The following is a 69,813-nucleotide window of genomic DNA, read 5'->3' as shown; positions in this document are numbered from 1 at the left end:
CCCTTAACTTTGCATCAGGTCATGAGGTGCCTCGGACCCGATGGAAATAAGGTGATAGACATTTGTGGGGATCAGGTTGCAGCCAAAGAGTGTTATTCCGTCACACTAAAGTATGCTGGGAAAGGGAAGGCGCCCGTCCGACCGGCAAGCCCCAGATAGCAATTACAGGAACCTCCGCCCAAGCAGAACAGGGTGGAGGAGTCAGTTGACTTGACCGAAGAGCCCCTTCTGGATGTGCAGATCGATCAGTCCAGGCCAGAACGAACTACCAGAATAGGAATAAGACTAACCAGCGAAGAGCGGCAAGAGCTAGCTAACTTCTTGTCTCACAATGCCGATGTATTTGCATAGAGTCACCTAGACATGCCTGGAATTAATCCCTCCGTATCCTGTCATTCTTTGAATGTCAATCCCAATTTCAAACCAGTAAAACAAAAGCAACGAAGATTTGCTCCAGAACGCAACCAAATCATAGCCGAGGAAGTTGATAGGCTGCTTGATGCGGGATTTATCAGAGAAGTGCACTACCCTAATTGGTTGTCCAACGTCGTTGTCGTGCAGAAGAAGAATGGGAAATGGCGAGTATGCATTGATTTCACTAATTTGAACAAAGCCTGTCCGAAGGATAGCTTCCCGCTGCCAAAGATTGATCAAATGGTGGATGCTACCACCGGGTATGAACGCTTAACCTTTTTGGACGCTTATTCAGGTTATAATCAGATCCCTATGGACCCGGCAGATGAAGAAAAAACTTCTTTTGTAACCGAGCGAGGGACATACTGCTACAAAGTTATGCCTTTCGGACTAAAGAACGCGGGAGCAACTTATCAAAGACTTGTTAGCAAAATTTTCAAGGATCAAATAGGAAAGATTGTGGAAGCCTATATTGATGATATGGTGGTAAAGAGTAGGAAGAAGAATGATCATCTAAAACATCTGCAAGATATATTTGATGTGCTGAGGCGATATGGGATGAGGCTCAATCCAACCAAGTGTTCGTTTGGTGTGAGTTCCGGTCAGTTCTTGGGACACGTGGTTAACCGCAGAGGCATCGAAGTTAGCCCCGCTCAAGCAGAGGCTTTGATTAAGAATGCCGAGCCAAAGACGATCAGAGAGGTGCAAGCCCTCACAGGACGAATAGCTGCATTAAGTCGATTCATTTCAAAATTGTCAGACCGCTGCAAGCCGTTCTTTGACACGATTCGGAGTCATGGAAGACAGGTCTGGGGAGATGAGCAACGACAAGCATTGACCCATTTGAAGGAATATTTGCAGAATCCACTAGTCCTGTCAGCCCCGGATCCAGAAGAAAAGTTATTTTTGTATCTTGGAGTATCTAGTGTTGCGACAAGTGCTGTTCTAATTCGTTGCAAGGAAGGCGTGCAACACCCAGTATTTTATGTCAATAAAACAATGACCGAGGCAGAACGAAAATACTCGAAGGCTGAACGGGTGATACTTGCACTTGTAAACGCAAAAAGAAAGTTGAGGCATTATTTCGAATCCCACTCTATAGCTGTTCTAACAACTTTTCCAATCAGAGTGCTTATGCACAGGCCAGAACTATCGGGCAGAATGACAAAGTGGGCCATAGAGTTAAGTTCATTTGACATAACATATGAGCCGAGAACAGCTGTCAAAGGATAAGCGGTAGCCGATTTCCTGCTAGAATGTGACTCTGAAGATACGGAAGAAGACCTTAGGTGCGGCTCTTGGAAACTTTATGTGGATGGCTCCTCTAACCAGATGGGGGCCGGAATTGGGGTTAAACTGCAAACCCCAGAGGGTACTTCTTTGAGTCAAGCACTCAGACTGGAGTTCCGAGCCACCAATAACGAAGCGGAATACGAGGAGTTGCTGAATGGGTTAAAGTTGGCCAAAGAGCTACAGGTCAGAAGTTTGACTGTTTATAGTGACTCACAGTTGATTGTTCGGCAGGTAAATGGTGAGTACGCGACCAAGGATGACACGATGGGGGCATATCGTTCTGCCGTTCTGCATAAAGCCAAGGACTTTGCAAAGATTGAATTCATATAGTTACCGAGGGAACAGAACGCAGATGCGGACCGGTTAGCATATAGTGCTTAAAGTTCTGGTGAAACATTGGCGAGGGTGATTCCAATAGGAATATTGACCCAGCCATCTATTTTCGAAGAACCTTTGGACTCTGACCCTTGGCAAGTCAATGTCATACCGTATGAACCGAGTTGGATTGACCCCATCATTACTTATATTCGAGATGGCGTTTTGCCTATGCAAAGGGATGAAGCTAGGAAACTCAAAAAGAATGCTGCAAAATGCGCCATCGTGCATAACCAGCTGTACAGAAGATCCTACTCTGGCCCATACTTGAAGTGTGTCACCCCCGCAAAGTCACAGCAGGTATTGCGAGCTATTCATGAAGGTGTGTGTGGCAATCATTATGGGGGAAGGTCGTTAGCGTATAAAGCAATGACACAAGGGTATTTCTGGCCGAACATGTCAAGAGATGCGGAGGAGTTCTCTCGAAGGTGCGATAAATGCCAACGATATGGACCATTGATCCACCAACCACCTGAGGAATTGCACGTAATGGCCTCGCCGTAGCCTTTCGCGCAATGGGGGATGGATGTGGTCGGTCCTCTGCCAACGGCAAGAGCTCAGAACAAGTATGTGTTACTGGCCACGGATTACTTCACTAAGTGGGTGGAAGCAGAACCATATCCTAGCGTGACTCAGACTCATGTGAGACGATTTATTTGGAACAATATTATCTGCCGTTTCGGCGTTCCAAGGTCAATAGTCATGGATAATGACACGAACCTCGACAGCAAGCAAGTAAGAGAGCTGCTGGAGGAGTATGGAATTAATCAGAAGTTGGCTGCAGTAAGTCATCATCAGGCCAATGGACAAGCAGAAATTACAAACAGAACAATTTTCGCCTGCATTAAGAAGAAGCTGGAGGACCATAAAGGGAAGTGGTTGGATGAGCTCCCGAACGTCCTATGGGCTTACAGAACCACCCCAAGGCGGCCGACTGGGGAGAGCCCGTTTGCAATGGCATATGGTACCGAGGCGGTTATACCGGTTGAGCACTTGGTCCTAACTATCAGAAGCTTAGCATGGAATCGAGATCAGAACGACAAGCTGTTAAGATTGAACCTCGATATGATAGACGAAAGGAAGGACGCTGTAGCAATAAGGTTAGCATCATACCAGCAAGTATTGGCGAATAGTCACAACAAAAGAGTAAAACACAGAGATTTTGCCCCTGGTGATCTGGTTTTGAAAAGAAAGGTGGGGATAGTCAAAAAAATGATGCCACCCTGGGAAGGCCCATACAGAATTGCGGAAGTCATAGGCAAGGGAGCATATACGTTAGAAACCATGGCGGGAAGGTTGGTCAGCAAGCCCTGGAATGCCACGTCTCTGAAGAGGTACTACCAATAAAAGCTAAGTTTCGGCTTTATTGAGTGTTGTTTGTTGTCAATCAAGTACGTATGAATGTGCAAATTCCTGAAATTTATAAAAATAACTTTCCTCTTCAGTGGGTTGCTAAAAATAAAAATAAAAAATGAAAAGCCAAGTGGCAAGTGGCATTCTAGCCGAGCGCCAGGCACTTAAGCAAGATAAGTGGCAGCTGGGACCATAAGCCGAACGCCAGACACTTGCTAAAAAACTGAAAAGCCAAGTGGCAAGTGGCATTCTAGCCGAGCGCCAGACACTTAAGCAAGATAAGTGGCAGCTGGCACCATAAGCCGAACGCCAAACCCTTGCTAAAAAATGAAAAGCCAAGTGGCAAGTGGCATTCTAGCCGAGCGCCAGGCACTTGAGCAAGATAAGTGGCAGCTGGCACCATAAGCCGAACGCCAGACACTTGCTAAAAAATGAAAAGCCAAGTGGCAAGTGGCATTCTAGCCGAGCGCCAGACACTTAAGCAAGATAAGTGGCAGCTGGCACCATAAGCCGAACGCCAGACACTTGCTAAAAAATGAAAAGCCAAGTGGCAAGTGGCATTCTAGCCGAGCGCCAGGCACTTAAGCAAGATAAGTGGCAGCTGGCACCATAAGCCGAACGCCAGACACTTGTTAAAAAATGAAAAGCCAAGTGGCAAGTGGCATTCTAGCCGAGCGCCAGGCACTTAAGCAAGATAAGTGGCAGCTGGCACCATAAGCCGAACGCCAGACACTTGCTAAAAATTTAAAGCCAAGTGGCAAGTGGCATTCTAGCCGAGCGCCAGGCACTTAAGCAAGATAAGTGGCAGTTGGCACCATAAGCCGAACGCCAGACACTTGCGAAAAATTTAAAGCCAAGTGGCAAGTGGCATTCTAGCCGAGCGTCAGACACTTAAGCAAGATAAGTGGCAGCTGGCACCATAAGCCGAACGCCAGACACTTGCTAAAAAATGAAAAGCCAAGTGGCAAGTTAAAAAATGAAAAGCCAAGTGGCAAGTGGCATTCTAGCCGAGCGCCAGGCACTTAAGCAAGATAAGTGGCAGCTGGCACCATAAGCCGAACGCTAGACACTTGCTAAAAAATGAAAAGCCAAGTGGCAAGTGGCATTCTAGCCGAGCGCCAGGCACTTGAGCACGATAAGTGGCAGCTGGCACCGCAAGCCGAACGCCAAGCACTTGCCATAAACAAGCACACGACAAAGTTAATATAAAAAAAAGAGAGAAAAGGTATATATATATTGAAAATGGGTTTGAACAGAGCGCAACACAAAGGAAAAAGAGAAAAAGAGTTCTGTCATCTCATTCATAATAAGCATTGGGTTTACAAAAAATGAAATATTCAAGTCACATTGTTACAAAAAAGTATGGAATCGAAGAGTCCGGAGGAGTTCTAGCTAGCTGCCTCAGTACCGACAGCCTCCTGGTTGTGCCGACCCGCCTCCTCGGTCCCATCAGCCATCTCACCCTCACGAGGTGGGGAATCAAGATGAATAACAGAGTCATTCTGCTGGGGGCCAACGTCAGCAGTGGCTATGGGAGGTACCACAGTTGACGATTGAGGAACGGTTAGAGGCAGAGCGGTAGGAGGAGCTGTAGTGATCCTAGAGGAAGCAATGTCCTGGCACTCATCAAATATGTGCTCCGCTTCGGTGGGTTCTGGGTCAACATAGACCCCCAGAGGGTCAATCCCTAAATCCTTATCGACCTCATCTGGAGTTGAGCTGGTCTGCCCCTCATCCGGAACTCAGTCGGAGAAACCTTCTCGGAATCCTTGAGTATATCTAAGAGCGTCGACCCTTGAGAACCGAGCATGAAGAGCCAGCATCCCACCGTTCACTCTGCTGATGGTATCAATCAGAGCAGTACGCTCATCCAGAGCTCTCTTCTCAAAAGCCATCCGAGCAGACTGTTCATCAGCCAGAAGGCGCTGGAGCTCTGCCTTTTCGTCTCTGATTGAATCACGCTCAGTCTGCCAGACACTCTTTTCAAGCTGGAGGGCATCCTTCTCATCCTGAAGAGAGTCGTTTTCTTTCTTCAAGACATCTCTTTCTTGTTCGGTTTTTTCAAGCCGAGCCAATACCTCGGTATTCTTGCTGGCGAGAAGGTCGTTTTCCTTATTGGCCACCTCCAGGCTATCAGAAAACTTACGAGCCCTGGCGTTCCCCATTTCAACCTGCTTCTGCATAGCCATCATTCCGAACAAAGTCTGCATAGATATACATTAATAATGGTTAAACCGATAGTCTGGTCGGACGAAGGCAAGACCAAATAATATGAGAGGATTAATGAGTTGGAAAATAAAAGTCACCTCCATGGCAGATTGGGGAAAGCGGCTGAACACATCCTTCTGGGATAGACCTTTCGCCGCCTCAAGGTCTTTCGGAGTCCACATGTTCCTATAGTACGCTATGGCGGTCTGGCCATCCTTTAGCATGGTCTCGTTCGGCTTCACGAACGTCCCATCCGTTCGGGTGTACCGAGGAGCCCATGGTGGTAAAGTGGGAAGAGAAGGGGAGGCTGAAGCAGAAGCAGATGCACCAGCTGCAACAGGCCCGGAGGGGGCAGGAGCTCTGACTGGGCGGTGCAAGAGAGCACCCGGCCCAGAGACCCGGGTTCTTCTTATAAGAGGTTCCTCCTCAGGGTCGACTCCACTGTCAGGATGAGGTCTTTTGCCTCGTTCTTTGTCCCGAGTGCCCCCAGCGGCAGCAGGTGCTGTAGTGATTTGTGGAGATGCGCTCGGGTTGGTAGCAGGGGTGCTGACAATAGAATCGATAGCCACCGTGCTCGGGATGGTGTCAGAGATGGTGGTTGAGGAAGAGGCTGATGCAGGAGAGGAGGTTGCCCCAGCAGCAGAAGTGGCTGGGGGAGTATTTTTCTTCCTGCCAAAGGATGGAATCTGAAGCCTGCTCATGGTATAGTCGAGGGATGAGAGCACTAGAAGGTTGTCTGAAGTGAGGAGGTCTGAGCAGGAAGGAATATCGTTCAAAACGTATTTCTTCAAGTAATTACTCCTATCCCTGCAAACACTATAGCTCAAGTCATCACAAGGTATTCCTAAGGAGCGGCATAAGAAAGTACAAAAGCGAGGAACACATGTTTCGCAGGGACAATCGTTTTTGTGAGATTTGAATTTCTTATATGAGGAAACAGAACAGACGCCAAAGGCGCTCGGGATTGGGTAATCCTCTGCAGCAGGCGAAGACCAAGCCCCACTAATGCCCATGATGTTATCCCTCCAACCCTTTTCAGATTTGATTGTGTCCGTACATATGGACATCTTGTCGATCGGGTAGAGGTGGTAGAAGGGCTCGTTAGTTCGGATCTTACTGACCTTATAACACAGAAGAAGATCTATGAGGTCAAGGTCCAGGCTTCTGTCACGAATCAACAGTAGCATAACAGATATGATTCTAAAGAAATTGGGGTTTACCTGCAGGGGGGATATCCCCAGTCTATTGAAGACATAATTAAAGAAGGGATGCAGAGGGAACCTAACGACATTCAGTTGAAGGTTTGAAAATAAAACTTCGCCGGGAAGGAGGCCGGCACCTGTCATAATATTAACATCCTTAGGGCAAACCCTAACTTGGATGTTGTCAGGAAGTCTAAGTCTCATACGAAGAACATCTAGATCTACAACCATGGTGGAAGTGATTGAAGGATCTAAAAGGGTAAAAAAAAGCCTGCCGAAAGTAAAAAGGAACAAAACTAACCTCTGAGGTAGAAAGCAACAAAGAGCACTGCAAGACCGCTGGAAGAATGACTCTTGAAGGATTTCACCGGAAAAAGCTTAGCACTGTTCTAAAAAGAGAGAGATTTGACTGATGATGAAGACGGTAAAAAGGCATGAAGTGGTATTGTAGAGCCTTATAAAGGCGAGGGGGACCCGAGGGCCGAAGCGTCAGGAAGGCGAGAAATTCATCGAGCCCCGGAACATTGATTCTGGATCTGACCGTCCGTTCCCCCATGTGGGTTTCTCGAGCCGTCAACGTCATGATGAGACGCCTTCAATAATTACCCCCTTATTAAACAAGGGGTAATTATGGGGGCAGTTGAGGAGGCCCGAGATGACATGGGCCGGATATGACTTGCAAACGCGACATCCGGTCCGTACAGATGGGTCAGGCCCATAGAAAGACACTGCCATATGGGCCGAACGCGAGTAAGCCCATCAAAAATGACCAGGACTTATGGAGGAACGGGCCTAGATCCAGCAGTCCATCAACATTTGTAAATATCTATAAATAGGAGAAGTAATGGAAAGAAGAGGGGATAGATATTTTTGGTTTGAAATACAAGAATTCTAAAGAGAGAAAGAGGGAAGGAATTTTCTTGTATCTTTAGCACCAAAGCACATTCTATGCGTCTTTTCAAAATGAATTACTTCCTCTATCTCGAATTAAATATCGCATTTGGTTACAATTTCCAAACTACTTGTCCCTATAATGAAAACAAAACAGAATAAAATCTATTTCCTATTATGGGTTTTAGTTGGCCAAGAAACATGAATTAGAATGAACATGGTGCTGATTTGTTTAGATTCAGATTGGATCAAAATAAAGTCGAGCTTTCAGATAAAAAATTAAAGAAAGACAAAATACAAAAATGGGTATGACAACAGTTAGCCGAATGGCCCACGCAAAAGTACAAACCAATTATTAAGGGGTCAACCAAAAATTAATTTGCAACCCATTCGTGTTCCTTTCAAATATCCCAAAAAAAATCTAGTTAATTTGGTGATAAGTAATTAAAAAAAAAAAAAAAAATTTGCTACTATAAATCATCAGTTCAGTTTAGGGTTCATCGACAGTCAAATCAGGTCTACCAATAACCAACCTTGAGTAGCTTGATTTTTTATGGTTTTAGATGATCATCATCTTATGGAGCAGAGCTTGAGTTGAGAACCGAACTTCAATGGATGATCAAGCTTGCCTCATTTATGTCATGAGTCGACTCAAGTCACTCAGTCTATCATAAAGCCCAACACCAACCTCCACAAGACCAAGTATCACACCGCACTTTGAACTAAACCTGGGCCCAGCAGAAACATTCAGGCAGATGTCACACCTTGTTTTTCTACCTTGAGCAGTGAAACCAACACCTCAAGCAAACATTCTATGGAGTATGGTGGATTACAAAATAGCACCACAAAAGAATATAGGCCCACATTACCTTAGCATACAGTTCGACACAACAATGGAACTCAGGATCATCCAAAAAAGCCTCGTCTGTTCGAAGCTTCATAAGAATCATAAGCTCCTCTGATTTCAAATTTTATTGCTTTGCTTGCAAGAGCTGAAAAAGTGCTGTGAGTTTGCTCACAAAAACAAGATAAGTACTTGTTTTTCCTAGTTTATTTAATTTTGGGTTAATTACGCTCAGCTATTTTCTAACATTAACACCCTTGTCAGCTTTTATCTTTAAAAGTAGTATGAAATGTCTAGATTGCCCCCTTGTTATTTAATTAATTTTTAATATATAATATCTAACAAACTAAATTACTTAAATACCCATTATCATTATAAAAATTTCTCAAAAAGCTTTCCAAACAGAGGCTCTTTTCTCTCTACTCAGTTACAAACCCATCAAAAAAAAATGGCAGTGCATCCACCAGTCACCACTCAGTAACCAGCAGGTCCAAACCCCACCTATCTCAAGTCCAAATTCCAAATCAAAACCCACATTCACCACCCAGCCACCCCCACCTATCTCAAGTCCAAATTAACCCCTATATATATATATATATATATTTTTTTTTTTTGAAAAGGCAAATCAAATCTATATTGCTTTCTACTATGTATTTGGTATATATAACTGTATATATAACTGTAAATATGTTTCTTTCTCTATAGAGAGAGAGAAACCAAAACCCATTTTGCAATTTTTTTTAAAAGGAAAATCAAACTCATTTTTGCTTTCTATTTATATATATAACTATATATATACCGACACCGAAACCCATTTGTAGTTTTTTTTTCCTTCTCCTGAAAAAAAGGCAAATCAAATCCATTTTGGTATATATAACCACTATATATATAAACCCAAAAGCATTTTGCAGCAGCGATGGTGGCGGTGATGCAATTCCGACGTTGACGAAGGTCCTGTTCGGCGACTAGCAACGGCAATGGCACGACGGTGACAAGATTCCGACATCAACGAGGGACAATAATATGCATTTGACATGACCCATCGACTCTGATTGATTGAGCAACGACCAATTGTTTTTTGGTTGATTTCGAACCATAGGGTTCGTGGAATTTGGAATGGTTTGTGGCTATGTGGAAGAAGGGGGGTGGGTAGAGGTTTTCGGTGGTTTTATTTGTGAAATATATATGTGTGTGTGTGTGGTATATATATTTTGTGGCAATGGACTGATGGTGGTGGCGGCGACGGCGGCGGCTGATGCAGTGGAGATAGAGAAGAAGAGAATAAGGGTGGCTGTGGGTAGAGAGAGGGGAATGATGTGAGGGCTAATTTAGTCCAATAAAATAACTTGTAAAGGAAAAAGGGTAAAAAAGTCAATTCGTTATGTGTCAAATGTGTCGGTGTATTTGTCACCTTCATCTAACTTCAAAAATGTAAGTGTAATTAACCCTTTAATTTTTAACTCGCGGAGGCAAATAAAAGTCAAAATCAATTGTTGATTTTAGGATAACACCCCATTTTCTGATTAAAAAACAAGCACAATACTAATTCTCAGTACACCTTATATATTTCATTTTGTCCAATAATTAGTCAATTCGCAAATTAGCAATGCAATATATCACTCGAAATGGCACTTACTCCAGACCAAGCCCCTTGAATTCGACTAATAGATGCATACTCCAATAAAATATTTAATCCGAGGACCTACCTAGAGCAGATTGACACAACAAGTAGTCAAAAGAGCACATTGGATTGTTCCTCCCAAGTAGACATGGAAGTAAATTTGAAGTGGCTGAAAATCACTGTGTGAAGGAAACATGGTGCATTGTCGGCTGTAGAGCTGAATGTGGAAACTGCACACATACGAGTACCAGTTTAATAAATTTAGAACATGAAGCATTTATTTAGATTCAGATTGGATCGAAATAGAGTAGGCTAGAAAATGAAAGAAAGAAAAATAAAAAAGGGTGTAACAGTGGCCAGACCCAACAATAACCATACCAATTATTAAGGTGGTTAACCAAAATATTAATTTTGCATCACAATTGTTTTCATTTCATATATCCCAAAATATTGTATTTAATTGTATTAAGGTGGTCAACCAAAATTGTTTTGCATCACAATTGTTTTTATCGAGCAGAGCTTGAGCCAAGCAATGAGCTTCAATATAGTCCCTCTTACAGTCCAACACCAACTGCCACAGGGATAAGCATCACAGTGCACTTTGAACTAAACCTGGGCCCAGCAGAAACATTCAGGCAGATGTCACACCTTATTTTTCTGCCTTGAGCAGTGAAACCAACACGTCAAACAACATTCTATGAACTTCATAAATAATGTAATCATTACTGTCTTGAGCAGTGATATATAATGTCATCATTTTTGCTTTTGTGATGCTATTTTATAATCCACTTTACTTCATAATACCCAGATACATGAGAAAATGCTAGATTTAACTTCCATAAGGTGCGCCATGAAACCCTGTTAAATCGTACACAAAAATAATCATGTAGAAACACAATTCTTCCAAGCCTTCAGTATGCTTAAAAATGAAAGAATTTAGTAAAAAGAAGGTAGAATGGAAGATATTCAGTCATTCCATGAACTCACAGGGTGATTCAAGGAATAGGTCTCTCAGATTGCAGAGTTCTACTGACCAATTGTCTTCATGGACTGACATAGCATATTAATAATAACACATAAACAACAATGATGACGCTATTTCACCTGAAAATAAAAGAAAATAAAATAAAAAAGATGATGCTAACAATCATCAGATAATACTAATTACAATTATAACTAACTCATGCAGGCAAATAAAAGTCAAAATCAACTGTTGACTCTAGGATTTCAACCCATCTTCTGAGTAAAAACAAGCATTATACTATTTACATTTTACCCGGAACCATATATATATATATATATATATATTGATAAGTAGAACCATATATATTTCATTTTTTGTCCAATCCTTAGCCAATTACAAAATTAGCAATGCAATATCTCACTCAAAATAGCACTTAGAATTATCAACAAACGTCTATTGAAGAGATTTGATAGGTAGAACCATATATATTTCATTTTTCGATTCTTTGGACAGCAAACGTCTATTGAAGAGATTTGATTCATTTTCTAATGCCACCAATTATTGACATAACGACACGTGCTACTATAGACTCCATTAGATTGCCAACAAGACGAAAAAGAAACATTTGAAACAAACAACCATTAGCCCTTCTTTTATTTTTCTCGTTGGGGAGACGAGGGGGTCATTATCATCCTTGTCTTTATCCCATATGAATAGGATCAGCCACATGAATTCTCTTTTTCCATTAATTTCTATTATACACTCTTCTCTTAGATTTAATAAAATGTTAAAATATCAATACTGCAATCAAGAAATTAAATTCTCATCGGTCAAACTACAGAAATCCAATACTGCCATAATTCACAAATGTTCATGACAAACATAAGAACTCATGTCAAAGTAGAACTGGAAAACCTTCAGTAGCATCTGGAAGTCGTCCTTCACTCCTTCCATGGGCGAGATTTAAATCCTAAAAGAAAACAGAATTTAACAATGACCAATTATATCATGACAACCTATTTTTTCGATACAAAACACATTAGCACACCTTTCTACCAGGAACAAAGTCAATGATTTGGCTGTCAGTGACCTCAACTGCAACAACGTACAAGCTAAAGCAGATTTCGTTTTTTTGTTTTTGTTTTTATTTTATTTTATGAATAAAGTATGAGTAGTTTAATCCCAAATGGAAGCTGAATTCCAGTATACTTAGATGTAAACCCTTGCATGATGATATTAAGCTTCATGTCTGTTACAATAAACCTCCGAATGAAGATGTAGTTGGTACTCTTGCTGCACTCACTTCACGCACTCAGCATTTACCATGAAACTGATTTGAATTATCCATCGGAACTTCTTGGTTACAGAATCAGCCTCTACGCAGAGGCACTTTTGATAAGAAATTGTCAATTGGATGAGCACTTTTCAAACATCGAGAGGTTGTCAATGCCAATGTAATGTTGAAAACTAACAAAATAAAAGTAAAACATAAAAAGCATTAACCAAAAATGGGAGTTTAGAATGAAACGAAACATTTTCCATGCAACAGTGTGTGGTTGTGTGCCTAAAACAAAAGAACCATGTAAAGGTTTGAAGATTCGAAAACAGAGTTAAGGTTGAAAGTGGGAATGGACAAGGTTGTTATTTTGGCATCACATTTAAGAATTATGGAAAAATCATTATAGTGATATGAAAATAGGCATTCCAAGCTTCGTGCTTGCTTACAAGAACAAAAGCATTTTTTGAACGCCTCCAAATACTAGCAAATAAAAAATAAAAAATAAAAAACAACAGTTAACCCTTATATATATAAGCTAGTAATCTAAGCCACGTGCAGTGTGGTGCAATACAGTAAAAAAGTGCATTACCCTTTGAATGTCCAACCTAGGTTTGAAAAGATTAGACAAAACCATTTAAGATGAGTCTAAACATATTTTTACCCAAAAAAATATAATGATAAAAGACAGTAGACACTAATAAAGTCCCAACACATGACTCCCCTAATTCCATATATTATAATGATATTGTAGCTGGATGTAAATCTTCGAGATAATAAAATGAGAGTCGAGAAATGTATTACAGCCAGAAGGAAAGAAGAACCTTTACCAAAAAGATGAATTGCCATGTTTAAATCACATTCAAATAGATGATGAAAATCGCATCTTGCTTCTTTTTAAAGCTGGATGTATGGAATTGGAAAAAAAAGGGGTTGGATGGTGGTTGGCGAGAGCAGATTCTTGGATCCTGAGTTTATTAAGGATATTTATGAGAAGAATACTCTTATTAGGGATCGCATTCGCACTGCCCAAAGTCGACAGAAGAGTTATGCCAATCATCGTTGTTTGAGAGTTGATAAATGTGTCCTTTCCTTCCTTCCTGATCGAGGACCCATCCGGGCCACCGTCGTCGGATTGACGCCATTGCATAACTCAAAATTTAAGATTTTTGTTTCTTTTTTAATTTTCTTTTTAGTTTTTCAATTTTTTCTCGGGAACCAAACACGGTGGAAAATGATGGGGCCATAATAATTATCGCAGCAGCTAATTAACTGTACACAAACTATCAAGCAGCCAAAATTTTGTTCTGTGTTTAGTTTGGGCCAGTTGAATCCATTAGTTGGGCTTAAATGCTACCTCCACTCCATGAGTAATTGGGCTTCTGGCCCATGTCTTTTGTAGCTATATTAATTGGAAATTGCTTTACTTTAAATGGAATCCTCGGAACTCGTGCTATTTTTCTACTCACAGTTTGGTTTGGGCCAATTGGGCCCATTAGTTCCGCTTGACTGCTTTCTTCTCCCTCAAGGAGCTTAATTGGGCTTCTGACCCAGGTCTTTTCCACTGACTTATCCTCCTTTGAAAACTAATGTTAAAGATATTTATTTAAAACCACCACAATATAAAGATATTTATCTAAACCACCACAATACTGCTGCTATATTTGAAGCATGCATTGAATTTGGATTCTCATATGTCCTGTGTGCTTGACATTTAAGTAGGGCTGCAAGTTGGGCGGGTTAGCCCAGCCCAGCCCAACCCCAACCCAAAAATTTTAAAATTTGGATACGCAATTTACAAATCAGGTTCATGCTCGGGTTGGGTTTTGTCAAAACCCAAACAATTCGGGTTGGGCTCGGGCTCAACCCGAACCCAACCCAAAACCCAAAATTAAATTTTTTTTTTTTTTTCTCTTTTCTCTCTCCTCCCCCAAATTTTTTTTTCTCTCTCCTCTCTTTTCTTTCTCTTTCTTCTTTCTTCTTTCTGCCCGATTTTTTTTTTTTTTTTTTTTTCTCTCTCTCCTCTCTCTTCTTTCTTCTTTCTCTTTCTCTTTCTGCCCGAAATTTTTTTTTTTTCTCTTTTCTCTTTTCTTTTCTCTTCTTTCTCTTTCTCTCTCTCTCTGCCGCCGTCCTCAGCCGATCCACCGCCGCCGCCGTCACTTCCAAAAATAAAAACAAAACCCATACATACAAGTTAGCAGTTGCAGAGAGAGAGGGGGGCAAGCTTGAGACGGCTGAAGCTTGCGAACGGCAAGAACTGGAACAGCCGGCGATGGAAACTGAAACATATGGGTTTTGATTTTTTGAACAATCTGAAATGATCTGAAATATATGGATTTTGAACTTTTGATTCTTGCAGACAGATCTGAAATATATGGATTTTAAACTTCTGATTCTTATAGATTTTGTAGTTTGAAGTCGGAGAGAGAGAGAGAGAGAGAGTTGAGAATGAGACAGGGGAGGCTGAAATGATTTGCCCTAAATTTTTTTTGTTTTTTAATAATATATATATATATATATCTATATAATATATATATTTTCAAAAAAAAATATGTAAATAATTTTTAAAAAATCAACCCGTCAACCTGACCCGATCGGCCCAAAAATATTCGGGCTGGGTTTTTATTATAACCCATGTTAAGTATAATTCGGGTTGGCCCAACCCAACCCGATTCAGGTTGAGGTTGGGTTGGGACTAGACTGGGTTGAACCCGCCCAATTTGCAGCCCTACATTTAAGTGGGTGAAAATACTCTTGAGAACGATTCTATTGTTCGTGTTTTTTTTCAAAAATTGAACATGATTATAACTTTAGAAGTCGAATTTTAAATGTTAAAATTTTAAGTGATAATTATAAATTAAAAATCTGAAAATTAAAATGTAAACCCTTTTTATTTGAAGATACATGAAATTTTAGTAACTTATGATTTAAAATTGCACCAACAAACACAACATCTTCTAAGTCGTGATACCCATATATCAATTGAAATAAATATATTTAACCATATCAATTGAGATATTCAAACCAAATAAAAAATTTGATAAAAAAAGAAAAATCATTTAAAATTTTAGTTCATTAATACAAATATTTGTGCAATATTTTATTGTGTATTTTTACAAATGAAGCAACACATTTATTTACGAGAATGTAACAGTATTATATATTAATGTGCAAAAAAAATAAAAAAAATCCCTTACTATATATAATGTAATACACCTTACAATTTATATGTGCATATAAATCACTAATATTTAAATATATATATAATTATTCTTGACGATTAATTTTTATAAAAATTTCAAAATACTTCTAATAATGAATGTATATATTAAGGGTATTTTAAGAATTTTAATTTTTAAATTGACAAAATATCTCTATTTACTCAATTTAAATATATATATATATATATAATAATAAATATTTGCACAGTATACAACAATGCCTAAGGTCCAACCCAAACGCAACGCAAAAGCGTACAACCGGTCTACATAGCCGCCTCAGAATAGAGCAAAAGGAATATATATAGATAACAAGAATTGAACCAGAGAAGTATTCACCACACCCAAGCTTACAAGATAGTCGTATATTATATAGAGAGAAAAACAAGTACACCACCACCCATAGTCATCAGTCAATCGCAATAGTTTTCTGTTCTATTTAAAATTCAATTCGCATGATCAGATTTGCGATTGGGAGTTTTGTGAATCATCGACCTGATTTGCTAAATTTTCTATAACAATTTTTTAGAAAAGGATTGAATTTGAATTCTAGGGTTTGATACGATGACAATTTCTTGATCGCCGTTTATCGGCGAGCAGAATCGTAATTGAGGGATTAGGGTTTTGTATGGAAACTCGGCGCCGGAAGCGGGAGGAGGCCAATTCATCAGCCCCTTCATCTTCATCCTCTGGTCCCGCCACCCGTTCCAGGAAAAGAACTCGTCTCTCTGCAACTTCGTCTTCAGTCCCCGCCACCGCCACCGCCAACGCCAACGCCAACACAGTCGTTGTTTCGTCGACCACGACTCGTTCCAGAGCTTCTCGTACCAAAAATTCATTGCCTTCTCCGTCTTCTACACCGATGGAATCAACGAACGAGCCATCCGGGTCTGTCCCTCGTCGCGAGTCCGGTGGCCGACGTGGAAAGAATAACGGTTCGAATAAGGACAATTCAGATAAAGGGAAGGAAAAGGAGCATGAAGTTAGGGCTAGGGTTAGAGATAGGGATACGGAGAGGAGCTCAGGATTGAATATAGACGGTGGCGCAGACGATGATGATAATGACAGTGATGGTGATGAGGGGATTTTGCATCAGAATTTGACTTCTGCAAGTAGTGCACTCCAAGGGCTTCTTCGGAAATTGGGTGTAGGATTGGATGAATTGCTTCCATCGTCGGCAATGGGAAGAAAAGGCGGGCAGATGAAGATTCTATCGGGGTTACGGGCAGATGGGGAGGAAGGGCGGCAAGTTGAGGCATTGACGCAGCTTTGTGAGATGCTATGTATTGCGACAGAGGAGTCACTTAGCACATTTCCAGTGGAGTCCTTTGTACCGGTGCTCGTGGGGCTGCTTAACCACGAGAGCAATCCCGATATCATGCTTCTTGCAGCCAGGGCACTGACCCACCTCTGTGATGTGCTCCCTTCGTCGTGTGCTGCAGTTGTGCATTATGGTGCAGTGCAATGCTTCGTTGCTCGACTGCTTACAATTGAGTACATGGACTTGGCTGAACAGGTGAGCTCTGACCATACGTTTATAGAAGGAAATTCAAATGAATAATACTGAATTATTAGTAAATCTCTTTTACTAATTACTAATTTAATTTCTTCACTGAAATCTCATTTGACAATGTTGGACTTTGTAACAATTGGGAAATAGGCCTGCTCGGTCCAGTTTTCTGTTTCTTGAGAACAAAAAATCATAAAACTGTACAAATTCCTGTTTGGTTGACAGTTTCTGAAAACCAAGTTAAAAAATGTCCAAACTGACTTTTATAGGTGTCTAAAAATAGTTTTTTGGTTCTTGAGAACTTCTGTTTTTAGAAAACTGAACCAAACATTCTTGTTTTTAAGTTTTGTCTTCTTATATCCGTGCTTATTTTGATGGAAACAGTCATTGCAAGCTCTTAAGAAGATATCACACGAACACCCTACTGCTTGCTTGAGAGGTGGTGCACTTATGGCAGTACTTTCATATCTTGATTTCTTCTCCACAGGAGTCCAGGTAACTCATTTACTGAAAGTATCAACTTTCTCAGTTGATGTGTTTTAATAGAACAGAATCCTATTTTGCCAAAGCCTTTCTTAATGATGCTATTTTTTATTCTGAAACACTGTCTCAGAGAGTGGCATTGTCTACTGCCGCAAATATGTGCAAGAAACTCCCTTCAGATGCAGCTGACTTTGTGATGGAAGCTGTTCCCTTGCTGATAAACCTTCTTCAGTATCACGATGCAAAGGTGAGGTCATTATTTTGTGATTTTAGAATCTAAGGCAATTAATTCTGGTTAGGTATTCCCTTCCTTGACTTACTTTTTCCCTTCGTTTTGTGTATTCTCGTGTGTTCTCTGTTTTGATTTTAGGTGTTAGAGGAAGCTTCTGTTTGCTTGACACGAATTTCTGAAGCGTTTACATCATCTCCAGATAAGCTGGATGAACTTTGCCATCATGGGTTGGTTACACAAGCTGCTTCACTTATTTCTGCCGGTAACTCTGGAGGTGGTCAGGCATCCCTAAGCACATCCACATTCACGGTAGATTTAGTTCTTCTTTCCACTTTCCAAGTTGAATGATCTCGTATCTAGAAAGCTTCAGTTGTGACTTAAAAGACATGCAGGGTTTAATCCGACTGCTTTCAAGCTGTTCAAGTGGGTCTCCAATAGGAGCCAAAACTTTGCTAGTTCTTGGAATCAGTGGCATTCTTAAAGATATACTATCAGGTTCTGGCCTTGTTGCAAACATATCTGTTTCACCTGCCTTAAGTAGACCACCAGAGCAGGTATTTGTTGCATCTTTTTCTCTTTCGCATTCTCTCTGCAATTCTTTGGTGGTACTCAAACTCATTATTGTTCTGACCCCAACAAAAAAAAAAAAAAATTAGTGTTCTGTATTTTGGTATGTCTAAATTTTGAATGGTTGGTTGTTATGGTGCCATTGAGAATCCAAAAAGAATATTTGAGCTGGGCAAAGAAGCAGAGTTATTCACCACAATTAAGTCTATAATAGTAGGAAAAACAGAACTTATTCGTGCTTTTAACATTATCAGATCTGATTATCCATAATCAGTTATAAACTTCCCACGTTAGATTGCTTCATCTTAACTTGCTTACTAAATGATGGCTTGGGAAAGAAAAGAGATATAGTTATACATCAGTGATAATTAAAATTACATTTCTTCTTTTATGAAAATGTTTCTTGCTTCTCCAGGAGTTTTATTTTTGACACTCTAGCATTCTGCATCTTACTTTCATTATGATATTGACGAGTTATGAGTTTTGCCTGTTACTTGCATGGATATCTGAATGCTTTGTTTTTCATTCTACCGCTTAGATTTTTGAGATTGTGAACCTTGCAAATGAGCTTCTACCTCCACTGCCCCACGGAACCATATATCTTCCAGCCGGCAATAATTTATTTGTTAAAGGATCATTACCAAAGAAGTCTCCTGTCAGTAGTTCTGGCAAACAAGAAGATACAGATGGAAGTGTGCCTGAGGTTTCAGCTCGTGAAAAACTGTTAAATGATCAACCAAGACTTCTGCAGCAATTTGGAATGGACCTTCTTCCCGTTCTAATTCAGGTTGGTTAGTCTTTCATATAACTTGGTTTGCATCTAGTTATTACTCGCCATATAGAGTAGTGCTATTATTATTATTATTTCATCAAGCAGATATATGGATCCAGCGTGAATGGCCCTGTTCGCCACAAATGTCTCTCAGTTATTGGGAAATTGATGTACTTCAGCACAGCAGACATGATCCAGTCTTTAAATGGTGTGACAAACATATCTAGGTAGACAAATTTTATGAATTTTTATTCACACAATTTTTTACATGCTTAGTCTGTGTAAGTTCTTATTGGTAGTTCTTCATTTGGTTCCCAGTTTCTTAGCTGGAGTGTTAGCATGGAAAGATCCTCAAGTCTTGGTTCCGGCCCTTCAGATAGCAGAGATTCTAATGGAAAAGCTTCCTGGAACTTTCTCCAAGATGTTTGTGAGAGAAGGTGTGGTTCATGCTGTTGATGCACTTATATTAGCTGGGTCCCCTAGTAATGCTCTTTCCCGACCATCTTCCAGTGGGAAAGTGAATGATTCTATACCTGGAACATCGTCACGTTCTAGGCGTTATCGACGACGTGGTGGCAATTCAAGTCCAGATGTGAGGTCCACTGAAGAATCAAAAGATCCAGTTCCAAGCGTTGGTTCACCTCCAACTTCTGTACAAATTCCCACGGTCAATTCTAGCATTCGTATGGAAGTCACTGCGCGTGCTAAAGTTTTCAAAGATAAATACTTCCCTTCAGATCCTGGGGCCACTGAAGTTGGAGTTACAGATGATCTTCTACATTTAAAGAATCTCTGCATGAAGTTGAATGCTGGGGTTGATTATCAAAAGACAAAAACAAAGGGAAAGTCTAAAGTCTCTGGGCCTCGCCTTTCTGATATTTCTGCTAGCAAAGAGGAGAACTTGGTTGAGGTGATATTGGAGATGCTAGCAGAACTAACCAAAGGAGATGGTGTGTCCACTTTTGAGTTTATTGGGAGTGGAGTTATTGCTGCTTTGCTGAATTACTTTTCATGTGGATACTTCTCCAAGGAGAAAATTTCGGAAGCTAACCTGCCCAAGCTTCGACAACAAGCAATCAAAAGATACAAGTCGTTTGTTGCAGTCACCCTCCCTTCCAATCTTGATGGAGGAACTGTGGCTCCTATGAGTGGCTTAGTTCAGAAGCTCCAAAATGCTTTGTCCTCATTAGAACGTTTTCCGGTTGTGCTGAGCCATACCTCTAGTTCAACTAGTGGAAGCACCCGTCTCTCTTCTGGTCTTAGTGCTTTATCTCAGCCTTTTAAGTTGCGCCTCTGTAGAGCCCAAGGAGAAAAATCTCTCCGTGATTTTTCTTCGAATGTTATACTAATTGATCCATTAGCAAGTTTAGCTGCTGTTGAAGCATTTATATGGCCTCGAGTTCAGCGAAGTGAGTCTGGGCAGAAGCCCTCAGCATCTGTTGGTAACTCCGAGTCTGGGACCACACCTACTGGAGCCGCTGCTTTATCACCATCTACTTCAATCTCTCATCGTCATTCTACTAGATCCAGATCGTCTTTAAAAATAGGAGACATGGCCAAGAAGGATACAGCACGGGAGAGGACCACAAGCGTATCGAAGGGAAAAGGTAAAGTTGTTCTGAATCCGGCTCAGGAGGAGACAGGAGGACCTCAAACAAGAAATGCCACCCGTAAAAAAGCAGCTATGGATGAAGATGCACCAATGAAGCCGGTAAACACAGACTCTAGTTCGGAGGTATGCTGTATATGCTATTATGCTCTTGAATATCGAAATGCATTTGCAGTAGTTTCAGGGATGAACTAAACTGCAGATTTGACTCTGAATTTTTGGTTCACATTCATAGAATGGTATTTTATATATACCTTGTGAGTCATGGTATATGAACTATATTTTTGCTGCGTAGGATGAGGAGTTGGATATATCTCCCATGGAGATTGATGATGCGTTGGTGATTGAAGATGATGATATCTCAGATGATGATGATGATGATGATGACCATGACGATGTATGTTATTAAATTCTTCTGGTTCTCTTTTTGTGTTTTCCAAATCTTGTATTTTTTCTTATTTCAGTATGTGTTGAGTTCTGCAATCATATTGTTATCCATTACTTCTAGTGCTTTGTGGTTAGGAGCTTTTAAATTAATTAAGGTTCTGTTGGTCTGTTCTATTAGAATTCAAAGAGTAATTTCCTCATGTTTTAAGGGTAAGAAACTGAGATTTTGGCAGCAATATAATTGTCAAACTATTAATCAAACTATGCCTAAATGAAGTACTCAATCTGCCCTAAAGAAAGGAAAGGTAATCCGTGGTTCCTTTTTTGGATGCCTGCTCTGTTTCGCTAGATGTAAATGTGTTAACTAATGTTAAAGCAGAAATTTATTCTTTTCAAGTGTGAATGCATTAAATACTTGTCTCTTTATACAGTTGGGGTTTCTAAGTGGGAGTATGTTTCTAGGTTGGAGAGAGTACCACTATCTGCATCTGAAATGGATGAGATCTCTAAGACCAGGATATTAGAAAGAGTTTTTGTGAATGGGAGAAGAGAGAAAAAGGAAAAAAAGGAGGAGGAGGGGGTTTCCTTGTATTCATCCAACCCCACTATATATTTCACGAGAGGAGAGGAGAATTGTGGGAGGGAATTGGTCGAGTCATTTCGCAAGGCTGACCATCCCACTTGCAGAATAACTAATCCAACAATTTTGATCAAGCACATAAACGCTCTTGAAATTGAATGGTAAAACCTGCAAGGCACCCGCTAACAATTTCATTTGCACTTCACCTGATGGATTTTTGTTGTCATTTTTAGGTCCTAAGGGATGATACTCTTCCACTTTGTGTACCAGACAAAGTACACGATGTTAAACTGGGCGACCCAGCTGAGGATAGTCTTGTTGACACTGGAACAGGTGATAGCCAGGCCAATCCAGCTTCTGGCTTTAGTAGCAGAGCCGCTACAGCTAGGGCATCAGATTCTACCGAGTTTAGGAGTGGGAATTCTTTTGGTTCAAGGAGTGCAATGTCGTTTGCTGCTGCTGCCATGGCTGGTTCTAATGATCCTCCTAGACTAATATTTTCTGCAGGTGGAAAGCAACTTAATAGGCATTTGACTATCTATCAAGCTATCCAGCGTCAGCTTGCGTTGGATGAGGAAGATGCTGAGAGGTATACTGGCAATGATTCTGTGTCCAGTGATGGAGGCAGGCTGTGGAGTGATGTTTATACCGTCACATACCAAAGACCAGACAGCCAAACTGATAAGGGTTTGGTCAGGGTTTCAAATTCTAAAACCTCTTTTAAATCTACCAAAGCAGGGTCTACATCTAAATCCAACATTAAATCCTCACCGCATCGAATATCACTTCTTGATAGCATTTTGCAAGGGGAGCTTCCTTGTGATCTGGAGAAAAACAATCCTACTTATAATATATTGGCTCTGTTGCGTGTATTGGAGGGTTTGAATCAGCTTGCACCGCGTTTAAGAGTCCAGGCAGCGACTGACAGTTTCTCTGAAGGGAAGATCTTGAGTCTAGATGAGCTAAGTGCAACTGTTGTAAGGGTTTCTCCTGAGGAATTTATCAATAGTAAGCTCACTCCAAAATTGGCCCGACAAATCCAGGATGCGCTTGCACTTTGCAGTGGTAGTCTTCCTTCATGGTGTTACCAGTTGACAAAAGCATGCTCTTTCCTGTTTCCTTTTGAAACTCGTCGTCAGTACTTCTATTCTACTGCTTTTGGATTGTCCCGTGCTTTGTATCGGCTTCAGCAGCAGCAAGGTGCTGATGGTCATAGCTCAATCAATGAGAGAGAGGTGAGAGTTGGAAGGTTACAGCGCCAAAAAGTTCGTGTCTCTCGGAATCGCATACTGGATTCTGCTGCAAAAGTCATGGAAATGTACTCCAGCCAAAAGGCTGTCCTTGAAGTAGAATATTTTGGTGAAGTTGGAACTGGATTGGGTCCTACCTTGGAATTCTATACCCTTTTAAGTCATGATTTGCAGAAAGTTGGACTAGGAATGTGGAGAACAGGTTCTTCACCAGAGAAACCTTTAATGGAAGTCGATGGAGATGAACAGAAAAATAGGAAAACCGATAATACCACTGGACCAGGTGCAGCTGCCGGCGAGAGAGATCTTGTAAATGCTTGTCTTGGGTTATTCCCCCGTCCCTGGCCTCCACATGCTGATGTTTCTGATGGTAGTCAATTTTGTAAAGTCAATGCATATTTCCGGATGATTGGGCGTGTGATGGCCAAAGCTATTCAAGATGGGCGACTTTTAGACCTACCTTTGTCGACAGCATTTTATAAGCTTGTGCTTGCTCAAGTATGCTAATTGAATAGTTGTGTCAATTTAGTTCAAAAGTAGCATAGTCTTTTCTGATCACAACTTTCTTCCTTCCCTGATCACTGCAGGAGCTTGATTTGCATGACATTCTTTCTTTCGATGCCGAATTTGGGAAGACCTTGCAAGAATTGCAAGCCCTTGTTTGCCGGAAAGAATGCCTTGAATCAATGGGTGTTCATAATTGTGACGAAATTGCTGATTTACGTTTCCGTGGGGTTCCAATTGAGGATCTATGTTTGAATTTCACCCTTCCTGGTTATCCAGATTATACTTTAAAACCGGTTGATGAGAATGTAATCCACGTGCCTCCTTGAAAATTTCCTCTCTCTCTCTCTGCACAAGCTTTTCCATTAGTTTTTGTGTTTGTTACAGTAGTTTTAAAATAAATACTTGTTGAAATTTGCAAGGTGGATATCAATAACTTGGGGGAGTACATATCCCTGATCGTGGATGCCACTGTCAAAACAGGGATTTGGCGACAAATGGAAGCATTTAGAGCTGGGTTTAATGAGGTTAGCAACTTATTATGGTCTTCTATTGAATTCCATAAATTTTGAAAAAATGAGACGCTTTAATGTCGTGTGGGCCTTCTTTTTTTTTTTTTTGGTTGAAATTTTCTGTTTTGAAGTTGGCTAATGAGTCATTATTATGCATATGGAAAGGGTCATGCTGCCTTGATATTATATTTGGCAGGAACTGCTGAAGCTAATTTATTTCCCCATTTATTGTAATTGTGGTCACCTTTTGATATATCTGATTATCTGTCAATTTTTATGTTATCGAGGTTGTGATTTCATTTTATTTTTCCGCATTCTACTTTTTTAATTGAAGCACCATCTTCTCTTAGTATCTTTAGTTGCTTCTAGTAGTGCTTGTTTTTGTATTAGAGAATGTTAGGTTATTAACTTTTCTTTTTCCCTTTTTGTTCTGTGACTTTCAGGTCTTTGATATCTCAACTCTACAAATATTTTCTCCACATGAATTAGACTATTTGCTTTGTGGCCGTAGAGAGTTGTGGAAGGTAATCTTTATTTTTGCGTTCTGTGTGTGACAAGACACAATTGAAACCTGTATATTCCATGTATTTTTGCATGGCCTAGTATCGAATTTCTCTTTTATGCAGGCTGAGACACTAGTAGATCACATAAAATTTGATCATGGATATACTGCCAAGAGCCCTGCAATTTTGAATGTATGCTTTCTTTCCACACCAGTTCTCATCCTAGATTTAGGACTTGTCATTTGATTCTCATACTGTCATATGTTGGCTTGTTATGATGTTTTTAGTTACTTGAGATTATGGGAGAATTCACCCCAGAGCAGCAGCGGGCCTTCTGTCAGTTTGTTACTGGTGCACCTCGGCTTCCACCTGGTGGTCTGGCAGTGCTGAATCCAAAGTTGACTATTGTCAGAAAGGTGTACTACTAGATGCAAATGTCATCGAGAGCTTTCAATTGTTATCCAATTAGTTTTCATGTTGCTTGCAGATAACTCATACCATTTTTTTGCTTGCATATTTGGGTGCAGCATTCTTCAACCACTAGTAACATGACGTCCAATGGAATTGGGTCATCAGAATCTGCAGATGATGACTTACCTAGTGTGATGACATGTGCTAATTACCTGAAGCTTCCCCCTTACTCGACTAAGGTATTGTTGAATAAATTTGTTTTTGAGTTTCCTCATTATATCCCGCCATTTGACGAAATTCTTCCTCCCAAGGGAAAAAAGAGGATATACTTGCTTCAGACTGGAAAAATGTTTCTGCTATTTCATTTTACCTGATGCTTTCTTCATTTGAACAGGAAATTATGTACAAGAAACTGCTTTATGCGATCAGTGAAGGGCAAGGATCATTTGATTTGTCATGAATCTGCAAACTAACCAATGAAACGGTGTAATATTGGATTGAAATACTTTCGGGTCATTCATTAGCAGGGCTTATTTAGGGTTGCTAGTAACATCTGTTCTGCTCAACAGTGGCTTTTTTTTCCTGCCTTCCCTAAACTAGGGGCACTCTTGATGTTAGTCCCTCTACATTCATGTAGTTTGTCTGATTCAATTATGTAGCTGGGCTCTTTTCTTTTCCCTTTTTTTTTTGGTTTTCTAACAGTCATACTTTTCAATTCATTTTGCAGGCCATTAATTCAGTTGTTCTCCTAGTTTTTTTTTTTTTTTTTTTCTTGGCTATCAGATTGTCCCATCGTGTAAGTTCTCCATTCATTTTGCGGATACAGTCGTTAACCATTCCTTTCCTTATCCTTTTTCTTTGGTGAGATTTTTCATTAACCAATTTCAGAATATTATAATGTTTTTGTCTTTCAAATTTCAGTTGGATGCGAGTTTCGTTCAGGTTGATTGATCCTCACATGTTGAGAGAGCTTCCTTGCTGAGGGGTATCTTTGGTGCAATTTTTGGTTCTTCAAGTACTTGTAAATATAGGAATTTCTGATTTGTAATAGTTTAAGTTAATATAATGGCTGGTAGAGCATATACATGCATGGGCATTTCTTTTCCCTCATAAATTTGGTGCAGCATTTTTTGTCAGAACAATCTGGGAAATAATGTAGAAAGAAAAGAACTTACAGGTCAAACTTCATCCAATCTTGGTGATGGTGGGAATCATTCAAGATCTTGATTTGACATATTTATTTGTTTGTGAGGCTTTGTAAACTTGGATTTTTAACAAATGGATTCATGAAATCTTCATCTTTGTGAATCTTTTAACCTGGTTTGGAATCAAAGGTTAATGTTGTGCCAAATTAGAGTAATGGTATTTGTTTTGGAATAAATTTAGTCGATTTGTTTATTTAAACAGGTTATTTGTGCATTTGTGATTGTACCACTATCACGGTTGGTAGTTTGTAGGAATGAATTACTCGTTGGTGATTGTACCACCGGTAGGAATGACAATTTTTTTGAGAATAAATTTAGTCACTATTTTCTTATTTAGCACTTTTAATATTTTGAAATTATATATTTTGTTATGCAATTCTCAAGATACTGGAACCAAAAGTTGAATCCAATTTAAACAGGTAAAAGCTGGCTTCAATTAGTAAACGGTAGGTCTTCAGATTATTATTATTATTATTATTATTATTATTTTATTTTTATTTTTTTGTAATCAACCAGGAAAGAACTCCAAAATACAAATGATGGACCTCAAATAAACTAACAATAAAATAATAGAGAAGTATACACAAAAACCTTGGTGGAGTATAAAAATGTTGCCCATCACCTAACTTATTAAAATTTTATTATAAAAAATTTATGAAAATATGTGTCAACAGCAACTAAACGCAATGGCTCAGCACTAAACAGAGAAACCCCTAAGAAGACTATACATCAAGCAAAGTTAACTGCAAGACCTCCCACCAAACAAATCTTGCAATATCAGTGGATGATCTTCAAATATTTTGGTGCATCCTTGAATTCCTTTGACAACAAATTTGCCAAATAAATGTAGCAAATATCTTATTTTGAGTTGAGCTTGTGCTTCAAGTTTGTAGGAGTCCAGCAACTGGGATGAGGATTGACATTGTGATTGTGATATGTTCCATTCCAACAATTATGACACATTGAATGAAACTGCAAACCCCTTCTCAAAACAAAGCCAATCTATTGTGCAGACCAAGACAGCAAACCACTGAATCCCTGCACCCTCTCCAACAGAGTTTATACCTTCTCACTTTTGGAAGTTTGGATCTGCAATGCTCCCCGAGCAATATTGAAAGAGAAAACATCCGCATTTCCAAACATTTGACAATCAATGCAGAGATTGAAGCACTTCTGAGACAATGAAGCTTTCTGCGTGTCATTAGACCCCCAAAGGAATCCTTTTCTCAAATTGCTGATCCCAAATTCTTAGTAGTATCGCGTGATAACGGACATCTACTATTTATGGCTTAATTTTTTGAAAAAAAAAAAAACTCTTAAACCATAATAATAAATTACATACTGTATCTGTTAGGCTTATTTGCAAATATTTAATAGCTCAAGGGCCAAACAAGTGATAAGTGAAAATTATCTATAGTTTTAAGAGTGTTAGAGCAATTAACCTGGTAATTTATACAATTATGAAAGAAGAAACAAAAAAGAGAGAGAACAAAACTTGCATTACAGGGAAAATTGATCACTAAGTACAAATGAAATAAGGCCCAATTGGGGACTCCCTCACCCATACCAAAACTCTAGGGCTCTATTTGGAGACTCACTCACTCCAGGGTGGGGACTTTTCCACTAGAGGACCACTAAAAGTCTATAAGCATTCACATATATAGAGGGAGAGGGATTCTAAACTAGTCTTCAAAAACTACTACTAGCTGTTAAGAGAAACAGAGTGTGTGTCACATGGGTGATGAGCAATTCCATGCTTCTCTTTCCACAAGCAAAACTGCTGTGTCTAGTCTGTAGTGTCATGCCCACACCTAACTTGGACAGCCAGTGTCTTGGCAATATCCGGGCAAGGATCGTGGCTCTTGTCATGGAAAACTCCTCTGTCAAATGGAATTGAACATCTGTCTTTTCCCAAGCAATGCTGCTCAAATTAAACAGGAAGCAACATAAAACTACACTTCTCGGCTTAGGAAAATACTAGTAGGTCTAAATAGCATTTTTCTTATGTACTAGGAAGTAGAGTTTCACCTGTTCAACAACTTTCTGGCTATTTGGTGAATTGCATCTTCCCAGAGCAAAGGTTCCACAAATACCATAAGGATCACCAAAACTTGCGAACTCCACAGCCTTAATTACTTTGTCGTCAGGACAAGATAAGTGAGCTCCTGATTTAATTTCATCAACCACAGGGCGGAACTGATTTTCTGCCCTTTCCCACGAGTTTACATGGGCTGGATGATACTCGGTTATTAGGCTGCATATTGTATCTCTATTAACAAGCAGGACCTTGATTCCTCCTGGATTTCCTCCGGTTTCCTCAAAGACAACCAGGAGATTTTTTGTTGGCTTCAAGAAGGCTCTTGGAATGTGGTACCTGATACAAACACATGTACACTTGTTTATCTATCAAAATTCAATTTAATCCGTAGTTTGCTTTAAAATGAACATATTCTTATTATGTATAATTAACATGCACATTACTTACTCGGACTGAGAAGGCTGTCCAAGAGGTGAGTGGTAAGATACCCAGTAGCGACCAATGCTTTTACCATTGACCCAAGCCATCCCTTTAGCCATGGTGGTCATTTGGAGAGCAACGGGATTATTGCCTTCTGGAGCATCAAAGTATGTCTACAACAAGAAAATTCACTGGCTTTTGGAATTTTGGATAACTTTAAAGATGGAAATGTTTGTTTTTTAATTTGCAATCCACTTTTGCCATGCTTAATCAAATTTTCTTGAAATTATTGAAAATTTCGTTCTGATAATTGCTCTTTTCTTTTCCCTTTCCACCATAATACTATTCTCGAATTCCTGACCCCACAAAGTAGAAAAGGTTACTATGGCATTACCTTGTACCATGTAACAGGCTGCATTCCTCCCTTTGCCGGAGTCCATTGTACTTTACGTGATCCTTCCTCCGTGTATATCTGGAGATTCTCTCCTTCTACACCAACCTGCAGAATGGGCGTCGACTCTATTACATTACCAATTTGGCAAAAGATTAAAATCTAATCATATTTACTATATATACATATATATTGTGGGAAGAACTGAGTGCAGAGTCTGATATAGGAAGTTCATGCATACCTGGTGCCCCCAATTGTTGAATGTCAAATCAAGGTTTCCAGCATTCATACCTTTGATTTGCACATCTCTGACCCCAGCAAACCTATGTTCCATGTAGACTCCACTATCCTTCATTGATAGAGCATGTCATCAGTCTCTCTTCCTAATATAACAGAAATGTAACAACAAGTGTTTACTTGTTCTTTACCGGAAATCCCACTGTCATGCCCAACAATGATATGTGATTAACTCCTGCCTTCAAATTTATGGGTTTCCGAAAGACAAAGTTCTTCTCTATGTTGCTCCCGTGTCCAAATCCTGAAGATTGTAGCCACCATTTGGCATGTACAAATATCATTTTAGCATCAGGCATGTCTATATGTAGCTATGGAACAATTACGTGTCTGTATGTATGTACTATTACCTATATATTCGCCATTTACAAAAGCAGCCATTGCATGACCAAGATTTGCAATCTGTAGGACTGGGAGGATATCAGGACGCATTGGTAAGTCATGGATATCAAAATTTATGCTACAACCACAAATTCAAACAGGGAAAAAAAGAAGAAGTCAGTTTTAAATTACAAAAATTCTTAAAAGGGTCTGGAAACAAATCACATTTCTTCTAGAGGGGTTTAAATTTTAAAATATGGTTACCTGGTGCTGTACCATCCATAATCTGAGGTATCTTTGGCGAAGCTGTATAGCTCAAATGGCATCTTATTCCTAACTGGTAGTTCATTAATGGTTGGAATTTTTTCTTGGTACATTTCCCATTCAAGATGGCTTGCATTCTTAGATGGATAGAAATTTCTAGCATTGTGTTGTGCAACAACCTGTTCTCAGAATCAAACAAGGATGACTAAACATTCTTCCACTATCAGTGCAATCCAATTATTCAAGTTCTGTAATGCAGATTCTAGCCCTTTATTTTGTAGTTGGCATTTAAACTGCATTGGAAAATCAATATTTCTTTACAAGACATCAGAGGTTACCGTTTGAGTATTGAAAACAACAGTCTTGCAGTCAGGGAGGATGCTGATGGATTTGGCAGGAAGGTAATAATTTGTACCCCTGAAATTAATGGTAGCAGCTTCTTCGGAATGGTTGTTGTTCAGGAAAGCAGCACAAAGGTCTGTTCCAGGCTTCTCATATGTCCGAATCTACATAGCAGAACAGCTTAGCTTGTCAGTAGCCATCTCCTTCTCTAGAACCTTCATTCGATTGGAATGCTTACCTCTAGATCCTTGCTCACCCTTTGTGCTCCAGGAGTCCCCCATAGCAAAGCCTTCTTGGACAATCTTAAAGCCCTGTGCAAGTCCCTAAGGTGACCATATTTGGGTTCCCTCAGCAAACCTAGAAGGCAAGTGGAAGGAAGCCTATTTAAATGTTTGAATGATATTAATTAAATAGCTACAGATGAAATTTGACAAACCCAACCATATTCATCGAGAGGAGCTTCATCATAGTAGCGAGTTGTCGCAAAAGATGAAGTCGTTCTACCAAAATTTGTCCCACCGTAGTACTGCAATTTGATGTGATTTATACAGAAAAGTAACTAGCTTAGAAATTGATTGACAAATGTTTTGATGCAAAACTCTTGACACTATAGTCACATACCATATAATAATTGGTGAGAGTTCCATTCTTTGAGAAGAAGCGGGTAACTGAATATGCAATATCTTCTACTGCTCTTTGAGATGGTGGGTCTCCAAATACTCTATACCTGTAACCATATTGTTAATTTAAATGATGAGCAATTCATCAGCAAGAACCAGCCCAATTCATCAACAGTGTATGGCTAAAAGTAAAATCATATGTGCTTGATCTACTACTACAGTTTGTTCTGTCAATACTGATATTTATGTTGATTGTTATGCTTTGCATATACTAAATCTGATTAAGGGTTTAAGTATGCCATTAAGTAGTACACTCACTGAGCAGTCCAGTTCTCGGTCCATAGAGAAGGTTTACTAGGAGTATTTGGACCTACAAAAGTATCTCCACAGTGCCTCCCATTGCATGTATTAATCTGCACAAAATTGAGCATAATGCCGGAATGAAAACAGGACATAAATGGTTTAATCTTCCTCTAGTTTTATGTCTGATCATTATTGGTTATCTACTGTGTGAAGTTCTAGGAAGTCATACATGATGTCTCTTCAGATCACTAAAAGTTCGATGCACAAAGGTGATATGAACTTACCACCGGACCAGGAGCATCATTTTGCTTGCACATGATCCATGGGACTCCTGTTTGTTGACTAATGGCCATATTTGCTGCCCACTGAATGTATCGAGTACCCAACTCCTTGAATGCAATACGGATATTGTTGTACTCGTTTTCGATCTACACTATCAATCAGAGAAGTTAGATAAAAATGAAATCTTGAAAATATCTTCTACAATGGTCATTAAACTGGAGAAAACCTGTGTCATAATGATGGGACCTCCTTGAGGAGCAAATAACTTCTCTTTTTTCATCAAATCTATGATCATGGTGACATATCTTTTCATATGGTACTGAAATTATGGAAAATTTTAGTTACATTAGCTGTTTAATTGCATTTCACTCTAAATATCTACACACACAAATACATAATCTTGTTTGGACCTCCTTGAGGGATTGAAGATTTGCACCTTGAATGGTTCGTTATCGGAACGGAATGTGATGTTTGGGACCTCTCTTAGCCAATATGGAAATCCTCTGCTCAGATTAACATTCAAACATAATGTGCATGTAAAAATGGGAATCTAATAACCATGTTATGATACCAAAAAGACAAATAAAGCAGAGGAAGAAAACGATAAATCGATACGTACCCATGGTTCCATTCAGCCTCGATGAAGGGCCCAACCCTGAGTGTTACATACATATCATGCTCACCAATCAGTTTGACGAATTTTACCAAGTCACCATTCCCCTCAAAATTAAACTGCAATGTTGAACAAAATTCACATTGATCCTTTTACATACATACATATATATATATACAACATTTTGAATCAAACAAACAATACATTACCTGGCCTTGAACAGGCTCATGAAGATTCCAAAAAACATAAGTCGATATGACATTCAAACCTCCTCGTTTAGCCTTTTTAAGGATGTCTGGCCACATCTGAATTCAATTCAACAGATTTATTAAATCAATAACCATATCCATTATTATCCTTCAAAAAAATAAAAAATAAAAAAATTACCATATCCATTATTCACAAATAATATGTACAGAAAGGTACAAAATAAGGTTACTTACATTTGACCCCTCAGGCCCCCACAATGATGGGACGGGAGGCTTGTGCCTTGAGTTTGCTGATTTATAATTTATAATCCCAAAAAGTAGAGAAAATGGAGAGACACTTGAAAGCAATATAATAGTATATATGTATATACACAGAGACATATGTATTTGTATTCTTGATTTATGTATGTGTATTGTTGATAATTGTAATTGAAGATTACCTCAGGAGGGCTACGGGGATAATGAATGGACCCAGAAAAGAGAAGATCTCTAGATCCATTGATGATCAATGATCGTCCATCATAGGTCACGCTTGTCTCATGGCAAACTGCGCAAGTAACCAGAAAGGAAAGAGAGGCTAACACGAGTGCTGGAATTGATACCGCCATTTTTAGTAGTTATCATCGACGAAAAGGGGAAAATCAGTGGTAGTTTTGGGTGGAAAGAAACAGAGTTTCAGGTGATTGCTGTTTATTTGTATGTATATATCTCTGTTTTTCTCTCTATATATATTTCTATTTTTGGAAGGAAGAGAAAGAGTTGAGGAGCGTGTGAAGGAGGGTTGGATGTAATGGATTTTTGACCTAGTATCACTAACCAAACCAGAAACTCGAAAATGGCGGGAAGAGTTATTGTCACCTGGCTTACTCAGATGATCAAACATGGTGTGTGAACCACGTCCACGGTACCACATCACCGATGTTCAGGGGTCTCATGTTTATCGAGATATATACATTTTCATTCCTATTTTCTCTCTGTCGCTAGTTTTCTTTCTCTCCTTCATTTCCTCTTCATTTTTCTTTTCTTTTTGTAAACAAGCTTTGATCTTTGATTTCTTTCACATTTTTTGGAATTTTGGAGTGCCGTTTGGGGCAAAACGGAGAGCACGACGAGCTCTAAGCGTGAGTAGCAACAATTTCAGCCTTGAGCCTCCCTTTGGATTTCGAATTTAGAGACCCATTTGGAGGGTTTTGCTCATTATTGAAGCAGGGGTCCTTAATCCACGAAGTCTTGTGCTTTAGTGAGTTAATCTACTTGATTTTGTGTACTAGCATGCTTAATTGTAGTGATTATAGTTACTTTGACTTGATGGAACATGTATGAATGTACGAGGATGTGTATTAATTTAATTTGTATGATAAACATGTTTGTATATGAGTTTTTAAGTTTACTATGTTGTTAATATGCAATAAATGATGTATAAGAACATGTTTAATCGTGTTGTGAGAAATCTCTTAGTATTATTGTAATAAAAGCATGAGATTCATATGTATAACATTGGGCTTGCATAAAGGGAATCGTTTTGAAAAGAAAAATTGGGACTTTTGGGAAAGAGTTTTGATGAAACGGTTTAATGAAAACCAGGTCGCCGCGGGGGTACCAAAGGGCCGGAGGATTAATATAGCCTAGAGGGAACTAGGGAGTCGCCCTAACGTGGTTGAGCTAGCTGGGGGCTTCTCTCGTGTCGCTGCGGGGTCACCAAAGGGCGGGTTATATTAACCGTTTGAAAGTGACGGTTTTGGAATGAAAACGGGGAGCGACATTGGCATGCATTGCATTTGGTTATATTGAGAATTGTCATTATGTTGTGTATTACCCCGACATTGTATGATCCCTATCTCCTATTATTCTATTCCTTGTATGGATTCACGGGGACACAAGAGTCGTGTCTTAAGTACCTTTTATTGAGCAATTTGTTCACCCCAATATATATATTACATTTTTTTTTTCAGGTCATGGCAAAGAATTGGCGGATGAAAATCCACCACAGACTTGAGAGAACTTGAAGGGCATTTTGAACGTATTTTGTTGAATTTGAACTTGTTTTGTAAAGCATATGATGTAAAATGTATCAAATTCATTGGTTATGTAACGGATGATATAATTAGAAGCTTGAAAATCCATTTTGATGTAAGTTGTCTATGATGTAAAGTTTCCATATTAGCTTCCCTGCCATTTTCAGTTCATTTACAAGGTAGCAGGTCAGATCTGGATGCAGGGCTCAAAGAAGCCACTTCGGTCGACTGAAATGGCTCATCGGTAGATCGAAACCTTTTTTTTATGCTCTCGATATCTTAGCTTCGATCGACCGAAGTTGTATGTCGGTTGACCGGTTCAGGAAGGCCTGCTTCGGCCAACCGAAGCTCCACTTCGGTCGACCGAAGTGAGCCTGTTTTGGGGTCTTGTCTCTCCTTCTTCCTTGTAGCTCATTCTTAACCCTTGGGTTGCTTAGAGCCTTGGAAAAGTTTGATTTTGATCCGGATAAGCACGTTTTGACACTTGAAATGTTAGGTTTAACGTAGATGACCTCGGGTTCGAGTAAGGACCCGAGTAACGGTCCGGATATACGGATTTGGGTCGTTATAATGCATGTGTGTATATATTTTGAACTTTGGTAAGAAAGAAGAAAATCTTTTTAAAGATAATGTAGCATAAAAACAATATATATAACTCCATGCAGAATTTTTTATTCTTTTGTACTGGTGAATTTGGACTTTTATTTATTGAAAATAATTATAAGAACATGGATGGAGGGTTGGAACTTGGAATGACTTTTGACGATTTCTCTCGCCCAAATACCAACACATGTTAATAGACTTACATAAATAGTTGTACTAACGATTAACGAAGTTAGAATTTTATGTGAGGGGCATAAGGAGTCAGGATTTGAATTCTAGAGGGCATAGAGGGAATATTTTTTTTAAAAAAAATAAGAATAAAAAGGAAAAGAAAAATGAGGACAAGTAGTAATCTAATTAAAACTCTTTAACAAAAAATTAGGAGCACTTTTAGTGATTTTTAAGGGGAATTTTGTAATTTTAAGAAATATACATAAAAAATACAATTAAACAAATTTTTCAAGGGGGGAGGGTGCCTCCATAGTCAGGACCTCCACCCCGGTAGCCAGATCACAAAAGAAAAACTCTAGATGAGATGCACAAGTTATTTTAATAGCAATAATTCTCTACAAATTATAATATTCTTTATCATTAGAGACGTAATCCTAAATTTAAATAAATCATGTAAATTCTGTGGTGCAGTGTTTTGTGTGTGACACTACTCTATTCTATATTATATGGATCTCTATGTTTATTTTTGCTTCTGGTGCACTACACACTATGTATTTGACATATTAACAGGGAAAAAATATATATTGTAATACAAACAATATTTGAAGTTAAAAATTTATTTTATTCATATATTTTTATTTTTCAAAAGGTATAATTTTTTATTATTGATTTTCCTTCTCACCAAAGATGAGGTAAGTAGTAAGGACATACTAAGTTCTTCTAATTTATGAATAAAATTATATCACGCTTTTAACAAAACGATTTCCAAGCTACTAAGTATTTTTTCAATTATTTGATGGTCTAATTACATAGATCACATGTTATTATTATTTTTTTAACTAATTCTATCCGTATTAATTTTTTTTTCCTTTCCCTAGTATTATGACCAATGTGAACAATTTTTAAATAAAGGAATCGCGTACGGACCAATAGGTCGAGTCGGTATCGGTCGGCAAACCGCATGTGTGGGTGGGGTTGGGTCTAAAGAATGAATCGAATGATCTAGTAAAATATACTGTACTCCGTACTAATTAGCTGGGTTTGTCATGGACTCATTGGACCCTCCTAGTTCCTACTGGCCTCTCTCACTCACCATCGCTTTCCTCACCCTTCTGTCTAGATCAATCAATGCACCTGTGATGTTAGGTCTTCTGTAATCATCCAAATTATATCTAATTAAGGTTTATAATTGTGGCGGGGTTTTGGTTAGTGCTGTGAGCTTACTTAGTCTTTGAAAACACTTTTATATTATAAATACTACCACCAAGAAGAGCAGACCAAGAACATCTAAAGAAGAGCACAGCACTATAAATAGCGGTTGGGTTGTGAATAGGTCGGAGGTCACCATCGGCGAAGAAAATGAACACGTCTAGGTTCATCAAGTGTGTCACCGTCGGCGACGGAGCTGTTGGTAAAACTTGTATGCTAATCTCCTACACCAGTAACACCTTTCCCACTGTGAGTACCCAACTTTGTTGAATTTGAAATACTGTTCCTCTGTTTCGAGTAGGAACCATTAGGCCTTTTTTGGGTCCTTAAAAAACTGACATTCTTGACCAGAAATGCTTACTTTATGACCCCTTTTGATTCTTATTGCAAATGGGCAACAAATTTTGGTTTGATTTGAGCAAATTAGGGATATTTTGGTTTTCTAGAAGAAGGCGCTTGCTTTTTGGTTTTCATTACTTTTCCCCAATTTGTATGTGACAATGTTAAAGAAAATTGAATATATTTTTGCATTGCTGTTTGTTTTGTAAAAAGATGGGAGGGAAGATTCAAGAACCCAGATAGAAATTAGGATTTCATAGACTTTATTTAGTTGATATTCATGGGTAAGCGTGTTTACTTTGGGTCTGATTACGGTAAATATACAAAAGAAACCTTTAAACTATACCCATTGTACCTTCAAAAGGCAAGCCTGAAGGGTTTGGATCCGAGGATAAACTATTATCTGATTTAGACCTCGTCAATATATGACCCATAATACCACACCTGTAACAAAAAGAAGGTAGTCTTTCGTATCCGAACGCTACTGTATGATTTTGCAGCTTTAAGCCTTTAATTATTTTTCATAGCATGTTCCACTTATGATATGTGGGTTTAGATGTGCTTCACTTGATTCTAAAGGCTAGATATATCAGTGCGTGAACTTTTTTTTTTTTTTTTTGTTTTTTCTTCATGTGATTTTTCAATAATTGATGGAATTCAGGTGATATTTATGATAAATGCAACTTTTTAAGGATTTCTTTTTTGTCAAAATTTTTATGACACTGGAACAGGACTATGTGCCGACTGTTTTTGACAATTTTAGTGCAAATGTGGTTGTGGATGGGAGCACTGTAAATCTGGGGTTGTGGGATACTGCAGGTAAACATTTTGTGGCTTGCGAATTTCCTTCTTTGTTTGCTTCTTCAGACTTCTAGTGCTGGGTCTGACTGTTTTCTTTTATGGAACAGGCCAGGAGGATTACAACAGATTAAGACCTTTGAGCTATCGTGGAGCTGATATCTTTGTACTTGCATTTTCTCTTGTTAGCAAAGCCAGCTACGAAAATGTTTCCAAAAAGGTGAGGTTAGCTTTAAACATGTAGAGATAGAAAATTTTCTTTCTCTCACATCATTTTTCCTTTCTTCGCGTCCAGTTAAGCCTGTCTCCAAACCTTTATGAATTTGTTTTCCCTGAAAGTATAGTTTTATGTTCCACTGTTTGCCACGAAAATGTGCATATGAAAGAAAGTAATTTGGAGTTCCAATCTCCCCACCCCCGCCACCACCACCACTATTTGGGACCTGATAATACAAGATGCGTCCTTGACTGAGTTTATTTAAACTATCTAACTTAGTTGTTTTTTTGTTTTATTTAGTTTTTTTAATATATATATATTTAAAATGGATTCTGAAGCAACAAGAAGTGTAGGACTCCTTTCATATCCCTTAGTTGTCTTAGCAGTAAAAGTATGGTGTGCTAATGAATTCTGTTTGTGTTCTAATGTCTTGATGATCAGTGGATTCCAGAATTGAAGCATTATGCACCGGGGGTTCCAATAATTCTCGTTGGAACGAAGCTTGGTTAGATTCTCCTATTACTCGTGCTAATGTTACTATTTGCTACCTTTTCATTTGTATCTGAAATGTTTACACAAAAATAACAGTTATTCTTTATTAAAAGACAATTTTGACCTGAATTGTTGTTTTTCTTGTGGATTTGATGAATTATATTATATTATAGTTAGAGTATGTTTTCAAGTTGCCTTAAAGCATATTTGCATACTTAGGTCCCTGTTTTCGGTATTCAAAGTGCAGTTGTTGGATATTTATCTTTTATTTTCAAGATCTTTAGGTTTGCATCTTTTTATGCCCAAAATATGGCACCTTTTTATTGAGGATTCTTGGAAAAAGGAGTACAGCTAGTAGTAGAGATATTTCAGTGAGGGTCCTTACGAAATTTTGCTTTAGTAGTTCACTAGGAGCTGCCACATCAGCTTGAAAAACGAAATTAAAATTTTGATTTTATTGTTGTTGTTGTCTTGTTCTTGCCTTCAAGCGTTTTGAGAAAGCATTTAGAATTGCACACCTTGGGCCTTTATTTAAGCAATAGTTAACATTCCGGTCAAATGGTACAAAAAAACTTTTTCAAGGATCTAAAGTGACTGAACCAAACTTCATCGAGAGCCAATTCATGTAATTATTTAGGTCGAGATCTTAGAATAAAGTTTCAAAACCAATAAGAAAAGGTTACATAGAAAAATACAGAATTCCTCACAGATCTTGGAAGCTGTTTCATGAGAATTCCAAAATTGTTCCATTTCCAAAGTTCAAATTTCCCATCCGTCTGGAATGTTTCTCCTAACAGTCCTGGAAAAATCGATACCTTAAACTTTAATGCTTTTGTTCTCTGAGAATAGGTTTAGGTAATTATGCATTCATCCAGTTTTTCAGACACCATGTTCTACTAGTTTTACAAGTATTCCCTACTTTTTGTATGTTTTGAATATTCCCTATTTAGTGCATTTTTTAGTAATTTGTCTGCATTGACCTATAAATGTATGTGGTTCAACTTGGACTTGCTGGTGTTGTTTTTATTACACTGATATGCATAGAAACTTTGGTGTCTGCTGTGATATACTTGGTAGATTTCATCTTCATTCCTCAATTGCAATATATCAATATGTTCTGTTCTTGTAATTTCCAGTAGAAACCACATTCTCTGTCATTATTAAATTGAATAGTATCAGTTTTTTTTATTTTATTCTTGTACAATGCTTGCTTCATTTCTCCTTAGTTTGCTATCATGAATATTTGCATTAGTAGAATTTCATCATTCACTTCTTTCTTTATTTTTTTAATAGCTACCAAAACTTCTAGTATGTGTGTGCGTCCGTGAGAAGTCCTTCAATGTAAATGACTTGTGATTTTGCTTTCTGTAGATCTTCGGGAAGATAAACAGTTCTTCATAGACCACCCTGGTGCAGTTCCCATTACCACATCTCAGGTAGATGCTCCTGCAACCTATGTTCATTAAGTCATTTTCTGAGCCTTTGACAAATTATCTTGTCCCCATTTGGTTTGCATCTGAGGATGCAAACCCCTTCGAGAAAAACTCAACTTCCTACTTTCTTTTGAAGGGAGAGGAACTCAGAAAGCTGATTGGAGCTCCTGCTTATATTGAATGTAGTTCAAAAACACAGCAGGTGGATATATTTTAGTTACATCATTGTGAATCCTTATGGTGAAGTTCTTTTATGACCTCTAGTTATTTAATTTAACTTCTTTCAAATTACAGAATGTGAAGGCTGTTTTTGATGTGGCCATCAAGGTGGTTCTCCAGCCACCAAAGCAGAAGAAAAAGAAGAGAAAGGGACGAAAGGGATGTAGTATAATGTGATGGAGAAAGTAAATGATTAAACCTGTTAGTCACTCGATCTATCTCATTATCTTTCCACTTTGAGGGAGCAGTTGGATGTGGTCCGTAGTCTTGACTGACTCTACGGGGGCTCTGTTCGTCCATCAAAGTTGTTGGGCTATCGATTTCTCAATTGTGGTCTAATCTATATATCAATAACATAAATTGTGTTTGATAACGTGCAGAACTCTTATACCTTCGGGTCTACATCTACATAATGTAGTAATCATAACCATTTGCACTTGTGGACGTGCTTATACTCATACTTTGTAATCTGGTTTAGAATACTCATACTTTGTGAGAGGCATACCAAAAGTTGTGATCCTGTTGAATTATTCCAATTATTCGCCTGTACTGAGCAAGTTTTTATCTGGAAACTCAGGCATGCTGCTCATATGTACTATTTTGCTTGCATTTGGCACAATGATTTATTAGGCAACTATTTCCCGTGCTTTGAAATTTCTTACGCATTTGCCGAAGAGAAATCTACTATATTATCAGTTCTGGCATTTCAAATTCCAATTCAGCTTAGAATAGGAGTTGTTGTGGAATAGGTAGTCAAATTACAGAGTGATTTTGTGAAAGGAATTGTGTAGGGAATTAGAAATGGAAACTTACGAAAAACATGAGAATTTCGTGGGGCTATTCTTCATAGTTGCAGTGGACCAAACATTCTATCTTTTTTCTTTTGAAGGATTCTGTAAGTCAGGATTTGTGATGCTTTTATTTTTTTGAGTGGACGATGGTGATTCGGGGCTCCTCAATGACCTTTTACGTTTATGGACTAAAAAGTTGCTCCAGATTCTCTGTAGATGGATGGTGATTCCGGGCTTTTACGTTTATTAAAGTGGCATCTGCTAGTGATTCCTCATAATCCTTATTGGTTGTGTCCCGGAAAGTTGTCCTCCAAATTTCAGCCATCCCTTACAATTGATGTTACAGTTTCAAATTGAATCGAGTGTTTAACAATGGCAATCCTATTTTAGTTATCAAGCAACTTGAAACTGCTGATTTCTTCCAGTTCTATTGTAGTATCAACGTTTATGTTGCTTTCAACTTTCAGAGCCCCTTGATTCTTTATATACCACTTTCTCTTGTGGAATCTATAACAGCTTTTATCACTTTTCTGAAAAATAGTGAGCCGCCTTCTTTCCCTGAGTCTAGCCCCACCACCACCATAACCTATTCCTCCATTAAATACACGCCAACTTGGGCTTTCATAGATTATTTCTCTTCCTCCGCTTTTGGATCCTCTGCCTCTTGTGTTATTCATCTCTCATTTCTTATTTTTAAGATTTTCTTCTTGCTAGATTGCTTTAATGGCATCAAAGAGAATCTTAAAGGAGCTTAAGGAGTTACAGAGAGACCCACCAACTTCATGCAGTGCAGGTACGAACATAGCAGACAAATTAAAATGGGTTTCATCAGAATTGCTAGTTCTTATTTGCTAATGTGATTTGATTATGGTATGTTATAGGTCCTGTTGCGAAGAATATGTTCCACTGGCAAGCAACCATCATTGGTCCAAATGATAGCCCCTATTCTGGTGGTGTCTTCCTTGTGACCATCCATTTTCCACCTGATTATCCTTTCAAACCACCAAAGGTACTTACTTGAGCTGAGATGATTAGTTCTACTTGTGTGCTTTGCTATAGCTAGAAGGAGGCTCTTTATGATCAATCATATTACAATTCAATTTCGTTTTACAACTAGTCTTTGTTAACAAATCATTATGGTTTTATTTCAAACATGTTTACATTGAATTTCTGACGATGTCCTTGTTAAAACTACTTTCAGGTTGCCTTTAGGACCAAAGTTTTCCATCCAAACATAGACACTAATGGGAATATCTGCTTGGACATACTCAAAGAACAATGGAGTCCTGCTCTCACCATATCCAAGGTGATGTTTTCCAGAAAGTTCTGTGTCTTTACATGGAAATGAAACTAGCTTTGTTTCTCCATACGTTGATGTACAATAACAAAAGAAGGCCATTACTAGGTCCGTCCTGGATGGGACATCAGTTAGAGATAAACCGAATATTTGACATTATTTAGCACAAAGCAACTGCTTTCGAATTCAAATTTGCATTTTTATGCTTGTTGGACCATGTTTCTTGTCCAACTGGCATCCACAAATGAGATTACTTTCACTGCTATTGTTTGTTCAGATTTCAGTGTTTCTCGAGCACAGAATGTTAATAAAAAATGTAATGGGGTAATTCATGCAGGTTCTACTGTCCATATGTTCACTGCTGACGGACCCAAACCCTGACGATCCACTGGAAGCTGAGATTGCTCGTATGTGCAAAACTGATAAACTTAAATATGAGTCCACAGCTCGCAGCTGGACCCAGAAGTATGCCATGGGCTAATCCACAATCTCGTGGATACCATGATCGTCCGCTTCTTGTCTCTCTCAATCTTTCATAACTTTCAGAGATGAACTAAGTTTGGCTGTTGAAACTATATATATACATGTGTTTTTAGCACTGTAAGTTTGTAACTTGTAATTTTGAGCATCTCTTTGCTTGGAAATTGGAATAAATGAAAGCCTGGTGACTAATTGCAGTTTAGTCCACCAATGTAATTATTATGTGTTCTCAGTTCTGATGGTTTCTATCATGGCTTTGTGAATGTCCTGTGTCTCCTCTGCAATTAAATTTAAAGTAGTCTAAATTTGTGATTAACATAATTGAATTAATTACTTGCATTTTTATTTATTTATTTTTTTTAAAATGGCATTTAGTCATTTACATGAGACTAGGTATTCGCTTAGTGCACTGAGTTAACGGGCAAACTAAATACTAGGTACTGAGTTAATGGGTACACTAAATGCTTAGATATTTGCTCAATGCATATCTAAGTATGCGCTCAGCGCATCAAGTTAATGGGTGTATTAAGTTAATTGGGGTACTAAATACCCAAGTATGCGCTCAGCGCATCGAGTTAATGGGACGCGCTAAACATCTCTTCGCATAAAATAGTTTTTATTTCTTACATGTATGATAATATTATTGGACCAAAAAATATAGATTGGACGGGACATAAAAAGACAGAAGAATACTTGCTTTTTTATCATCAATCTTGTAGCCATCTAATCTTGTTGATTGATGATCTACTTATAAATGCTGCTACTTTTTAAGGGAAAGGGATGCTCATTAAAGAGTCAAAATTATCTGCCGAAGCTCTCAAGTAATGATGATCAAGAGTAGAGCGTGTACGATGAGCTGACTATTATGAATTCTTAAAAATGGTTGTTCTGGAAATTATTTTCAAAAAAATTAAATAAATAGACAAATTAGGAAATTACTAAAATTAAAAGAGAATATAGATATCCTATATCAAATATCAACGCATATGTGTAAAAGTAAAATTTGAGTTCTATTGTCAGGTTTTTTTATTTTATTTTATTTTTATTTTAAGATTTAACCAAAAAAAAAATTGAGATTTACTCTCTCTTGTCAAGTTGGTTAGAATTTTTACTTTTCTACTGGAGGCCATTTAGAAATCATGGAAGACATATGATTGAAGTGAATATCGGATGAATTCGAATTCTCTAGAAGGAGATGTGTGTTTTGATTCTTGTTGTTTATATATTGTTAGTGGAATAAATTCGTAGTGTAATATATACAAATAATAATAATAATTAATGTTTTACAAAATATGCAATTTAGTTGATGTACAAGCGAGATAATAATACAAGAAGGCCTCTAAATGAAATAACACACCTAATAAGAGAAATGAAAATCAAAGTATTTTTAAAAGAAAAATTAAGGAATTTTTATATTCGAGTGGACGCTATTTCCTTCTCTTCTTTTACTAGTTATAGAGTAAATACAAGGGTAAAGTGCAAAAAAAAATTCTGAATTATTGATTTTTTTTAATTAACCACCCTAATTAAAGATTATCCCCCTAAACTATTGATGGTTGCAATTAAGGGCAACAAACTTATCACAAAAGATTATTTTAGGCTTTGTTATTAAATTTGTCATTTCTAATTAAATTTTTTTTATTAAATTTTCTCTTATTTAAATATTAATTAACCATTTACCTTAATTTTATAATTAGTATCAATCGATTATAAAAATAGAAAAAAAAATTTGTAGCTATTATTCTCTAAAATGATTAACTTATTATAATAAAACTTATTATACTCACTTTAAAAAAAAATTTAATATAAAAAAATATCTTTTTTTTCAAACAATATTCAAGAAAAATTAGTAAATTACGTAAATAAAAAATATATATTCTTTTTAATGCGATATATTCATGAAAATTAAGAAATTACTTAAATTGTTTCAAAATTTTCTATTTAAATAATTAATTTAAAAAATTAAATACAAACTTATGCAAATTTAATGGAGAATACTTCATCAAATTAGTATGAATTTTTTTCATAATTTATTTTAACAAGAAAAATATATCAAGTGTAATTTAATAAGAAAGGGTATTAGGGTCATTTAATGAAAAATAGGCAACGCAATGGGAAATTTTGTAACAAATGTGATAATTTATGAAGCTTTATGCACAAAACATAATTCAAGAGAATTATTTACAAATTTAGACTGGTTTTTTTTGCACTTTACTCTAAATACTACATAATCTATGATGTATCCAATTGACCTATTCATTGTACTTTTTTTTTCTTCTTATTTTTTCTTTTTTGCTTTTCGAGGTAAAACAAAATAAATAAATGAATTAAAAAATATAAAAATCCACGGTACTTCACCTGTATGGTATAACTTCTCAATATACTAATCATTATTGGGCTTAATTATTCAATAGGGTCCACTGAACTACCACCTATAAATTGAGGCCGAAAGCGTTCGACTTGTTTGAGAGAGACAGTAATGTATGTAATGCCATAGAATCTTTTGATTGATTCAACTAATGGCTCCTCAATTTCTTTACCGCCATTGAAATGCTGCCATGTATATCAATCCTTTTTAGCCTTTATTAGGGTTTCTTATCTCCATCACTGTCTCTCTCAATCAACACCTTCTCCTCGTGTTTAGGGTTTCAAATTCGATTTCATCATCTTTCATCGAACAGCTTTGTGCCCAAAAAAAAAAAATCCAATCGCAGCGATTTGACTTTATTAAGTTGCTTTGTGCTTTTGATACTTTGTGGGGTATCAATGGTAAGTCCTGTATTATTGATTAAACTCTTGTCTTGAATTCAAGTTCGTTAATTGTTTATCTTGGCTGCTCTATATAACAAATAACATTAATTATGAGTTTTCACGCTTAAATTTTTAACTGTAGTATTTATGCAGTTTGTTTCTAGGGCTTGAATTTGATTCTAGATTGACTTGTTCTCAAATCCATTTTGTATATTGCTGATACTTTAAGTTGCTGGCTCTAAATATCTCCATAAACACAACATTTTTATGTGGGTTATTCTCTTCAAGTCTTAATTTTATTGTGTGCTGTTGTTTATTTTTCTTTCTAGGGTTTCGGTGGTTGTCAACACCCATTTTGAAATAGCTAATACCTATCAAGAAATTGAGTATCTACATCGCAAATTTTTATCCGTGTCCGATCAGAATTTCAAATTTTTTTTTTTCTGTTTACTTTCTTTGTTTCTTCATAATGGACGACGGGGAGCTTGATTTCTCAAACCAAGAACTGTTTTCAAGCTCCAGCCTTGGTAATCTCCCAAGTAGTTGCTCTATGGACAGCATTTTCGATGATATTCTTAATGACACACATGCCTGCACTCATACCCATACTTGCAATCCACCGGGCCCTGATTTCTCTCATACACACACTTGTTTTCATGTTCACACCAAAATTTTACCTGCCACGCCCGAGGATAAGGTTGCTACCGATGATACTGCAGAGTCTGCAGAGAAGAAATCAAAGAAACGCCCACTGGGAAATCGTGAAGCGGTTCGCAAGTATCGTGAGAAGAAGAAGGCTCGTACTGCATCATTAGAGGATGAAGTTGTTAGATTGAGGTCATTGAATCAGCAGTTGTTGAAGAGGTTGCAGGGTCAGGCTGCTTTGGAGGCCGAGATTGCAAGGCTCAAGTGTTTGCTTGTGGACATACGAGGAAGGATTGAAGGGGAGATTGGATCTTTCCCTTATCAGAAGCAGGCCAATCAAAACCTGGCTAATTCAAACTTGCCCGGTGCATATGTGATAAATCCGTGTAATATGCAATGTAATGATCAGGTCTACTGCCTTCATCCAGGGGTGGAAGGAAAAAGTGGTGAAGGTACAGCATCAGACAGTCAAGGCTTTGATAATTGTGAATTTGAGAATATGCAATGCCTTGGGAACATGATTTCTGGGTTGAAGGAGCTCCCTGGTTGTGGAATTGGGAATATAACATCTACAGTCAATTCTTCTGGCACCAATAAGAAGAAAGGTGAATCTACTTGTTATACCACGGGTTATATTTCTTATAAACTGAGTAATTCTGATTTGTTTTAGCTAGCACTATTATGAGTTGTTACTCTTATTGCTCATATCAAAGTCTAATTTTCTTTAGGATTTTTGGTCTTAACAGGAAGGGGTTTAAGTCTTGCAATCTCGCAGTGTAGACAATCTTACTGAAAATTTTTGGAGTCACCTACTATAGTTAGAATGGCATTGCTATATTGCATTTTAAACATAAATGGCAGTTGCCATTGTGCCCTGCATTAGAGTTGAATTTAATGACTTCACAAAAGTATTAAGGTCTTAGATTTTTAACTCTACACATTGTTTTCTTTATATTTTGTGTGAGCATTTGAATGCATTTTAGATTTGCATTTGGAATAATTGCACTTTTAACAACTGAAAGTTTCATGATAATACGTGTTTTCTGTGTTGATCTCTGTTAACTAGTTGCATTTAACAAGATAAAACAATTGACACTTTAGTTTGGTATCTATTTGATGCACATCTTATCCATATCACTTCACTGCTGAATTTGTGTTCATGATATAGTAAACTGTTATGATTTCTAAAACAATCTGTACATTATCTCAATATGCTGTCAGAATATGAATATAAGGTTTTGGCATTGTATTTCCTTGATAGAGTGTTTTAAAATAAGTGAACTAGAAATATTAGGGCGTGTCTTAGTTTTGAGGTTTAAAAGAAATAGTAGAAAGGTGGACCGTGGAGATGGAGAGTGAAACAAAAGAAAGTGGAGTATCTTGTTGAAGAGGTTGATGGAAAGAGGGAGTGTTGACTGATGAATTTCTCATTGGTGAATAAAACATAATGAACGCCTACATAATTATAGAATTAAATTTATTTTAAAATTCTATATTAGGAGTTACACTATTCCGAAGACGAAGTTATGCAATAAAGACAAAGTTTTGCAATAATTTTTTTAAAAATTGGCATTCCAAATTATTTTTATAACATATTACGGGTTAATTAGAATGATAATATAAGATTTTAGAAAACAAAACATCCATCTAGCTTCATGCTGTAAATTAGTGTTTTCATTCATGATAATGTGGCAAATTATACAAAAATAATTTTTTTATATAATAATATATTATGTTATAAGTTTTTTTATGTATTCCTGCCATGTCAATCCATTTTTTTAAAAATAGATTGTCATATTGTGTCATACTCATGTCTCGTGTCTGTATCTGTGCTTCTTAATTGACCAACATGTCTCTAACATGACTTCTTTTGGTCTTTGTGGTTTTCTTAAAAAAATTCTTTAAATTATTGCCACTTGGCTATTGTTGTATCATCATCGTTGCATTATAGTGGGAAATAAATGAGATGCCTCGCTCATGCTTACTCTAGTATCAAATAATATGAAACCATCTTTTATTTTTTCGTCTTTTTTTTTTCTTGCAAAAATGGCTCTTTTATTGACTGACACATAATATTATGTAGTATGTCCTTGAATGCAATTTGTGGACTTGAGATATTACTCATTTGCTTTTTATAGCTAATCATTGTTGTGTTTGTTCTTTTAGGAGGGGCTCGTGCTGCAATGGCTAGTTAAAGAGCTAATCAGATGCTTTGTTCTTGAGGATGTTTATCGTCTCCCAATAAGTGGTTTTGTTAAACTTCAATGTCATCTTCTCATCAGGTCAATTTGTGTTCTTTTATTTTCAAGTTTATTTTCCCTTCCCTGCTGTTGGGTTCCAGAAACACATACATGAAACAGAGCTAGTCTTGCTACCCTTCTAGTTGCTTGCTTTTTCAGTTTAAAGCTTCTGTAAGGCTGTATAAAAATTTTTGTGAAGAGGAGCCTAGCTAGGAGAAATTATGAGTAGTGACCAATTTTTTGGTCTACTTTGAAGCTCTAATAAGCTTTTCTACTCTGGTTCTTTCTGATACTCTATAAAAGCGCATAAATTAGTATATTAATTACCATCGTTTGATGAAAAAATTCTAAGCTATGCGATTCTCCCTTGCTGAATTACAGAATTTAGGGAAGGTGGGGGATCTCTTCCATGTTACACTGCTATAGCTGTGAGCAATTTCATATTTGATTATTGGGTTCTGAACAGGTGAGTTACAAATCGTACTTCCTGAGACCCAAACTTGTGATGTGTGTTGAATGCTGGCTCACATAGTTTCCATCTCCTGTTATTTTATTTTACTTCAAATGCAAATAACTGTAAAAAGTTGCTTCTGCCTTTATTATTTTGCTTTGCGAAGGATGCCAAATTTTCATCTGGAAGCATTGCTTTTGAACCGACGATTGTTGCAAAAGTAGTCACTTGTGTGCCTCAACTCGCAGACAGTGACTGATGCAACTGACTAAGAAGATTATCCCGGGGGGGCCTTCTCATTATCACTGGGGCGGATATTGAAGATGGCAAGAAAAGGGTTTTCTTGTGCTCGTCTAATATGGAATTGATTTGCTTGATGGCAATGTGTTGGTTACAATATGGAGCAGTAGGTTTTTCGATGATCGTGAATTTTTAATGATGATCATCTCTAGAATACTATACTTCCGATAATTCTTTCAATACTTTTATAAAAATCAAGCAGTAGCTGTTCCGATTTTTCGTGGTAGATGACACATTCCTCCAGATTTTCTTGAAGTAGCTTTCTCCTTTGCCCACAAATAACTACCAGGAGAAGTCATCTGTTTTTCAATATGTTTTTGGGAAAGTGCGATCATATAAAGTTCAATCGTGTTAAAGATTTTTGACTGGAGAGTTTTAGGTTTTCAAAATGTGCATTGGTGAGAATTTAATGAACTTCACCTTCAAAATCCTTCAGATTACACCCACTTATTTTATGTCCCAAGTGCTTTGCAATATGTTGAGATTGAGTTGTTCATTCAGCTGACAAGCCTGTCATGAAGAATGCACTGAACTTGCAACTTTCTTCTGTTTGATGGATGCATTCACTTCCCTACTAAACCCATAATTTTCTTCTGTTTGTACAATGATGGATCTGGTGACTTGTAATGCTATGTTTGGAAGTACGGATTTAGAAATGAAAAAAATTTAGTTCAAAGTCTTGACTAAATTTTTTCTAAATTCAAATCCAGGAAGTGCTTCTAAATGCAATAGATGCTTCTAAATGCAACACAATTGTATTTGAAAATATGTTCTCTCACTGCATTTGGAGAAAGGACAGAAAAATCAATCTATTTTACCAGACAAATGTTCGATAATCATATAACACTTGATTCAAAACAATACACTAAAAAATCAGAACAAATTGTTGCTCTATTTCCAAAAAGAGCCAATGCAAGAGAATACTAGTAGTAATAAACAGTTGTCCATCGGAATTTGGAGCTCCCAATCTAGTGCAATATATATATATATATATATATATATATATATTATGGATCACATGATAACACAAGCTGCGGGGTTTTCATCACTGAATGCAGTGGTGTAGCGGACTTCGGTGGAGCTGGCACGTGCGAGCTGAGAGATCTGTGGGTCATCAACGTTTCTTACGTAGCCAGGTGGGGCCCTTTTGTCATAGACACCGGGGGCATAGGGATGAGCCACCACATCGTATGGAACGTAGGGCCACAGTTCTGCCTTCTTACCCGTCCGATAAGCCACGCGGCCCACAACCTTTGCGGGGTCCACGTATCCGACGACTGTGAGCTTGTTCTGCTTCCGCTCCACCTCCACAGATCTCACTCCTTTCATTCCTTCCACCGCGCTCTTCACCTTCCTCTCGCATCCTTCACAGTCTATCCTCACCTTTATCTCCACCGTCTGATCAACCAAACATATATTTGATTAGTCCACACTTCACATATCATCCAAATCAAATTATCTGTATTTTTTCATGCATTAACAACTAACAAGCGGTTGTGACTTGGGTCCCACAATGGTATGGCTAAGCGTCAGCATTTGGATTGACTTTCGAGTTTGGATTGATTGTATGGGGTCCGTCGGGTGTGGGTCTCCACAACTTAAACGCACATTCCTGGATATAGACATTAGTAACGTGTCGTGCAGGTGATCCAATTTGTTCGGTGATCACGTGAGTTAACCACGTGACCCTTTGCATAATTGGCGGGAAACCGTTGCGACGAGATCGGGATGCATAATTTTGTTTAGTTTAGTGTGAGGAGGAGGAGTGCTCTCTAATGATCTAATCTCCGGCAAGGCTGTTTAGGTGGACGGTCCTGATACATTACTATTATAATCTTAAAAACTGGAAGCTTCTGTGTGTTTATTTCAAATTAAAAAGAAAGAAATTAAATTGATCGAGTTTAATTGACTGAGAGTATAAAATAAAATTATACTAAATGAAATGACTAAACTACCCTTGGGGCTTTATATATCCACCGAATGACCTAAAACCGATGATGAAGCTGACACTGAGTGATGTGCTCTGGTTGCAAACTCAGAGTCAATTAATGATAAAGAATCGAGAGCATTTTGGTTATTTTAAAAACACTGAACCATATTTCTTTAAAACCGCCGGCCGGTTGGTGCTCTACTTGGCCGACTACTTACAAAGTGAGAGTAAAAACTGAGAAGATATATATACACATGTGTACATGTTATGCATATCTAACCCAGTTACCCAGATCATCTTTTCTAGTAAAAACAACCTGTAAAGTTTCAGAATCTACTAAAGAGATTATCATCACCAGCTGGCCGGTTATATATATATATATATAAATACATATATATATATATACATACATAGAGAGAGAGAGAGTACCTGCAACATCTTGCGTTTCTTGAGCTTGGAACTGCCATGGGAGCAGTCAAACAGATGGGAGATATGATCCAGAGCACCCATAACTTCACTATATGAATCACTCACTCACTAACTGATACCAATAGATGATATATAAATACACAAAAACTATATATGTAATACTGGATTAGATATATATACGTACAGAAAGATAAATATCACACGAAACTGGATCTCTTTCTTAGACTTCACGCATGAGATTAGTGATGGAACCTTTAGTAGTTGTGAAGTCCTTTATATAGACAGACACCTTATTACTCTCTCCCATTCTCTCTCTATATGGTCTTGGCTTTGAATGTGGGTCCCTCGATGTGCAATAAAACTCATATGGTCTTTCGCCACGTGTCGAGGCTGGATTGGACTCTATAATAACAATTAATTTTCTTGCATGGGCATCTCTGCACCGACCAACGGGTCCCAATGAAATTTTGTTAAACTCCCTTTGATTTTCTTTATGGTGGCTTAAAATTGGGACCAGATTTCTAGATTGGATCCCAAACAAAAGACTTGTCTCTCGGATTCTCTCGGAAGCTGACTTTCATTTATCTGCTATCAAAAGCTGTGAATTTTAACTCGGACGGGTCGTTAACATAGTTAAGGAAATTCAACGGCCAGTGTTAGACAGTCTCGACTTCGATTCTACAAAAACATATGTATTTAAATAATATGCGTGATTTACAAATGATTACATATATTTTAATTTTATCTTTCAATCATAAGTTCAATGGCCGGTGGTTAGAAGGGTTTTTTATTTCAGATATTAAAAAAAAAAAAATCATGAACTCGGCTTAATCAAGGTTCACTGATATAATTGATATTTCATTCACGGGACTCCAATAAATCATAAACATGGCAAGTTAGGTATTTGGCTAGATACTTCCGGAAGATGCCATCAATTGCTTTCTATTTTCAGAAAGTAGATTAGTTACATCTCAATTGGATCATTAACATTTTGGCTCTTTTTTCTATTTATAGAAGTCTATCCTTACCCTAGTCATTGGACATTTTTAAACCCTGAAATCAAATGGGCCTAATCCTTTCTCAACGGGCCTATCCTTTGCTTGGGTTGATCCTTAGGTTAGAACAGGCCTCGCATGAGAGAGAATGGGCTGAGAGATCACTGGGCTTACTTCTAAACTGGTGGGCCGGGCACGACTTGGGCCAGTGGGATTTTATGCCCCTTCACTCTCCCTTTCCCAAAATAAATGTTATTTTTTGACAATTAACTTTTGTAGGAGGATGAGTTTTAATATTTTTTTATTTTATTGGTAGTAAATGAATTATCAAATCTATACCAACAGGCCACCAGTTTTACAGTACTAGACCCCTACTTTTTAAAGGGAAGTCAAAGGTTCGATCCTTAGTGAAAAAATATGATTAAGTCTATCCACAGTGAGTCCACAAAAATATGATAATTTACTTTTTATATAAGTTTAATGTAAGAAGGTTAAATTGATAATAATTATTTAACTTTTTAAATGAAAACTTTATTTTGGCACGTAGTAAGATGCAAGAGGTCGAAACATAGGCCCATACCCGCCTGGCCCATATTAAATATAAAAGTATTTATATTGAAGTTAGTGCAAGGATTAGATGTGGACACTGTCATAACCACTTGAAAGTGGGCCTAAATTTGGACTATTTTATTGGGTTTCTTTCTCACCGTTAAAAAAAGGCATATGGACTTAATGGGCCTCAGTGGTCCATGGGCAGAGATTTCCAGTGGTTTGGTTCCGAGTGTTGTAAGAGTCATTTGTTTCCCATTAGATCGGGATGAAAAAATGATTGGGTTTAAAACGGTGAGTATATAATACTACTTAACAGTTTGAGCATTTGAGTAAATTGGTGATCTTCTCCATTAACTAATGGGAAATAAATATGATTTTCAGTCAATAGAAGCTCATAATAGGTTACATTTGTATAATGTAAATAGTTTTTTGTTTTTAGAAAAACAAAAATATAAAAAATGATTTGGAAATTCAATGTTTGACGGATATTTTAAAATTATTTAAATCTTACTTTAAAAAAAAAAAAAAAAAAAGGCTAAAAAATTAATCAAAAGTTACTAAAATTTGCCTTCAAAGAAATGAACAAAGCAATAGCCAAATATACCAGGTTAAAAGTAGTCTTTAATCTTTATTATGAACTTATTTGATAAAAATGAGTTGCAGATAATTAGTTTATCACTGATAATTAATCACAAATTCAGAAATAATAATAAAGTATTACAAAGAAGACTTGGAAATGAATCAAGATGATTCAGGTCAGGTGTGTGTGCATGTGTATCCTGCTACACACACACACACACACATATATATATATATATATATTATTGTCCAGAAAAACGGTGCCTAAATTAAAGGACCAAGCACCGAGCCTCTACTGGGGCGCGGGCATGTGAATCCGCATGGTCCTTTCGTATTTTAGTTGGGGGTGGGGTGAGTATTAGAAGGCGGTGGCCCGGTGGGTAGTGTTGTGTTCACAGCTAGACCGCCCATACCTTCTTTTTTTTTTTTCTTTTTTTTTTTTATAGAAATTATTAGTAATGGGAAATTAAAAACTTGACGAAATTGTCAACAGTATACATTAGTAACTTCTTAGAATAGGCAGAAATAAAAAATCTTGAACAATTTACAAAAAATAAGGTTTTGAGATCGGTGATATCTTCTCTATTTCTTAAAGTAAATGGTGATGGTAAAAGTTAATTATTTGAGTGATGTATATGAAATTTCTGTCAAAAGAAAATAATAACAATAATAATATCATCCGCACAACAAATCAAAAGAAAAAAACATATTTTTAATTCCTTGGTTTTCGTCCCAAGTTCAAAGTCCCATTTGTACAATATAGAATAAATACTAGCCCCCTTCGTAGAAAAGAGGTTAATGCAACAATGTTTAGGTGGCTTCATAAGTTTTTGCAAACATGAAACAGGACAAAGTAGACCTACCAAAAAAATATAATAATAAAAAATAAATAAATAAAGACGTTGGAGAAGATAACTACGCACACGAAAGTCATGTGAAGCATCTTTGAAGGACGTAACATTTCGTTCTTTCTTAGGGTCCTTTCCTTTTCTCCGAAAGCAGGAAAAGAATACAAAGAAAATAACTGGCTTGAGTGGTCAACGGGCAACTTTAGTCAGGCTAAATTATCATTTTGTCCATCACACACCATATGAAACATTGAACCTTACATTGCCTTTATATATATATATATATATATATATATATACATATACACACATTTATTGAATAACTTGATTGATAGCTTTTATTCAAAGTGAACCATTTTCTACGTCTGATTCTATCTTGATTTGTCCTAGTAGTTTCCAAGAAGATAGCTTTCAAACCCAAAGTCATACACATTTGGGACACCCAGAAGAGTCTCCCGTCCCACAGACATTGGAAAGTTCATCACATAAATTCACACACAGTCACACACTATATATATACATGCACATGTCAGCGACTATAAAACTAGTGGCCCATAGAATTAAACAAGGGGTTTGAAATTGGATATGCTTGTCCAATACAATGGACGGCGTAAAATATGTACCATTACAAATCATGACATTTCATTCAGCCGGCCTAATCCTCGGTTTTGGGCATGAAAGCTACTTTGAGTTGCAAAATGTTAAATTTTGGTTTCATTTGACTCTAATACCAAAAAGTGTACTCTACTTTTGACAGTAATGTGCCATTTCATTTGTTGAGGAAATCAAGTGAAGAAGAGTAAGAGTTCAAACAAGGGTTTGATTACATTTAACAATATATAATGCATACAAGCAAATCTATGTAAGAATGTTTGAATTTAGGTTCAGCATTATTTATCAAGCTTGAAATTAGTTTGTTTTAGTCAAAATATCAATCTGATCGCAAATTCGGGTTTGAGATCAAAATATGTAACTATAAAATCTAAACAAAATTCTTAATAAAACAAGTCATGTACGTTCATAAGCCTTATCGAACTTGTTCACGAGCACTACTAATTTATTAATATGTTCACCAGATAATTATTATGGGTGGTTAGAACTCGACTAGTTTATCAAATAAGCTTGATGAAAGTAGCTTGCTATTTGAGCTTGAGCCGATAAAACTATTCATGAATAGCTTTAATCCTTTGTAGCCACCCATGTTACTCTTAAAAAAAACAAAGTACATTCGTTCTATCTCAATCTTAGTGACGGAGAGCTTGGGTTGCAAGTATAAAAGCCAAGGATTAAAACAAGCCTTGAAAATTTCCTGTTTCTAATCTGTGTTTGCTTACCACGCCTACCCTCTTGAATCCTCTTTTTTATTTAGTACTCCATAATCAAATTGGATCCTGAGCCTCCAATAACGCAACACTGTCTGCTTAGAGAGTTCTAAGATATATTAATGACAGCTTCAATTATTGATAATCATAAATTTGCCCCGGTTGTGAATGAAATCGAAAATTTCACACATCCTAGAAAATAACTTCACAAATATGATGTACTAGACAATAATTGCATTCAAACGGGTAAATATGATCTCCTTTGACATGAGGTCCCTCCATTAACCATTATGGAATTTAAGAAAAGTTATAGGTATTCAACTTTATCTCAAAATGATTATTTTCTTATTTTAAAGATGTACATAACAACTACACATGTAGATATATTGTTTCTTTATTTTAAATTCGTGACTTTCATATGAAAATGAACAATTTTATTGTTGACACTATATTTTTTTATATCAAAATGAACAATCTTATCATTGTGATAAAGTCATAATATTATCTCAATAATTGGGGTTATCTCAAATATTGTAGGCGTGCTTTGTGTCCCAGTTGGTGTTTGCGTTATTTCAATGATTGACGTTATCTAAAAGAAAAGAAACTGACTAATTTGGAGGGATACAATAAAATATTATCTTTTATTGTTCTCCTAAAAATGTAACGAATGGCTAATATTTTTAATTAAATTTTGTTAATATTAAATTTGATGACAAAATTTTTTTAAAAAAGGGTGTAGTTGTAAATTTATTAAAATATTTTTCTTTCCTTAAACATGATTACTGTTTTTTTCTTTATTTTCCTTTGTAAGAATGTGGTTGTAGTTAAATTCATTAAAATATTTTATATCCTCAAACATTATTATTATCTTTTATTTCCTTTTCCTTTTCCTTTTCCTTTTCCTAATCAACTAAATATCATCTTCATTAATCAATTAAACACAATAAGTAATTAACACTATTTGGTTCTTTCCTTTCTTCTTTTTCTTTTTCTTTTTCACTTCATTGTACCAAATATAGCCTAATATATATATATATATATATATAAACATTTGAAGATAGATAACGTTTACCTTCCAATATAAATTTAATGTTCATTGTTTAATATATTATAACAATGAGTAATCACACTGTATGTGAAAACAACAATCCAACATTATTATTTTGTACCCATTATACATACATATGAACAAATATATATAGGTGGGGTCACCACTTCATCACTAGCTAGCTACTTTGCCAAGAGGTTAAAAACAAAGAGAAGTTGTTGGGAAGTTGCAGTCCCCCGGACTCCTCCATCACCATATACGAGAAATGGGGCTCTGGATTTATCCCCATTTCATTCTCACCTCATCTTTATATCTTTCTCTCTCTCTATATATATAATATATAAATATTTTATGACTTATTACTATAATGATTGTTTAGTCAAGATGTCACATATATGCATCGGGTTGAGTTTTTGGTGTTTCACATGGATTGCACCATTGGGTTGCAGAAGAGCAGCCCCAACCACGTCAAGGACTCATACCGGGGATGGGACCCTGGTGGTGGGTGGGCAGCACATGGACCCACATGGGCCATATTTATGGCCCTTTCCTCGCTGCTTCTCGACTCCAAACGTAAACAATGTGTTTGAAAATAAAAACAAATTATTAAAGGGGACACAAACTTCAATCAATAATACTACTACTAATCAATATGCATACGTTAGTGTGTGTAGATTTACATAATACTGTGAGAAGGAAGAAGACCTCGGGAATTGTAAGGACCTGTGGAAATTGGCATCTTTATGAGATGGGCAAGTTTTTTGTTTTTCTCTTTTCAAAGTCTTTTTATGTTAATGGGGTGGGGGGTTCGAAAGTTATGAGTCAATGACACGGTGTTGGTTGGGCTGGGCCATGAGCCACGTACGAGTGGGCATGTGCAGTGTTAAAAGAGACGTTACACTCGATTTCAGGACCAAACCCAAGAAAGAGACATATGGCGTGAACATTATTAATACTAGTATTGCCTTTTTGATGTGATCACTGCAACACTTGTGACCCTACTACTACTACTACTATTCTTTCTCCTTTCAATGTAAATATTACTAATATCTTGTGTCACCGTCCCATATGGCTTGCATCTATGTTGTATTGCCAATCAAATTTAAAAAATAAATAAATAAATTTATATTTTTACAATTCAAAAATCAAATCATATCATATTAACATTAATGCACCCGATTTCATCACAAATCAGTAACAAAGCGAGAAAATTCTCCTGTTACTTCACTATGTAATAAGTGTTTTTAAATTGACTCTGTAAATTTTGAATGACCTTTACGATTGAAAATTTTAAATAAATTGATTTAATAGCATATAAATAAATATATTTATATATATATATAAAGAGTTATTTGATTGCATAGAGATTATAACAATCCATGTTAACCTACCATCTTTGACTTTTGATATCCAATTTTAATAATTAACATTTATTTTATAAATTACCTACTAAAGAGATTATGTAATTTAAAATCAAATCCCTTTATTCTGAATTCAATTATCTATTTATATAAATACCATAACTTCAAATGGAGACAATGTACATTTTCTTTTGTAACGCTTCAAGTATTTAAAAAAAAAAAAAAAAAAAAAACTTCTTGTGAGATTGACATAATATGAAGTCGCATTCAACATGACAAATACAAAGTCGCATTCAAGGGGCAACAGAACCATAACGTATGGCATTAATGTGGGAAGGAAGGCAACTCTATAATGGCGTGTAGATTACATATTATTAATGAAGTTGGCTGTTTCTTGGTCAACCGTGCCAAAGGTGGCTTTAATTATTCAAACTTTTCTTCTAATATTTTAATTATGTAATAAGGATTGTATTGCATTTACAGGGTTATTAATCTGGCTCATTATTTGACTACTCTCACGACTCTTCCATGACTATAATTTAATATACATATATATATATATATATATAGATATATCATCCACTTTATAATTGGAAGATATATGGATTTTAATTGATAGCATACATTGTTTATTCCTAGGACTTCAATTGAAATTAATTATATGGCAAATAACCAGGGGTAATAATTTATTTCTACACCCTTCAAAAGTAAAAGATTAAGATGTATGAATTTAAGTTATTTGTCAAGATAAGATATATACATGATTCGTTTTAGGGGATCATCCATTTATTATGTGTACAAGTGCAATACAACTGTATCATAATATAATATAATTATATCACAAAATACAATACTTAGTGCAATCACTTTTAAAAAGTTATATAATACAATTATATCAAAAATATAAACAACACTTATGCAACATATTAGATTGTGTGAAAATGTAACACTCACGTGTAATAACTTTTAAAAAGTTATATAATATATTTATATCGAAAATATAATACTTGTGGAATGACTTTTAATGTTATGTTGCAACGTTATATTTATAATATTTTTAAATTGAAAGATTAACACATTTATATAATTATTACATTATTAATTTAAAATTATTATATTCACAATAATTAAAATATATATATGTATATATTGTTGCATTAGGCGCATGACCAGAAATATAACATATATTTGTTGTAATTGCTAGCGCAATTATGGTTATTTACACTGAGGTATCGTGGTATGAAAGTAAATATTTATTGCACTTTTGAAAATATCGATGTCTATAATCAATTGCCTCAACTAATTGATTTGCTAATACACGGCTTAATCATGCAATCATCAATATCCATATTCGAAGATTTGTCAACAGCATTACTAACACATAATACATTCATGTTTTGCTTTATATGTAGTCAAGTTTTTATAGGAGACTAATTTCGAATCCCACGAATACTCATATTACAACGCGCTTTTCACCCAAGTATATATACCTTTGGCCATATACTAATATTTTTAGAAATTTAAATTTGTAAGATGATAAATTTTAATATTTTTTTATTATATTGTTAGTGAATAAATTATCAAATATGCAAATCTGTTTATAATGGATCTACGTGATGTGATGATTTATTTTTTTTAATTAAATATAAGAATGTTAAAAAAAAAATAGTATTTGACTTTTTAAAATGGGACATTTATTTTGAAATAGCCAAAAATAAAAATGCAGACATTTACTTTGAGATTGAGGGATTAATAAACATATAGGCAAACCTAATTAGTGAACCTATTATATTTATAAAAACAAATAAGTTAGAAACCAAACCACTCATGCAAAAGAAACACTCATTAATAGAAAAGGAAAATAGTAATAATAAAAATAGATAATATTTATTTATTATTATTTTTGTTCAAATACAGATCTAATTTGCCAAAAGACTTCATAAACAATATTTCTTCTTCTATCCTAAAATAAATGTCCTTTTTTTTTTTATAAATTGTGACTCACAATACAACGTAATATTACTTGACAATTTTTCTATACTTGTCCCGCCATTTTTGTAATTTGATTGCGCCAGAACAGATAAAATTATAACCATCCTTATTGGATGAGTATTGATGGAAATTGAAAAGTAAAGTTACCTTATTGGTTGGAGTGGGAAACAATAAAAGGGTCTTCATGTCTTTCTATAAAATCAACAGTATAAATGTGAAAATTTAGAATTACGAGACAAATTTTATAACCTAATAACAACTCTGTATCTATCTCTCTCTAAATATATATATAGAGAGAGAGAGAGAGAAGCTGACTAGTTCTGAGAAGCACGAGGCCCCCACCTCTCCTCATCTCACCACCCACTTGGGGGATTGAATTCCTCATTCAACAACGCCTCTGAAATCTCTGACCCGATTGTTTAGTCCACAAAATCTGCATGTGTACGTCTTTTGGTTACCACCTCCCATACATATCTCTTTAATGCTCCTCCGCAACAGTTTCTTCTAGAGAGAGAAAGTATAGAGAGAGAGAATCGTAGGCCCACCCATTTTCAGTTTCTTTAATTTAATAATCAAAACTTACATCCATCATAAATCACCTCACCTCTTCTCTTCCCACTATATATAGACACTCCTCACCACCTTTGTCTTTTGTGTTACTTAAAAAAAAGCAAAAGTGTTTGTCAATATAAAGAGAGATCTCATCAACCCATTCTGATTGAACACAGCCAACAACAACAAAGCTCTTGTTTTGATCCAAACCTATTTCGATTCTGCTGTTTTCTTTCCTGGTTTGTAAGGGCTTGTTTGGTTTTGGTGTTTTTTCTATGGCTGTTCAAGCGCAGTTGTATTCGGAGAATCTTGGATTTCCTTTGGGCATGGACAACAATGTTTGTGGGTTCAACGAGTTCTATGTTAACCTTCCACAGAAACAAACATTTATACAACAAGACCAGTTTCAGAACCTAAACCAAAACAATAGTATTTCTCTTCCAAAAACTCATCAATCAATGGCGTTTTCTCGAAATTTAGCTTCTCAGATCGAGAAGCAAAGGCAGGAGATTGATATTTACATCACTTTACAGGTGTGTTTTGCTCAAAAATTCAAAATATATGTAGAAAACACTTCCTATTACTTTTTCAAATTTGATTGATTTATTTATTTTTCTGAATAACAGAATGAGAGATTGAGATTGGCTTTGCAAGAGCAGAGAAAGCAACAACTAGAAGTGCTTTTGAAGAAATTTGAAGCAAAAACAAATTTGATCCTGAAACAGAAAGAAGAAGAGATGGCAAAAGCTGTGCAGAGGAGAATGGAGCTTGAAGAATTCTTGAGAAGAATGGAGATTGAGAACCAAACATGGCAGAGAGTGGCCAAAGAAAACGAAGCCATAGCGTTAAATCTTAACGGCACAATCGAACACCTCAAAGAAAATGCTTGTTTAGCCAATGGGTTCGAAGATGCAGAGTCGTGCTGTGATGAGATGATGAACAACAGAGGAGGAACAGAGGAGCAAACAGGGGAAAACAGAGGAGGACATGAATGTGAATTAGAAAACGGAGAGAGAAATTTGAGAAAGATGGTCTGCAAAGGCTGTAATTCTCAGAGGTCATGTGTTGTTTTCCTACCTTGCAGGCATCTTTGTTCTTGCAAAGCCTGTGAAGCTTTTCTTGTGTCTTGTCCTGTCTGTGGAGGGGCAAAGAGAGCCAGCATAGAGGCTTTGATTTAATTTCATTTTCTAGGTCGATTTCATACTTTCCCGGAAAATGAAAGAAAATGGATGAATTTCTTCCGTACCGTATGAAATGCAGTGTTCTTTATTTATTTATGTGGAATTTTTAAAATATATTTCCATTATAGGGTGTCTGTTTGGAATTGATACTAAAGCAACACCTACTAAACTGAACAGAAATAGAGGACAATAGCATCTTTTTCCTTTCCCTTTACTGGATTGATTGCTTTTCCTTTTCTGGGTTTCAAATTTTCCACTGTGGGGGGATTGATTTGATTATTCATTAACAGTTGTTTTGAGGAGTTTGCAGTGCTAGATTTTGAGTGACAGAAAGGATTGAAGGCAAATGTCAGAGGGGGCCTATTATCACCCTTCACACACACACACACACACACACAAAGCAGAGAGTAAAAAAATACTACCACCTACTCTACTATATATTTGTGTAATTATTTGTCGTGAATTGAAAATTATAATGTCATTACTAAAATGTTATTTTAAAAAACAAACGCCAATTAATTGAAAGGCAAAGGAATCCTAGGTGTGTTTTATTATTTTCTATTTTTTATAAGGAAGACGTATTGATTTTAAGCACTGAAAAGCTGTATATAATTATCATTTTTGAGATGATTTTATTTGACATAATGATCTCAAAAAGTGGAAGTGGGGATGCAATTGTGAAAAAATAAATAAATAGGAATGTCTTTAATTTTTTCCTCATAAATGACCAAAATATATATATATATATATATATATGGAAATTGAAAAAAAAAAAAAGTTAGGAATACTGTTCTAACTTTAGAGACAGAGGGGGAACCGTGGACAGGTGATTCTGGCAATCCTTGATTCGCGCCTGGTCCTACTGGTCTACAGTACGAAAAATTCTGTACTTAAAGTTAATCCATGACGTAAGTGGACCTATAATATGCATATTTGTAGACCACTTTTTTTAAATAAATAAATTGACGATATATATATATATATATAATCCACCCACATTCTCATAATATGATTATGATAATCCACGTAAATTTTTTTCTTGCGCAAAAATACAGGATCAGATAGTATAAATTTATGGATAATTTACGTACATTCTTATAATATAATTTTACCGGAGTAAGATGATAATTCCTATTCTACATTCAAAGTGTTCTGAACTCATAAATATCCAATTAAGTATAAGAGATATTTTGTCATTAAGAAAAAATAAAAATAAAATTATAAATAAAGATAATTATATAGCATTTCTTAGACTAATTAAGGAATTAATTCTCTGTCAATCCGCCACGCCAACTATAATACATACAATTTTTTGTCAATAACAAAGGGATACAATTTTTTTTTAAAATTCACTGGTTGAGTACACATCATTTTTAAATTGGCAAGTGAGTATATATTCTTACCATTCCTAATTTGGTAAGTAAAAAAGATATGTTCATTTGTCATTGTTCAAATCAACCATTAGAATGTTGTACATCATCATCTATGATGACCTAAGTATTATCTATACATATAAATTAATTAATTTTTTTTTATATGTCCATATAAAAAATTTATTTCTAAAATTATATCTAAACTTTTTCTTTCTTTTTCTTTTACTTTTTAAATTCCTTTTATTTCTTTAAAAGAAAAAGTTAAACTTCTCTTCTTAATCAAACTCTAATTTCTCCCTTTTACATTCCTCTCATTTTTTTATTTTTTATTTTTTCCCCACTCTTAAAATTCTTATTTGCTGCGCTTATATATGATGTACGTAAGATGAAACTTTCTTCTCTCTTCAACTTTTTATTTCTCTTTCTTATTTAAATTTATTACTATAATTTTATGAACTCAGTAAGTGTAATTTCAAGTAGTTATTTTCAAAGTATAAATTGTGTTGAACACAAAGTTTATGAGTTAGCGCATGACAAATCAAAATGTAAACAATTTTTTTTTTTTAAGAGCAATTCTGGCACTTCATATTATATAATAACAATGAAATTTCATGTGTAAATAGAGATGACTCATCCATCCATCCATCTCCCCTTTTTTTTTTTTGGTTTGATCTTTCCCGCCATCCTTCCCTCCAATCAAACTGAATGTTGGTAAGATTTGATTTGGAATTCTTATTTGTATTCCATCCTGATTTGGATAAAAACCAATCAAAAACATTAAAACCGTTATACAATTATGGATTAATGTTATTAAGTTGATCCTATATTTGATTTATACTATGAAACAAATCCAACAACATGGTATGGCACTCCTAACACCTTCATCAACTTCTACGAAAATCTAATCATTTCCCGACAAGGATATCATCCCTTTTATGAAAAATGAAAAGTGATATAATTATTGTAAACTACATGATGTTGGTAGGCCGTGGCCACCACCATCCCAATGGTTTGATAGTGGGCCTGAGCCCATAAGAGGACGTATGTATATGGGAATTTGTGTTATCTACGTGTGGATGTGTCGTCTCGAACCCCCAAAAAAAGAAATAAATAAATAAATAAAAATTAAAAATTAAAAAAAAATGTCACATGCATAGATCTGGCAGAATAAGAATTTTAGTGGAACAGAGTATAGATAACTCGGTTAGTAAAAGAGTTATGGCAATCAGAGGTCCCTAGGTCCTAAATGTCATGGTGTTCAAATTCTGGCGAGGTAGAAAAATGAATAAGAGGTGACACATTAGGTTGGGATTAAATTAAGGTTGAGCTTCGGCTGAGACACCGTTCCCAGGACCATACACTGAGGCTCACAATTTGGATCAGCTTGAAGTCCGGTTCCGGCGAGGACCTAAAAGGCAGATGCTATGTCAAGTTTCATTCACATTCAACACCAGTTACACCACATATTAACAGACAAGCACACACGTACTGTCCAATGAGCCAATTTGAACCAAGATTATACATGTGACATGCAAACACAAATCAGATAAATAAATGTGCACCGCTAGACCATCTGAATTCTTTAACCATACACGAAAATTACAAGGTTTCTGCATTGCAGAAGGGTTCCTGTGAATAAAAATTACAACCATTGAAGACGAACAAGATAACTATCAAGGATGGTGATTCTCCTAGATAAGATAAATGTTACCACCACTAAATTGTTAAATCCCCTTAAAACATTTTCCTAACATTGAAAGGAACTTGAGAAACAACATATTTTAATCAGTATAGGCTAAATCCAAAGAATTGGCTAATGATCATGGCAAATCCAAGAGCAATTGCTATAAGGGAAGAGGCCCAAGTGAGCTTTTCGGTTATTCTAGGGACCCTCTCTTTCAATGCCTGACTACAGGAGCCTATAAATACAGTATAACCACCCATAGCTGTTACTGTCCCGATCAAGAACATACCTAGAAATGCAGCACCAGCTAGGCGAGAAGGTAAAGCAAGAGCAGGTAGGATAATCAGCAGTGCATCGGGTTGCAGCCCATGGACAATCCCTGTGGCAAAAGTTGCAAACCCGATTTTCTTCCTCCCAATATTAGGGTTTTCAAGGGTTCCATAGACACCGACGTCACATTCACCATTTTCCAAGGCAACACAAGGGGCTGGGACTTCTGAAGCCTCCTTGATTCCCATAGCACCAATAAGAAGAAGAGTAAAACCCACTACTCTTGTGCCCCAAGTTCGGAGAACTTCAATGTGGAGTCGATCCTTAAGTAGTAGAAATAGCAAGCCGAAAATCAACTGTCCGGCATCATGGCCACAGCCCCAGAGGGCTCCAACAGCAGCACTTTCCAATCTGGTGCGGCCAATTGAGAGTGGTGCCAAAGCTGCAAGGTGGTCAGGACCTGATAGTGTATGTAAGCAACCGGCAAAGAAACCAGTCCAAGCACTACTCAGTAATTCAGTTCGTAAAAGTCTTCTCCCTAGGGCAGCAGCTGCTGGACCCCCGGTCTTCGATGTTGTCTGAAAACTTGCAAAAGCTGGTGACGCAACGATTGTGTGAAGTAATATCGCTGCGATTGATCCAAGTATAACAATACCAGCAGAAACTGCCTAAAACATTTTCAGAAAAAGGAAAACTTTTGTCAGCTTTGTCCAAAATAACTAGGATCAATGGATATTTAGGAGTGAAATGCAGATTAATTGGCAGGAATATGCAAGTATTCATAATTGGCCAGCTATTGAGATCACATTAATCTCTCTCTCTATTGTGTGTGCTTGTTCAGAAAAATCTTGATTAGAAGCTGAGATGTAGAAGACTCAAAAGTTTAAGATGTATACAAGGCTTGGGGAATCAAGAAATAAATTTGGTAAAATAGATGAGATGGGGGATGAAAGCTAGAGAAATTCTAAATCGGATAATACCAAAACAATCTACACCTTATAAGCAGAGCCTGGCAGGAATCAAAACTTAATTATTTTGGACTCAGGCATCTCTTTTACATTAAAAACAAAAACAATAATTATAATAATAGAACTCCTTGCAGTCATTTGAGACTTCAATGGACATAAAAATAGAAAAGTTTCTGTTGTACAATTTACATTTGTATTTATATATGTAATATAACCAAGCAATAGTAGGTAGAATAATATGGTGGAACCTATCTATACAGTGTTAATCATAAAATTTCAAAATCTACCATTATTGACGAATTTATATGAAACATTTTCTTAACACTAAAAATGTAGGTGTCCAAGATTTTAACAGTTGGATTGTTTCAATTCTGTTTTAAAGGGACATTCAAGATTTTTACTGTTGTCCATATCATATTAATTTTGTTTTAGTGACTAATATCAACATACTAGGTTTTCATTCACAGAATTGTAAATGTGTGACTTCAATCCTTTTAACGTTATATTGGCAGTAACAACCAGAAATGCTTGCATGCTTTCAACAGTTGATAGTTGATTCCCTTCTCTTCTGACCTTCAGAACTTTCCATCTGGCATTGCTAGAAACTGCTCCCAGTCTAGCAAGACCCATAAAACCAGTTCGGTTACTAACAGGACCAGATTGACCCTGACAAAGTTAACTGGTGCTGTAGATCTTGGAATAAGTTCTTAACTATATAAAATAGATTTTGAAATCTCAATTCTAATCTTTTTCAATCTCCACCAATTTGGCAAATTTTAATTAAATGAGTTTTTTTTTTTTTTCAAGCCGAACACAATCTACCACTATCAAATGCAATATATAACTAACAGCAAATACACCATATAAATTTTGATTGTTCCTATTTAATTGACATGGCTAGTTCAAACAGACAACCAAGAGTGAAATCCAATAACACATTTGCCAAAAAAAATCCACCTCAATCAACTACAAACCATATATATATTTGTAGAATAAAAACTTTGGCAAACCATATATATATTTGTAGAATAAAAACTTTGGCAGAACTTTATTTATTTATTATATATACTCTCTGACCAAAAAGTATGAATACTAACCTAAAAAATTTCAAAAGGAATGAACTTGTGATTGTATTGCTAAATCTTCCAAACCAATGGCTAATATAAACTACACACAATCTCTTAATACTACAAATATGCTACCTTAAGTTGCCAAGAAATAAATTTTAAATCTTTCAACCATTTGGGTTTTGAGGCAAATTTCAAAATTTTCTGTTCTCTTCCTCACCCCTCTTGTCTTTTTCTAAGAAACCAAACAGATCCAGACTTTTGAACCAAAGAACATGGACGGTCCACCAATTAGGGAAAAAAAACATCAACCCAATAATGTAGGAGAAAAGCTACAAATTACAGAGGAAAAAAATATACCGGTTTCAGCAATTATAAATGTATGTATATGTGTAAATGTATGAGTCAGTGTGTGTGTCTGTGTGTTTATTAATACCTTTTGATGATGCGAAGCTCGTTCTGCAGTCTCTGAGTCAACCGGTGAAGAAACGGAAGACGATGTTTTGACGGAGTAATTAATCGGGGACGTTGAAGAAGACGAAGAGGAACGAGAAGAATGGTCCTCGTGTTTGCAGGACAGCGTGTTGAGTCGCCGGAACTCGGTGCGCGATGAGGATGAAAAACGGAGTTTGGCGGCGTGAAATCGGCCGAGTCGAGGGAGAAAATGACGCGATTTTAGTTGAGTTTTGAAGGGGATAGGGTTAGAGAAGATAAGCCGCTCCATGCCCCCTTCTCTCTCTCTCCTGTTGTTCTCTGCTCCTCTGCGAACAACACGAGAGAAGATTTTGCAGGAGAGGAAAGAGAGAGGAAACTATGAGGATAAACTGATAGGTAGGTAATGTAATTCAAGGATTTTCACACTTTTCTGTTTGTTTGTTTTGTTTTTTTTAAGGACAATGCTTTAATGCTGCCCCTCCAGACGGATTGTGTCCTACAAACAAGACGGATTTTGTCCTACAAACTAGCGTGTTCTAATAAAAGGATCTAATTAAAGATTGATACCTCTTTTAGATTTAAAAAATACAAAAAATATGGGATATATTCAATTTTTTTTTTATAACTAAACCCAACGATCTATTTTTTTTTACTTAACTTTGAATGTTATTTTTAATTAACTAATAAAAATTTATATTTGCTACTTTTTATGTTATTTTAAATTTTTTTAAGATAGAAAATTATCCTAAAAAAAATTGAGCTGACCATTTATATTTCTCCCTTTTTAAAATCTACCTCAACTGTTTTTTATACATGCTATATATAAAAGTTACTCTTTTTTTCACTCAATTCTACGATTTCCATCTTATTTTTATTTCTTACCCTTTTGTGTAAATAAGAATGATAGCAAAAGGTTTTTATTTCTTACCCTTTTGTGTAAATAAGAATGAGAGCAAAAGGAACAGAACGAAGCCATTGTCCTTGTGTTTTTTAAAGTAAAAAAAACTCAAAATTTGAACAAAATCTCTTACTCGATCATTTGAAAGATTACACAAATATAATGTTTTAACATATTTGTTTTAAGAAAATTAATCAATCCTTGATAAGACCAAATCAAAAACGAAATCCAATCTGAAGTGAAGTGGTGGAAGTCCTAATAGGAAATATTAGGTTTGGAATGATTGACGACTAAGGAAAAAGAAAGATGCAGATGAAAAAGATACACATATGAGAGCAAAAATATGAAAAAAAATTAGATTTGTTGGGTTTAACCTTAAAAAATAGGTATAAACTATTTTTGTATTTTTTTAAATTTAAAAAGGTATCAACCTCTTAGTGTGCAAGACACAATCTGTCTTGATGGGACAGAATTGACGCATTTTCCTTTTAATCGATTTTTATCTTTTATTTGCAGTAAATCCTCCAAACAAGCCTATTAATGCTCTTTGTTGTACATTTATAACCCAAATAATGAAATTATAGACTGCTGAATTGTGATTTGGATGTGAGAGTTTAAACTAGACTAGTTTTATTATTATTATTAGTATTATTTTAAAGAAAGCTCCAAATCTACTTCTTTATTTATTTAAAGATATTTTTTTATTCTGGAAAACAAAACAATGAGGATGGGCACTCTGTACCATGATAGGAAAAATTGACTAATAGTATTATTATCAAGACTCCTACTATTTGCTCTCAATAAATAAAAATAAATAAAATTTTATTACTTTATCGAGTCTACGTGATTAGAATGTGTCAAATATAATGAGATCTATTTTAAAATAAAAAATAATTAACTATTTAGAAAATTATAGTATATCATTAATATCCATTTACTACTTTGATAGACATTTGTTAATAACTAAAATTATATCTGACACCCATAAACAAAAATCAAGAAGAGAAATTAAAAAAAAAAAAATTGCAAAGCATTTAAAAATTATAAAACATTTCATTTTTTGTTTTAGATTTTGTACAAATCAAATTATTATATTTGAGAACCATGAAATTTGATGTGAAAAGGAAAAATAATTTTATACTGCTGTGGAAAACTAAAAAAATATGGTAATGGGCGGTAAAAAAACTGAAAAAATAAGGAAAGGAAAATTGACATATTATATGGAAGCAAACAAGAGTATTATGGAAAGATGATTCCTCTATGTAAAAATATGAAAGAAATATTTTTGCTTATTAAAAAGTGCATATAAATTTCTATATTTTGAAATTTGTAACAAATTATTTCCTGGTAAACAATTTTGCCCAATTTTTTATAGAAAAAATCCAAAATACTACGTACCATAAATAAACAAATAAAATAAATTTTTTGGGACGTTTTTATGAAATTTTTAAAAAATGCCTTTATTTAACCTGGACCCTAATTCCGAAATAATTATGTGTCAATTAGCTCGCCATATAGGTTTTAAATGATTCTTTTTGAGTACCTTATTCTTCTTTAATTTTGAATATTTGAAGTAGATGGTGTTTGTGGTGTGTAA

At 36.3% G+C, this 69,813-nt stretch overlaps 8 protein-coding genes across 12 annotated transcripts; 5 read left to right on the top strand and 3 right to left on the bottom strand.

Annotated features, from left to right (window-relative positions):
* Positions 1-15,913: 15,913 nt before the first annotated feature.
* LOC132293850 (E3 ubiquitin-protein ligase UPL3-like) lies at positions 15,914-25,750 on the top strand. Its single transcript, XM_059791495.1, has 18 exons — positions 15,914-17,175; positions 17,554-17,664; positions 17,783-17,899; positions 18,023-18,193; positions 18,277-18,438; positions 18,990-19,238; positions 19,329-19,450; positions 19,542-20,958; positions 21,128-21,229; positions 22,033-23,547; positions 23,637-23,861; positions 23,976-24,080; positions 24,509-24,589; positions 24,692-24,760; positions 24,856-24,984; positions 25,096-25,218; positions 25,374-25,592; positions 25,707-25,750. The coding sequence occupies exons 1-17, from the start codon at positions 16,288-16,290 to the stop codon at positions 25,437-25,439; spliced, it is 5,652 nt and encodes a 1,883-aa protein (XP_059647478.1). The 5' UTR covers positions 15,914-16,287; the 3' UTR covers positions 25,440-25,592; positions 25,707-25,750.
* Positions 25,751-27,608: 1,858 nt separating this feature from the next.
* Positions 27,609-33,215, bottom strand: LOC132293849 (beta-galactosidase 13-like). Of its 2 annotated transcripts, XM_059791494.1 has the most exons (19): positions 32,722-33,215; positions 32,282-32,377; positions 32,079-32,191; positions 31,896-31,962; positions 31,686-31,778; positions 31,462-31,605; positions 31,193-31,287; positions 30,876-30,981; positions 30,696-30,780; positions 30,493-30,611; positions 30,251-30,418; positions 29,913-30,091; positions 29,678-29,787; positions 29,462-29,571; positions 29,275-29,382; positions 29,037-29,141; positions 28,670-28,815; positions 28,213-28,558; positions 27,609-28,105 (listed from the first exon to the last, which is right to left on the bottom strand). In XM_059791494.1, the coding sequence occupies exons 1-19, from the start codon at positions 32,887-32,889 to the stop codon at positions 27,971-27,973; spliced, it is 2,493 nt and encodes an 830-aa protein (XP_059647477.1). In that variant the 5' UTR covers positions 32,890-33,215; the 3' UTR covers positions 27,609-27,970. The 2 variants fall into 2 exon arrangements, with proteins under 2 accessions (XP_059647477.1, XP_059647476.1); XM_059791493.1 differs by lacking the exon at positions 32,722-33,215 and having other exon boundaries at positions 32,282-32,542.
* A 3,068-nt stretch (positions 33,216-36,283) lies between these two features.
* On the top strand, positions 36,284-40,481 carry LOC132293847 (rac-like GTP-binding protein 5). Its single transcript, XM_059791491.1, has 7 exons — positions 36,284-36,528; positions 37,350-37,437; positions 37,527-37,636; positions 38,075-38,138; positions 39,497-39,561; positions 39,695-39,760; positions 39,853-40,481. Exons 1-7 carry the CDS (start codon positions 36,430-36,432, stop codon positions 39,952-39,954), a joined length of 594 nt encoding a protein of 197 aa, XP_059647474.1. The 5' UTR covers positions 36,284-36,429; the 3' UTR covers positions 39,955-40,481.
* Positions 40,482-41,125: 644 nt separating this feature from the next.
* On the top strand, positions 41,126-42,725 carry LOC132293848 (ubiquitin-conjugating enzyme E2 28-like). Its single transcript, XM_059791492.1, has 4 exons — positions 41,126-41,361; positions 41,450-41,577; positions 41,770-41,874; positions 42,203-42,725. Exons 1-4 carry the CDS (start codon positions 41,292-41,294, stop codon positions 42,344-42,346), a joined length of 447 nt encoding a protein of 148 aa, XP_059647475.1. The 5' UTR covers positions 41,126-41,291; the 3' UTR covers positions 42,347-42,725.
* Positions 42,726-44,814: 2,089 nt separating this feature from the next.
* LOC132293845 (basic leucine zipper 23-like) lies at positions 44,815-49,377 on the top strand. 4 transcript variants are annotated; one of them, XR_009477924.1, is made up of 5 exons: positions 44,815-45,114; positions 45,426-46,346; positions 47,908-48,023; positions 48,363-48,447; positions 48,599-49,376. XR_009477924.1 is itself a non-coding variant. In XM_059791489.1 (3 exons), the coding sequence occupies exons 2-3, from the start codon at positions 45,566-45,568 to the stop codon at positions 47,934-47,936; spliced, it is 810 nt and encodes a 269-aa protein (XP_059647472.1). In that variant the 5' UTR covers positions 44,815-45,114; positions 45,426-45,565; the 3' UTR covers positions 47,937-48,304. The 4 variants fall into 4 exon arrangements, 1 of the variants encoding a protein (XP_059647472.1); XR_009477925.1 differs by having other exon boundaries at positions 48,681-49,375; XR_009477923.1 differs by having other exon boundaries at positions 48,363-49,377.
* Positions 49,378-49,482: 105 nt separating this feature from the next.
* On the bottom strand, positions 49,483-51,321 carry LOC132293846 (heavy metal-associated isoprenylated plant protein 26-like). Its single transcript, XM_059791490.1, has 2 exons — positions 51,092-51,321; positions 49,483-50,130 (listed from the first exon to the last, which is right to left on the bottom strand). The coding sequence occupies exons 1-2, from the start codon at positions 51,170-51,172 to the stop codon at positions 49,747-49,749; spliced, it is 465 nt and encodes a 154-aa protein (XP_059647473.1). The 5' UTR covers positions 51,173-51,321; the 3' UTR covers positions 49,483-49,746.
* A 9,065-nt stretch (positions 51,322-60,386) lies between these two features.
* LOC132293844 (probable BOI-related E3 ubiquitin-protein ligase 2) lies at positions 60,387-61,730 on the top strand. Its single transcript, XM_059791487.1, has 2 exons — positions 60,387-60,873; positions 60,967-61,730. Exons 1-2 carry the CDS (start codon positions 60,616-60,618, stop codon positions 61,516-61,518), a joined length of 810 nt encoding a protein of 269 aa, XP_059647470.1. The 5' UTR covers positions 60,387-60,615; the 3' UTR covers positions 61,519-61,730.
* A 2,711-nt stretch (positions 61,731-64,441) lies between these two features.
* LOC132293843 (chloroplast protein FOR GROWTH AND FERTILITY 2-like) lies at positions 64,442-67,773 on the bottom strand. The gene is made up of 2 exons (XM_059791486.1): positions 67,320-67,773; positions 64,442-65,516 (listed from the first exon to the last, which is right to left on the bottom strand). The coding sequence occupies exons 1-2, from the start codon at positions 67,605-67,607 to the stop codon at positions 64,680-64,682; spliced, it is 1,125 nt and encodes a 374-aa protein (XP_059647469.1). The 5' UTR covers positions 67,608-67,773; the 3' UTR covers positions 64,442-64,679.
* Between the last annotated feature and the right edge of the window lie 2,040 nt (positions 67,774-69,813).

This window comes from Cornus florida, unplaced genomic scaffold, assembly GCF_030987335.1.
Source record: "Cornus florida cultivar Cherokee Brave unplaced genomic scaffold, ASM3098733v1 CherokeeBrave_3.0.0_Hap2_Chr02, whole genome shotgun sequence".
In the NCBI taxonomy this organism is placed as follows: domain Eukaryota; kingdom Viridiplantae; phylum Streptophyta; class Magnoliopsida; order Cornales; family Cornaceae; genus Cornus; species Cornus florida.
This window is presented reverse-complemented; position numbering and strand designations above follow the sequence as displayed.

Excerpts from the sequence above, each read along its gene's own strand:
- LOC132293843 (XM_059791486.1), bottom strand. The coding sequence starts at position 67,607 with ATGGAGCGGCTTATCTTCTCTAACCCTATCCCCTTCAAAACTCAACTA. Across the intron at positions 65,517-67,319 it reads GAGCTTCGCATCATCAAAAG|GCAGTTTCTGCTGGTATTGT; the intron begins GTATTAATAAAC and ends AAAATGTTTTAG.
- LOC132293846 (XM_059791490.1), bottom strand. The coding sequence starts at position 51,172 with ATGGGTGCTCTGGATCATATCTCCCATCTGTTTGACTGCTCCCATGGC. Across the intron at positions 50,131-51,091 it reads AGAAACGCAAGATGTTGCAG|ACGGTGGAGATAAAGGTGAG; the intron begins GTACTCTCTCTC and ends TTGGTTGATCAG.
- LOC132293849 (XM_059791494.1), bottom strand. The coding sequence starts at position 32,889 with ATGGCGGTATCAATTCCAGCACTCGTGTTAGCCTCTCTTTCCTTTCTG. Across the intron at positions 30,982-31,192 it reads ACCGAGAACTGGACTGCTCA|GTATAGAGTATTTGGAGACC; the intron begins GTGAGTGTACTA and ends ATATGGTTACAG. Across the intron at positions 28,559-28,669 it reads GGACAGCCTTCTCAGTCCGA|GTACCACATTCCAAGAGCCT; the intron begins GTAAGTAATGTG and ends TGTTTGTATCAG.
- LOC132293850 (XM_059791495.1), top strand. The coding sequence starts at position 16,288 with ATGGAAACTCGGCGCCGGAAGCGGGAGGAGGCCAATTCATCAGCCCCT. Across the intron at positions 21,230-22,032 it reads ATGATGATGACCATGACGAT|GTCCTAAGGGATGATACTCT; the intron begins GTATGTTATTAA and ends TGTCATTTTTAG. Across the intron at positions 24,761-24,855 it reads AGAGCCCTGCAATTTTGAAT|TTACTTGAGATTATGGGAGA; the intron begins GTATGCTTTCTT and ends TGATGTTTTTAG.
- LOC132293845 (XM_059791489.1), top strand. The coding sequence starts at position 45,566 with ATGGACGACGGGGAGCTTGATTTCTCAAACCAAGAACTGTTTTCAAGC. Across the intron at positions 46,347-47,907 it reads TGGCACCAATAAGAAGAAAG|GAGGGGCTCGTGCTGCAATG; the intron begins GTGAATCTACTT and ends TTGTTCTTTTAG.
- LOC132293847 (XM_059791491.1), top strand. The coding sequence starts at position 36,430 with ATGAACACGTCTAGGTTCATCAAGTGTGTCACCGTCGGCGACGGAGCT. Across the intron at positions 36,529-37,349 it reads CCAGTAACACCTTTCCCACT|GACTATGTGCCGACTGTTTT; the intron begins GTGAGTACCCAA and ends ACACTGGAACAG. Across the intron at positions 39,562-39,694 it reads TTCCCATTACCACATCTCAG|GGAGAGGAACTCAGAAAGCT; the intron begins GTAGATGCTCCT and ends TTTCTTTTGAAG.
- LOC132293844 (XM_059791487.1), top strand. The coding sequence starts at position 60,616 with ATGGCTGTTCAAGCGCAGTTGTATTCGGAGAATCTTGGATTTCCTTTG. Across the intron at positions 60,874-60,966 it reads ATATTTACATCACTTTACAG|AATGAGAGATTGAGATTGGC; the intron begins GTGTGTTTTGCT and ends TCTGAATAACAG.
- LOC132293848 (XM_059791492.1), top strand. The coding sequence starts at position 41,292 with ATGGCATCAAAGAGAATCTTAAAGGAGCTTAAGGAGTTACAGAGAGAC. Across the intron at positions 41,578-41,769 it reads ATCCTTTCAAACCACCAAAG|GTTGCCTTTAGGACCAAAGT; the intron begins GTACTTACTTGA and ends AACTACTTTCAG. Across the intron at positions 41,875-42,202 it reads CTGCTCTCACCATATCCAAG|GTTCTACTGTCCATATGTTC; the intron begins GTGATGTTTTCC and ends TAATTCATGCAG.